The following is a 72089-nucleotide window of genomic DNA, read 5'->3' as shown; positions in this document are numbered from 1 at the left end:
AAATAGAAAGAGGAACAACCCCGTCAAGCAACCTAACGCTTCAACCGTTATGGAGAAAATGTCCATATTAAATGAACTTTATAATGACTACCGTGTATTGCACAGTAGCTACCTGTTTATATTATAGGACTGTCTGTATTTAAAAATAAAATTTCTATGATTCGAGATGGATGTGTATTTGCAAGTGGAATAAAAACCCCACAAACTTTTTGCATTTGATTTATTAGGACAGAATCAGTTATCACGTTATTTAATCAACTGCTCTTCGCGTACTTTAATATTAACCTCTTCTCCTGCTCCCTTGTTTTCCTTTGGATCCTCCTCTGCTTCCCCTTCCCCTCCCAGGCATACAGCAGTAATACGACCCACACAATAAGGGGTCATCCCAGTCCAAGTGCTCTCCTGGAAAACATTTTGGTCTACACCATCCGATACCTCTCCCACAGGCGTGGTTGTCTTTGTCAGACACTCTTTCAGCTAAGAATAAAGATATAAAGATAATGTACAGGTACATTTGTAGCTGTGATTTTAGATTTCTTTTCAACACCTAAATATTTTGTTTTTGTTTACCGTTATTTTAGTCAATGAAAGATAAAAATACAACATGAGAGGAGTTAACTAAATACCACGAAAACGGTTCTCTTTTTGATAATACATGCTATATTTCAGAAAACTTATTGTTTCAACAGGTTAGGAGCCAACATAAGAGAGTTACTCTTTCGTAAGCTTTAAGATTTTTCGTAACAGACCTGTAGGCATGTTCACGAAAGTATCTTAAGATTCGTCTTAAGACATGTCCTAAGACATATCTTAAGACGAATCTTATGACCAATCTGAGACATATCTTAGGATGTTTCTCGAAGCTATCTCAGACGAGTCCTAATTTAAGACATCTTAATTTCAGTTTGTATGTATCCTTACAAGAAAAACAGTTTAAAACGGAATGTATTTTTTCAATCAGAAAACATAATATGGGTACATATATCATAAATAGAGTAAATAAAATCGTCTTAATAAATTATTTATATTTTCACATAAGTATTATATAAACTGTGCAGTGTGTTGAGCATTTTGTCGTTATTGATTTACGGTATAAGCGTTGTAACGAAGCGGGGGAGGGGGTGTTAAAAGAATAATACATGTACACACACACACACAGAGAGAGAGAGAGAGAGAGAGAGAGAGAGAGAGAGAGAGAGAGAGAGAGAGAGAGAGAGAGAGAGAGATTTCTTGTGAAACATTCACTACATTATTGTTCTTTTGGATTTTTTATCTGCCTTTAATCCAATAAATGTAAGTGATTGTCTTCAATATTATGGAATTTTAACATGTAGATAAATACTTTTAGGAAAAGCTAATGTATGTAAATGAATGGTTCACACAGCAGTCAACATACGCTTGTAAAAGCACGTGTACCTTGTTCATGTTTTTATATGATCAGCTAATGATATTGGTAATTGGTTTTAATTCGCGCCAGTCTTAAATCATCCGTGCGTCCAGTTCTGTCCAGTGCCTATTCATTACATTATACATGTTAAGCGAGTATTGTATTGTTTATTACCAAGAACCATACGATTCATAGGTTTAACATATATACATAAGTGAACAAACATATGAAAACATTTTTAAAAAACAAAAAAAAGAAAGACCCTCATAATCTTGTATTAGACTGCGTGAACCATAGCCATGGCATCAAGAAAAAGAAATACTAACTTTTTTGTTCTGAGACTGAAATTCAAATCATTCTCAAAGAAGTGGAGAAATGCAGAGGAGTCTTGTTTTCGAAACTTTCGACGGTAACGACAAACAACACAAAAAAGCGAGTATGAGAGGCAATTTGCGAAAAAGTCAATTCCTGCAACTCCTCCGGACATGCCAGGAATGTGGATGAGATACGAAAAAAATGGACAACATACATGTCCGAAACAAAGAAAAAAGCAGCAAAACAAAGAAGAGAGCTAAAAAAAGACTGAAGGAGGACCGCCGCCGGCTGATCTGACGCTTCTTGAGGAGTCGGTGATAGGTATAATTGGGGACACGCCCATTGACGGAATTCCTGGGGGTATTGATGTTGGAGTGGAGACAGAACTCGGTACCGCAATGTATGTATGTTGTAATAGGCGACGGCAATTTTTACTAGTTAAGACACCTGTTAGGATGTCTTAAAGTTAAGATATTTTTAAGACATGTCCTAAAATAGGACGGCTTCAAGAAATTGACTTAGGACTAAGACGTGTCCTAAGTGATGTCTGAGACATATCTTAGTCTTAAGATAGCTTCGTGAACATGCCCACTGGATCGCAAAGGATAATATTCTCGTACAAGTCCCACAATGTGACTGCACATACCTTTCTTAATAGCATACCTTGTGACAGCATAAATACCATACGCTGCCACAAGGGCTAGAAACAATGGAGCACCCACAGTCATTCCAGCATAGGACGCCAGGGGCAGTAGGGCTCCTACTTGGCGTTTCTTTCTAGTATCTTTCACTTCCTCCAAAGTTTCGGCCAAGATCGGTGCAGGTGAGATCAAAAGGACAATGAAGAAGAAGCAGAAAAATGATTTCCTCTTCATGATAGTCGTCTAGTACAAAATGTTATGGTAAAGGTAACTTACAGTTCAAAGATGATTGGCGTATTGCAATTCCCATTTAAATCAAAGATTTCTATTTGTGGATTTTTTTTTTGGCAAATTTTTGTTATCCTCAATTTGCGTATTGTTTACAACTTCTTCATAGAAATGTGAGTTTTGACCGTTTCATCTACATCGATTATTTAAAACTACTGTATTGAAGGTTACAAGTGGAGCATAATTACATGTATATTACATGTACAATAAACATCACATTTCTTTGCTGCATTTGTTGCTTTCTACACAAGAAGTAAAGTATAAATCGTAATAAACTTTTGCATTTAGTTATAACTGATGTGATAATGATTTTTTTATAAACTTAAGGATGCCGATTTGGGTTTTGTTTTTTGCGGAAAAACTACAATAGATAACTATTTATCTTTAGCCAATTTGTAATTTCAACCAACTCTAGTTTATTTGCAAAGTTTCAAGAAAATCGACCGTCTGGTTCTTTTTAGGGACTATCTCAAAGTAGAAGTACATTTACTATAGGAATATACAGGAAACTGTCATTTTCCGCACATCAAAGCAGATTGAATCAAAGTACTGAGAGTACTGAAAGACGGAGTCTTGAAAGTTTGAATTTGTAATTGTCCTGGATTTTCTCGAATATGCTTCCAAAATTTATGAGTTTGAATTAGTTGCAACAATCTATGTTAATTCGGCTTTTTTGCAATTGTCTGATACTTTGTCTAAATTTTACTCAATCCCGGCCTTTATAATTGTAGAAAATTGACACAACAGTATATTATGTAAAATAAGACCCCAAAGAAAAATTTTAAAAATTACTACTAACGGGGAAAATCAAACAACTATATCAAAGAAGATAATTTTAATCATTAGATTTATTCAATTTTGTGATCCAAGGGAAAATCCACAAGTCGGACGGTATCCGTAATAAAAGTTTTATGAAAACCCCGAAAACTCTAAAACTGCTGAATTAACAAACAAAGTGAACATTTGTATACCGATAACAAACACAGGCACCTGACGTTAGATAATTTTTTTTACAATAAGATTCTAAGAATTTTGACAATAAAAAGATTTGTCACGGTCGCCATTTTGATTTTTAAGACTAACTTTTCTGTCACGATTTTCTTCATTTGCGATTCATGCAAAATTAATAGGTAAAAATAAATCCGTTCACCACTTACTACTTTTTTGTGTAAACTCGTGAATCACCCACACGAATTACGATACAACCGTTCCTTTCATTAAAAATCATACTCCGAAAATCAGAGACAAAAATAACAGAGATTGTCAACTCCGCCATTAGCGTGTAAATGTTACGGGACCAACCTTCCTTTGAGAACTACAAGTGCAACAGCAATCTTGTATAAGTCATTAAATTTGAACCTGATAGTGAACATGAACATGAACCTGTAAATATTTTAAGCATGTTTTATCTATGAAATATTTACAAAACCTCTTTATTTAGTTTTTAAATTACCTTTTTAACTTTTCACAAAATAATGGTAATGCATTACTTTACTCATGTAATGGTAAAGTAATGCATTACTTCAAGAGAATTAAGTAATGGTAATGGTAATTTAATGCCCTAATTCATGAAGTAATAGTTATGTAATGCATTATTTTACAATGTAATTCACCCCAAGCCTGATTCCAACTAAGCGGGAAAACATGAACATTAACATTCAACTTGGTTCGTAAATCGATAAGAATGTATATATTATATGATGTATAAGTCTTCCAAAATGTATAACCTATTATAGATTTTGTTTACAATGCATTGTTTAAAATTCAAATTCAGTTTTATCAACTAAAGAGCCAACGAACGAGAAGGCAAATTCAGACTTGTTTTTATTTTCTTTGTACAAAATTCCTTTCGAGACGAACAGCAGTCATACCGCATGTCGACTGGAAGCCAATGAAACACCTATTTAATTTGTAAAACATCTGTGTATAACCCGTCCCGATTTTAACTTCGGCTTGCGCATGAAGTTTGATAGTATTAAGGTGAAAGACTGTCAAAATAAAATTCACAACTTTTCAAAAATTGCACATTGCATTTGGGAACTTTAATTTCGATTCCACCATCAACCTCTTCTATTGATTAATGAGCTCGTACACCAACTGAATCGTCAACGGCGCTGTGCATTCAGTTACGTAACTCATTCCACATTTTAACCCGAGCAAGAATATTTTGATCAATAAAACTATTTGTTTATTTTCTAAATAGAATTTTGTTTATACACAGAGGACTTAAAAGATTTAATGCGTGTTTTTATAATACATATCTACTGAAATGCATGAAAACTTTCTGCACTATTTTCTTACGCGTAGACTCAATTCATGTGTTCTACGCGTGCCTTCCGGTTTGAGACATCGGCTGACAGTAAACCAATAGACGGGGTCACGTGACCCCGTCTAAAAATACTACAATAGGTTTTTTCTCAAATTGTTCTATATAGTGTAGCGGATAGTGGATGGAATATTTCACTTATGGATACAAGCACCAAATTTTGCATGAAGGTTCCTTGAACATTACTTGATCAAAAAATATCGTTGGCCATTCAAGTTTTGGTCATTTTCAAGATGGCCGCCTCTTATTTCAAAATGGCGTCTTTTTTCCATAATGTTTTCATGATATTTTAAATATTTCTGGGTAATGTTTTTATTTTCTGTGAAATTATGAAGAAGAATTTGTTGTATGATATAATTTGATGTTCATTTCATATATGAACACTATGCGCATGCGTTTAAAAAGATGCTGCAGCTCATTTTTGAATGTACATGATCTAATCGTCTAAGCAGTTGCACTGTAAAGAGCAGTGGAAAATAATTCGGACTTGAAACATTTGCATTCCCCAGAACAACTAATATTACATCAACATTTCAGTAGTTCTTAACATGAAGCCGCCATTGGTGGTAAGGATGTCCAGTGTGAAATCTGAAAACCGTAATCTTTATCCCAACCCCTCTGGAAGGGGATGCTGTGAGTTTTGTCATTTGTATAGTGACTGACCCAATGTATGTTTAGCTTGCAATACAGATCTCTTAATATGATCTACAAGAGCAGCTTCTGAGGGATCGAGGGATGCTATTGTATGGACGCTGCTTACGAGCAAAGAGGTCAAGGCGCGTGTCATTTACTCTATTGGCAGTGCTAGACCGAACGTACATGATGTGTACAAATTGATTATATGTCCTGTCACACAGTCACAAGGAGAACTTAAGAATCCGAATACCTCTGCAACGCTCTCAACACATTTCAGCCTGCCATGCTGTCATTTTACATGTCCCATCAAATTCGGTCTCTGTATCACAATCCGTGAATGCATGAAAGAATTAAAGTGCTTTTGATCTTGGACCCACTGATCAAACATTATCATGAATTGGTATCGATCGCAAATTCCTGCCCTTTCACCCATAACTCATCAACTTTCAAATCATCAAAAACTCCCACACCAATAACAACAACAATCTGTATCCGAACTTGATTTGATACTACCCAAGGCTGCATGATTTGTATGTAGGAACATACAAGTGTCAGCTTCTTCATGGTTTCAAGATGATACAAAGTATGTTTCTATAGCTCTGTTACTGACAACATTTTTTCCTTTGTTACAACTATAGTAGTTTCTGTCGTTATAGTTAAAGATACGATTTTGTTGGCTAAAAACCCAATAGTTCAGTTTTTTCTCTATACACCGAAGAAAAGAGTTCCAAGTCTACTGTTTCCAGTTACCTACCCTCTAGATTCTTTGACAGTTAGCAATATCGCATCATCACCTTTTACAATTACACTGTTCTGCTCATGGGCTTGTGCAATGGCTATTCTTGAAAAATTCAGTGCTTCAGTTTTTCTAATGGTAAAGTTTCCAAACAAAAAGCTGATTCTTCAAAGACATAGTTAGCAAATTTAGAAGATAACTGTATCCTGTTATCTAGACTTTTATTTCCTGTCAGAGCAATGTGATTTCAAGAATTTTTTGAATATGAAACCAGAAATTCCCCCCTCGCTCTCTCAAAATGTTTTTTTTCGAATACTGGTGTGAAATCTCAGTCGATGCCTATTTTGGAAGCTAGTCAAGTATTATAACAAGTGAGGGAACAGTGTACCGACAGTTCCCTCACTTGTTATTGACGGCCCATCATTATAGTCAATTCAAAACAACCGAACAATGTCAAACATTTGATAACTATGCCAATGACATTATCCTAGCGCACTTCGCTTGTGCAAGGCTATTGTCTTCGATGTTTACAAAGATGATAACCATAAAGGTGAAAGTAGAAGAAAACGAGGCATAAGATCTAGACGGAAGATAACTAGAAACACTAGACCGCCAAACTCTTGGAACACTTTTTTTCCGGTGTAACGAGAACAAAACAAGACCATCTGGATTTAAGCAGACCAAATCGTATCTGCTACTATTACCACAGAAATTACTATAGTTGTAACAAAGGAAAAAATGCAAATGCAAAACATGCAGCCTTGGGTACTATCAATTCAATCATCACAGTAAGTTCGGATACAGATTGTTGTTGCTATTGGTGTGGTTGTTTTTGATGATTAAAAAGTTGATGAGTTATGGGTGACATTTGGAAAGGGCAAGGATTTGCGATGGATACCAGTTCATGACATTGTTTGATCACTGATTCCAAGATGAAAGCATTGTCATTCTTTCATACATTCACGGACTGGGATACAGAGTTCGCATTTTTTTGAGACAGGTAAAATGGCAGAATGGCAGGCTGAAATGTGTTTGAGAACGTAACAGAGGTACTCAGATTCTTAAGTTCTCCTTGTGACAGTGTGACAAAACATATAATTAATAAACTAGAAGAATTTGTACACATCATGTACGTTCGGTCTAGCACTTCCAATACAGTAAATGACACGCGCATTGGCCTCTTTGCTCGTAAGCAGCCTCCATACAATGGCATCCCTCGATCCCCCAAGAGCTGCTCTTGTAGAGCATATTAAGAGATCTGTATTGCAAGCTGGACATACTATCATCGTGTGAAATGTTCCCCTTGGACATGGACATGACACATTTTCCCTGTCACTGGCGTTGAGTGACTTTGATCTGGACACCCTTAATTGACTCACAGTTTATCTGAGTAATCCGTTAATTGAAGTAACTCTATTATTCTCTTTTGTTAAAATGTTTTGTTATCTATATGTAATTGTTGGATATGTTTAATTATTCGGCAGTTGGAGAGCGACGGTCAAGGCGATCGTCCACCGACTCCCGATATCGCGGAATATTGAAATAAGTTGCGGAGTTTTTATAAATCTTGTAAAACGAATACCGACCGACTTGTGCATTTTCCGTGGGTCACAATACATTGGGTCAGTTACTATGTAAGTAAAAAACCACAGCATCCCCTTCCAGATAGGGTTAGGAGAAGATTGCGGTTTTTCGGTTTCACACGGGACATCCTTACCATCAATTGCGACTTCATGTCAAAAACTACTGAAATGTTCATGTATATATTGCTAACTGTCAAAGAATCTAGAGGGTAGGTAACTGGAAACAGTAGACTTGGAACTCTTTTCTTCGGTGTATAGAGAAAAAACTGAACTATTGGGTTTTTAGCCAACAAAATCGTATCTTTAACTATAACGACAGAAACTACTATAGTTGTAACAAAGGAAAAAATGTTGTCAGTAACAGAGCTATAGAAACATACTTTGTATCATCTTGAAACCATGAAGAAGCTGACACTTGTATGTTCCTACATACAAATCATGCAGCCTTGGGTAGTATCAAATCAAGTTCGGATACAGATTGTTGTTGTTATTGGTGTGGGAGTTTTTGATGATTTGAAAGTTGATGAGTTATGGGTGAAAGGGCAGGAATTTGCGATCGATACCAATTCATGATTATGTTTGATCAGTGGGTCCAAGATCAAAAGCACTTTAATTCTTTCATGCATTCACGGATTGTGATACAGAGACCGAATTTGATGGGACATGTAAAATGACAGCATGGCAGGCTGAAATGTGTTGAGAGCGTTGCAGAGGTATTCGGATTCTTAAGTTCTCCTTGTGACTGTGTGACAGGACATATAATCAATTTGTACACATCATGTACGTTCGGTCTAGCACTGCCAATAGAGTAAATGACACGCGCCTTGACCTCTTTGCTCGTAAGCAGCGTCCATACAATAGCATCCCTCGATCCCTCAGAAGCTGCTCTTGTAGATCATATTAAGAGATCTGTATTGCAAGCTAAACATACATTGGGTCAGTCACTATACAAATGACAAAACTCACAGCATCCCCTTCCAGAGGGGTTGGGATAAAGATTACGGTTTTCAGATTTCACACTGGACATCCTTACCACCAATGGCGGCTTCATGTTAAGAACTACTGAAATGTTGATGTAATATTAGTTGTTCTGGGGAATGCAAATGTTTCAAGTCCGAATTATTTTCCACTGCTCTTTACAGTGCAACTGCTTAGACGATTAGATCATGTACATTCAAAAATGAGCTGCAGCATCTTTTTAAACGCATGCGCATAGTGTTCATATATGAAATGAACATCAAATTATATCATACAACAAATTCTTCTTCATAATTTCACAGAAAATAAAAACATTACCCAGAAATATTTAAAATATCATGAAAACATTATGGAAAAAAGACGCCATTTTGAAATAAGAGGCGGCCATCTTGAAAATGACCAAAACTTGAATGGCCAACGATATTTTTTGATCAAGTAATGTTCAAGGAACCTTCATGCAAAATTTGGTGCTTGTATCCACAAGTGAAATATCTTGCTGAAATATTGACCTAAGCCGCTACACTAATATGATTAGTAAAATCATTTTCTAACTTATATGTAAAAAATACTAAATTCTACCGTCTGGTTTTTAGTGGGAGCCATCTCAAAATATTAAAATGCATCAAATTTTGCTATATATTTAGATCATTACGAATGAAGATTGGTAAAATGGATTCATTAAAAAAAAAAATAAGAAAAATGTCCTCGAGGATAACATCATTCTGTATCTAAAATTTCAACGGCGTACAATTTTTACTATTTCTTTTATGTTATTTCTTATAACGTACCCCTATAAAGCGCCATTTTATCATAACGTCAGAGAAGCGCAATGGCAACGCTTCCGTACTCCACAACGGAAAATCATTTAAAAAATGAAAATTTCCTTAAAAACTATAAATATTTTTATCTGTTTTCTATTTATTGTGTTCAATTTTAAAAAATCGAAAAAAAGAAGTATAAATCAATATGAGTTTTATTTAGTTAACAAACAATCGGATGTTTTTTGTAATTTGCACCGAAAATGGAACTAACAGGATGCACCTGTAGGAACTGATTAAACCTAGTTTGATGCTGCCATCTAACCGTCCATTTGTCAATTATCTTACTGATTAGATCTTATCAAAAAAATATTGATTATGTAAAAATTAGATTATTGTATGAATATTAAATTTGTCGGCTTTATAAAAAAGAATTTACCTTTAACCGACTGTTTGTAAGTTTACGATCTTATATTATCTTATTAAAACGTCGGAACAAAAAGGGGAAATTGGTTAATAGTCGCGGGCATTAAGTTTCGTGGATTATGGGAAAACCACAGTATTCAGCTACGTTTGCTTTTAAAGCTAAATTAGATACTTGAAAAAAGTAATTTATATAATTACCTTTACTGATGTGCTACTCAAGTTCCCTGCTTCAAATAATCAATTTGAATAATGAAACTTTACTTTATATAATGTGTTTATAATATGTATGTTGACTTTGATTAATGTATTATGCACCAGGACTGTATTGTCCTTGCATTAATCTCAAAATTATTAATTATACAGCCCTTCTATCCATTCACGTGAATAACCCCAGGGTGTTTATATAATTTATAAACAGAACGCTCAATGAACTGACTATTTTTTATCAGCCATTATCATATTCCATTTGGTTGTTTGTGTGTGAATATAATCCGAAACAAACCCATTACCATATCTATATTTTAAAAAGACGAATTTTCAGCTTTAATGTTTCTATATCCATCTTCTTTGGATTTTTCTGATTTTTAAATTTGTTTTCAATTTTATAAACAATTCACAGAAATTTAAATCAACTGTACAAGGTTTGCGGCCAAATCGCATTTTTAAAGAATTGTACCAAAGTTACATGCATTTTTGTTCACTAAGGTAATTTTTTTCTTATAAAATTCAAATGATTTTGCCGGAACTTTTCATAACTACAAAAAGTGAAAGTTAATGATTTCAAATTGTCATTCTAATGAAATGTAAATAATTTAGTGAAAATATGTACATTTTGTATGTGACTAACATGGGGATTATTAATGCTGAAAATGTTCGAAAGTAATGTCACTATTTATATTATGATTCGTTTCTAGTTATATCTAATAAACTATTTTAAAACAAAATAAAATGCAACAAAAGTCAAAATTTGGACTACTATAATGTAAACGAAAACATCTTATTTGAAACCTTCCGAAGTCCACCGATTTTAGGAAAACCTAATCTAAGGATATGAGCAATGTGGTGTTTTTAAAACACTATTTAAAACAATTAAAACCATAAGTTGAAGACTTTCTTTGTTTTTGTAAAAATAGATAAAATGATTGTGTATTGTTGCTTTTTCATAATAAACTACAAAACTCTGCGAATTAAAAAAATGAAATCAACCATTACGTCATTTGACGTAATATCTGAAATAAAGGGAAGTTGGTGTTACGTGAAATTGAAAATACTAGTAATCAGCTTTCAAATATTTTTAAATATTGTTGAAAATATTAATATGACATTATCAGTATTTTTTGGCCAGCAGTCATGTGTTCTTTGTAAATACAGACACAACCAATAAAATTAATTTCTTTCATTCTTTTCGCTTCTTTTAGACTCATATTTGCAAATACACATAATTATTAGAAAAAGAATGGTAAGTATTCAAAACGCTTAATAAGATAAAACTCCATTTATGATCAAATGGTATTAAAAATATTTGATATACAGTTTTCTTTACAAATAAAACAAAAACTGTCGAGGAATATACAATTTTTACACAAAAAACCATTGGACACAAATCATTTTCTAAAAATGCATGCTTTTAGTGAACCTATGATTATTAATAAAAATTAACATACAGTTAATTACAATTGAAAGAAATATCCGAATGAAGGATCTGAATGAAAACAGCTAGAATTACCAAACAACATTAATATTTTAGCGAACTTTATAGCTACATAAAACCTAAGTAATAACATTGCAGGAAGGATGTATTAAAATAAGTGAAGAATACTGATGTCTCGGTCTTTAACGGTTCTATCATTTCTAATCATTTTAATAGTGGCGGAATTCAGAGGTTTCAAATGAGAGGGACTGAAGATGTTTTGAACAAGATTATTTGAAGTACAGTTTACATGTAAATATATCAATAAAATAAGGATGAATTTACATATTTTGCAGTCGGCATATATAGTTTTCATTAACGTCAGCATTGGAGTCAATTTATGTACAGTATTTATGACTGGTTTCTCTTCACCATCATTGATGTTCACGATATATCATCAAATAAAGTAAACAATTTGATGAAATATAACAAACACTATTTTGGATTGATGTATCTATCTTTATATATTTTTGTCATAAAATACTATACATATGAAATCAACGGTAATACTACAATCATCTTAAGTCTGCAATGGAAATTCTTAAATTGTGAAAAATACGTATGAAATATTTATATTTTTGTATTTTAAGTCAAGGAAAGTTTACAGTATTGACTAAATTTTTCTTCAGATTCTAGATTCAATCTTTTAGTAGATAATTTTGCTGAGTTTTATTTTCAAATGACAAACTAACTGCGACGGAGTAAATAGGTTACTTACGACAAAGTATGTTTTTTTATTTATGTTTCCCATGTGTCACTATTTACATCTGTTGCGTTAAAATGAAAAATAAAGTGGCACAAATTGGTTAATCTATAATTTGTCATACAATTGTGTCATAATATAACTATGTCATTAACTTAACGTATGCTTTCTCATTTTGTAGATACGTTTCAACTTACTACAACGAAAACAATAGATACACAGAGCTTCACTCATCAGGTGTGTTTTGGATGATTGGAACTAATTTAAGGGTAAATAATCAGAAACAGCTTTTTTAAAGAAATGTAATTCATAAAATTATTACCACATCAATTTGCAGCATTCAAGACATGTTCAAGTCCTTGTTTCTTTGTTTCGAGTCTGCAAACGGTTTTTTCATAACAAAAGGAATGTTAAGAATATTTGTTATCAGTCTGTGTGTGTTGAAATTAAATATTTCCGAATACAAATTTCAACTTAAAATTCATGCATTAAACATATGCGCTGATTTTAAACTAAAATGTTGTATACCAACACTTTAAAATGTGTATTGAATATGATTACTGCGATTAATAGTTTTTTTCGTGTTAGGCAATGCTACCACTGTTCCCAGTATTTGCTTTTTTTTTTAAAGATCACGATCACAGTTTGAACTAATATCTTTCAGTCTTTTTATTGTTAACAATGCTTTGTTAAAGTACCAAAGTACCAAATTTTAATTGGTAAGCAACATTTGAATGTCGTTTATGTTGCAATATCAATAAAGAGCTCACATAACTTTTGTTTTGTAACAAAGCTCATGGCATTTTTTTTCCATTTGGTGTATACTGGTAAAATATACTTTAAGATATTTCACCTACAAGTTAACTATGAAAGCAGTCAAACAGTCCTTAGTTTTAGTCACAACTCATTTAGTTTTCACAAGTTTTTTTCAGCAATATATAAGTCATCAAAAGCATGAATATGCCATAACAAAAAATTGTGAGCGATTTCTTATGCAAAACATTTGTTAACTAATTTCATATCCGACGTCTACAGAATATCATTCAATAACCAAGCTGAATAAATGGTTTCTGTTATCAAAATAAATTATAAACATACGCGGCAATACGACGTCTTTTTTAGACCTGATTACTCGAGAAAAAATTTTGAAATAAACAGTGAACAATTTTAAAAAAAATATTTAATTCACATAAAATGCAGTTTATTGCAAGTCAATTATTATACAAATGAAGTCTGTTTCTGCTTGCAAGGATTACCCCCTCTTCCCGGGTCTGCAGCAATTGAATGATCCACACACTGCATTGTTCGTCCAGTCAATGTACTCGTGGGAGAAACATGTTTTTCTGCACCATCCTCTGTTGTTAGCACAAGAATGACTGTCTGAGTTTGATTTAGCTAAACAAATAAAATAGATGTTTTAATATACTTGAAATGTTAGAGGTTAAGGACATTACTTAGAAAAATTGTTAGAAAAGCCGATGCAGATAAACTAATAAGTTAAAAAAAAAAATAAAGTAAAAATATATAGATAACCAAGAAATGATAATTATAAATGATGAATATCATCTGATTATAACAGAATACCATTAAGATGTCTAAGTATACGTGTAATTTGTCAAGTAGATATAGTGAATACCTTTCTTGATTGCGTATTTTGTGACAGCATAGATTCCATATGCCGTGACAAGAGCAGCAAATAACGGGGCCGCTACGGTCATTCCTGCATAAGACGCCAGGGGGAGTAAAACCTGAGCTTGTCGTTTGTTTCTTGTCTCATTCATATCTTCCAGAGTCTCGGCCAAAATCGGGGCAGGCGAGACCAGAAGGACAATGAAGAAAACACACAAGATTGATTTTCTTTTCATGGTGGACTTTTATTTCTGTAAGCATTATTTTGTTTTAAACTGTTTTAAAAATAATTCTGGGACATAATGCAAAAAAACCCTTAAAACTGTTTCATTTACTGATATCATTAATTATTTATTAATATGAGAACCCGATGAGTATAAAACAGTTAAATCAATTCATTCTTTTAGTTATGAGAACTGGTTGATTTTTTTATTTGTGGGTGAAAGTAAACATGAATACCGTATTTAGCCTCTGCCAAATCAAAAGACAATTCAAAATTTTAGAACGTTCTTGTGAACATTTGATATTGAGAATTGATTGTACAAGAAAAAGAAAGTTTGGTTTGTGACTTTTCCTAAAAATTAAATAAAAGTATTCAATTTCATCGATTCGATTATGAGGGGCTTTTTCCGTTCTCTTGAGCTCAACCGAAACCAAAACTTTTAATTTCAAGTTCTAGATTTTCGTTCAACAATTTACAAACTGAACATGTTTATTTCTTGGTATGACTGCATCGTTCAGGAAAAAAAATAATGTTATCAGTTTGCATTAAATAATGAACAGAAGAAAACTTACCGAAATGTGGCTTTGTTTTGCTATAAGCAGCCTCCCTTCCTTGCAAGATATGAATAATTGTAAACATGGTTTCAGGTTTATATACAAGTATATGTAATTAATCTGGTTTTAATGATTGATGAGTTGTTTATTCAAGATACAGGTTTTTGACTTTTGTCAAGCCATATGTGGAATTTCCATTTCCATTCCGTTTTCTGAAAATCTCTTATAAATTACATAACAAAAAGTGAATATCAATTACTGCAGTAGTGTTGCTAAAAATACAAAAAACATAAATATTACGTAATCGTTTATGTTCGTGTCCAGTCATGCTCTTTGGTGCTTTGTAAAAATACCTACGTATAGGTACAATGCCCAATTGTATCATAAACAAATCATATCTCTTTCTTCATGGACAGGATGCGCAGTTTTATTTAATATAATTATTATATCCCCTTCTTCATCAAGAACTTTTTTTTATCTCCCTTTAAAAGAGCTGGATGATCATTACCATTTTTAGATTATATTGATCTTCTAAGAAACGGAGCTATGTCGAAAGATATAGCAATATATTCAAACTTTCAATTTCTTTACAAAATGATAGTACTAACTTCACAAGATTTAAGGTAGATCTGATGGTTAATTTGTTGACCACCCAGCCTCCTTAACGAAATTGTAATTTAGATATAATTTGTTATTAATATTCTAATAATGAAGCATCTTATCTACAAATACAATTTGTTTAAAGCAAAGTAATATGGAATGCTTTAGTTTTCCCGATCATTTAATTGTTACACATATGAGCATGAAATGTTAACAATTCATTTTTATTTCATTGCCAATTAAACACAAAACTTTCGCAGGTCAACAAATCATGTTCAAAATTAAATACAGAACTTCAAAAAAAAAAAATTAAATATCAAATATTTTGCGCTTTAATCGTATTATAACAGACTTCAACAACGAAGCACAAATTCGTTCTCGCGCGTAATTTAAAAAAGAAGAAGAAAAGTTATGGCAAACAAAATCCCGTGATAGGAACAATGAAGAATGAAGAAAACAGTGATTTAAACGTATCTTATGATCATTTTGATAAAGGGGGTAATAAATAGTTTATAAGTAGAAAACACATTTAGCATTGAAATAACAGAGCTACAGTCTACATTTTTATGTTCTTCTTACGTTTTCCCCAGGTCGTTATCAGGTAAGAACGCACAGCCAATTATCGTGATAATTTAAGTTATGGTCCATACCCCACTACACACTGAATTAATGAAGTCTAACCCAAATCTCAACTATGGTGGCATATCTCTGCCCCTTGTGTGCAAGTTAGTTTTGTTTCAAGTATGTCGACATGCAAGATAAATATGTTGACATGCAAGATAGTTATGTCAACATGCAACATAACTATTTTGACATACAAGAAAATTGCAATCAAATAAGAATTATGAAAAATCTCAAAAAAAAATTCACAATTGCCCATATGTGACATCCAGGATGCTACTTTAACTTATTTATGTCGACATGCAACTTAGTTATTTTTACATGCTACTTATTTATGTAACTTAGTTTATAAGATAAATATGTTGACATGCAACTTAGTTATGTTGACATGCAAGATAAATATGTTGACATGCAGCTATGTTCACATGCGAGATAAATATGTTGACATGCAACTTATAAGTTGCATGTTAAACATAAGTAAGTTGCATGTCGACAAAAATATGTTGCATGTCAGCAAATTCATCTTGCATGTTAACATAACTAAGGTGCATGTCAACACTTTTATCTCGCATGTAAACATAAATAAGTTGCATGTCGACATAAATAAGTAGCATCCAGCATCTTCGATGTCACATTTTGGCGATATTTGAGATTTTTGAAAGACTGTTATATCTTCTGATTATATCTTAGTTATTACTGGTCCTATCTGGACCAAACTTGCATGGATGATGCGTCTTGTGATACTGATGCATCTGACAGACTTGAATGCTGAGCTATAGGTTTTGGATGCTGGATAAGGCTTAGTTATTTTAATTTTAATGATGATTTTGTATACGCACAAACTGTCAAATAGTTACAGACGATGATTTTCAAAAAATGCATCACTTTAAGGAGGTTGGCACCTGAAATAATTGTAATGTCAATCATACAAAAACCACTTGGATATAAAGATGGGGACCAAAAATGTTCATTTATTTTATTTGTGTCATATTCCATTTTTTCGAAATATAGGGGCCCAAAACAGAAATGATAATTTTCATGAAAGTTTTGCTAAAATTGTTTCATGGAAATTGATAATTTGAAGAAACCAAACAAATATTTATAGTTTCAACTATTATTTAGTATGTAGTGACTATAAAATTAAATTCTAAGCAAAGATTTCCTCTATATATTCCTATGTAAAACTTGATCCCCCTATTGTGGCCCCACCCTACCCAGGGGACCATGATTTGAACAAACTTGAATCTACACTACTTGAGGATGCTTCCATTTTAATTTGAGCTCATCTGGCCTGATATTTTTTGAGAAGAAGATTTTTAAAGATTTCCTCTATATATTCCTATGTAAAACTTGATCCCCCTATTGTGGCCCCACCATACCCCCAGGGATTATGATTTGAACAAACTTGAATCTACACTACCTGAGAATGCTTCCATTTTAATATGAGCATTTCTGGCCTGAGAGTTTTTGAGAAGAAGATTTTTAAAGATTTCCTCTATATATTTCTATGTAAAACTTGATCCCCCTATTGTGGCCCCACCCTACCCCTGGGGACCATGATTTGAACAAACTTGAATCTACACTACCTGAGAATGCTTCCATTTTAATTTGAGCATTTCTGGCCTGATAGTTTTTGAGAAGAAGAATTTTAAAGATTTCCTCTATATATTCCTATGTAAAAATTCACCCCCCCCCCCATTGTGGCCCAACCCTACCCCGGGGACCATGATTTGAACCAACTTGAATCTACACTACCTGAGAAAGCCTCCACACAAGTTTAAGTTTTTCTGGCCGAATAGTTTTTGAGAAGAAGATTTTTGAAAAATAATAACAAATTTTCAATAATTCTCAATTATCTCCCCTTTAAAGAGGGCGTGGCCCTTCATTTGAACAAACTTGAATCCCCTTCACCTAGTGATGCTTTGTGCCAAATTTGGTTGAAATCTGCCCAGTGGTTCTGGAGAAGAAGAAGAAAATGTGAAAAGTTTACAACGACAACGACAACGCCGCCGACGCCAACGACAACGCCGACGACAGACAACGCACAAATTTTGATCAGAAAAGCTCACTTGAGCTTTCAGCTCAGGTGAGCTAAAAAAAGACATATATAAATAGATTATCATGTTTTATCATACATCAAAATAATATATGGTAAGAAAAACGACCAGTGCTTATATGTATTTTGAGAATATTATCCAAACACTAAGGCTTGTACTTCGCTCGAAATTTCACAGGAACTGAACAAATCTCGTCGAAGTCTCATGAAATTTCGAGCATCCCTGGATTTTTTACGATAAAGAAAAATAACATTCCAAACACATTCGCAGAGGTGTAGAACCAAGACGTAGAATTGCATATCTGGCAAAAAAATTAGGACTATGTTTTGAGGTGATACTTTTGTACCCCAGGGTACACTTCCTATATCTTTAAGGAGAAAATGGTTACAAGGAGGGTATAGTTTACAAGCACTAGAAAGTGAAATTATTAAATTACTGAAGGTCGATCAGTAAGGTACAGAGGGTACAATGGTAATATAATGACTAAATGCCACAGGCTAACTAGCCTACATATGATTCATGAAGTCTTTGTTTCATCTTTACAGTTTTTCATATTGATATTATCTGTTGTGAATTATATAACTTGATTTTAATTTTAATTCCTTGGTGGGTCAGTTCTCTTTATCTGATAAAATTAATAGTTATACCCCCCGCAAACGAAGTTTGGGGGGGGGGGGATATAGGAATCACCTTGTCCGTCTCTCTGTGCAATCATGTCCGGTCCATATCTTTCTTATGGAGAAACATTGGAAATTCTTACTTCACACAAAGATTGCTTATGACCTAAGGGTGTGTCATGACCTTGACCAAAGGTTATTAGGGCAAGGTCAAGGTCACTGGCAGAAAAAAATACAAAATTCGTGTCCGGTCCATATCTTTCTAATGGAGACACATTTGAAGTTCTTACTTCACATAAAGATTGCTTATGACCTAAGGGTGTGTCATGACCTTGACCCAAGGTCATTTGGGCAAGGTCAAGGGCAGAAAAAGTGCAAAATTTGTGTCCGGTCCATATCTTTCTTATGAAGAATTATTGGAAGTTCTTAATTCACACAAAGATTGCTTATGACCTAAGGGTGTGTAATGACCTTGATCCAAGGTCATTTGGGAAAGGTCGTTGGGAAAAATAGTGCAAAATTCGTGTCCGGTCATTATCTTTTTTATGGAGAAGATTGAATGTTCTAACTTCACACAAATATTGCTTATGACCAACATTTTTAAAAAATAGAGCAGTTGTTATTTGTAGAAAATGAACGGTGAAATAGATTCATCCAATGTTTTCTATAACTGGAAAAATACACCCATTATGATTTTTATCTTAGCGGGGGGTATCAATTGTGAGCTTGCTCACATTACCTCTAGTTTTGTTGGAACTAAGTTGTCTATGAAGTCATATTCTTACATATAATGATTTTTTATATCAATTTACATGTCATATATATACATATGTTACAGACAGAAATATGAAACTCTAATTGGGCTTGTACACCACATTATTGAAATCAATAAATACACGGGTTTTTTATATGTACAAAATCTGTACATAAATATAGAAATATCTATTTCATAAGGCATGTATATTGCAGGCTTATTCATATCTTTTGGTAAAAACATTTTAAATGTTAATTCATATGAAAAATTTGCTTGACAACGTGTTTAAAAATTGCCATTACCTTAAAACGCAGACCTAATTTCTTGCCATATCTATAAAATTGACATGTTTTTAAACTTTTGTTTGAAGTTATACTTTCATGGTCAGTGCGAGACAAATATGTATTTCTTTAAGGAATAAGGAATCATTCATTCTTTGAGTATTATGAGCTAATAATTTTGATCGGGGTGTGATAAAATCCATAGGTTTGATCACACCCCGACCAAAATTATCACCTTATAATATTCAAAGAATGATTCCTTATTACTTATATATTTATATAATTTTCAGCAATTGAACCATTAAATATTTGAATATATACAAGTAAACAAGTAAATCCTTTTGTGCCCCAATTATCCGTCATTTGAATTTATTCCTGGTAGGTATTATTATTTTGGATTAACAATGATCAGCATAACAGTTGCCAATTCACGTTTAAACAAATGACCATACACAATGTTATTATGGTTTATATGTACAAACTATTTCAAACAGAGCAACATCTCCATTACACGTAGTAACAACAATGTTGTTTTTATCATTCAAACAAACTTTCCATAGACTTTTCAGGTTAAATAATTCATCGAAATTGACCTCTTGTAGTAAGCTACCATCAGGTGACAGTTGATATAGCTTTCTGCTGTTCGTCCCTACAGTATAGATATTACCTTCAACATCTGTATCGATACCCCTAAGATTTGCACCGGGTTGCCTAAACAGACTTTTCTCGTTTGTTAATTCAGATTTTTCTATTACAGTGTCTGTTTTTGGATACAGTAGAGTTTCCTCGTTTTGTTTGCAACACATATGCCATGTGTTTTTTGTTTGAATTTCTTTTTGTTTTATTCCATCATGATGATATGATTCAATTTTATCACCACTCGTAATCATGAATTTATCTTTCATCCATAGTATTCCATAACATTTCACTACAGTTGAAAATAGCGTTTTGACAGATTTGGTTATCATGTCAATTTCTACTACTTCTCTCTGATCTGGTAATGACACAAATACCCTGCCTAAATCATCTACTGTTATGTCTCTTGGATTTCCATTTAAGCTTACTGAAGACCTTAAATTCAGAGAAAAATCTACAGCTAAGACTTGTCTTTCGTTATACCAAGAAATTAATATATTATTTTGACTGAAAACAGCACTACAGACACCAGTGCAAAGTTTTTCTTTTTTCAGCAATTTAATTCGTCCATTTTTCATGCTTCCTTGTGACAAAGAAATATTTCTATAGGCTGTAATTTCCGACGTTAAATTCTGCAAGTTATGGTCAACAGTAAAGCGAAAAGTTCCAAATTGAGAATTGGGAGGAATTTCATCAGATTCGACTCTGATTTCCTCCTTTATTCTAAGTATGCTCTCTCTTTCAACAAGACACTCTTCGTTGGATCCCTGTGAGACTGAGACACCAAGTATGTGTTTTTGATGCATGACTCTTGACAAGAGGTTTTAATTTGCAGATTTCGTTGTCAAAATTTGCAGATAGTACTTCAACCTTGTTTTCCATCTCATTTTGAAAGGATGTTTTAAGAGTTTCTAAATGTTTAATAGCATCATTAATTAGACCAGTCGTTTTATTTTCCATCGTTTCTTTTGTTAACTTCAAGTTAACAAGACAATCCTTTCTTTGAGAAATTCTTTTATGAAGACTATCTATCAAATCATTTAATTGTTTTTGCAAATCAAGTGTCGTCTTGTCATTTTTCACGTTCTTCGAAGCCTCTTCAAGAGTTGATATTTCAGAACAAGTTCTGTGTCGAACAGTCGCACACAATGTACAGCAGGCAACGTGGTGATCACGACAGAACACCTGTGCAGGGGAAGACGAATGATCCGCGCACGGAATGAAACCACTGAGCGAGGTAGCCTTTTCTTGTGTTTTTACCGAATTTAAATCTAGTAACGAATGATTGCGAAGTGCTTTAAATTTCTGGTGATCGTTATGACATTCCTGACACAATGCTTCCGAACAGTTTGCGCACCATTTTTGTGCTAGTTCTTTCTTACCGTTAGATGCACAGGGGTCACAAGTTTTACTTTCGGTTTGGATTAACTGTTTGTCTATCAAACTGTTTATGAAAAATTATCTGGTTGATTTTGAAGCCACGTACATCTTGGGACCTCTTCTCCTATCTGAATAAATTTTCTGCAAGTTGGACATTGAATCCCAGATTCATGAGATTGTTCTGAACTTGCCACTACTTTCGATTTCGAATCCTCCGAGTCGGTAGCTTCACTGTTGTTATCACTATCTATGTATACTTGTAAACACGCTTCGCAAAATGTATGCAGACAAGGAAGACATTTAGGTTTCTTGAATGTCTCCAGACATATCGGACACTTCAGAAAATCAGACAGGTAGTCCTCCCTCTCCAATGCATTCGCCATATTAAGTCACATGTGTGAGTGTTTATAAAGGCATCATGGGACACGATACTGTGTTCCCGCGAAAGAGCGATGAATCTATTTCAATAGTTAATATCTGAATTCTTTAATTCTTGCAATACATTTACAGTCATTGCATCGATCTACAACGCAAGAATTGTTTATGATAAGCGAAGCTTAAAACCCGTAAAGTTAACCTTTGTCTGTTTGAGAAACCCGAGTTTCTTTTATAACTTCCTTATTTCTTTCATAACTTCCCTATTTCTTTCTTTTTCTTTCTCTCTCCACCTGTCTATTTTCTCAATTTTTGTCCCAGTTATGATATAAATGAGTTTAATGCCCTTCTTTCTACCTTACTTCCCTATCGAAAAAAGATAACAATAGTTTGCGCACCAAACTGTTTACAATTGATTTCCACTGCATAAGTTGGGCAAGACCCCTATTTAATTAGACAGAATTATTTATTATACCCAAAACTACTCAGATTATCATTTTCTAACGCAAGGCTTAATGCACGGTGTCAAATTACAATATTTTGGCCCTAGATTACCTAGGTTTTCAAAAAATCTACCCAGTTTAGGCAAACAGTATTCGGTAGCAGAGCAAAAGATTGACAGGGAAATTTCACTGGGGAGGGTAGCGGGCCCCTTTCCAACACTTCAGGTTTCTCCGCTAGGTATGGTGCCCAAAAAGGATGGTGACTATCGTCTTATTCACAACTTGTCTTATCCAGAAGCTGCTTCCATTAATTCTTTCATTGATTCTGAACAGAGCTCTGTGACCTATTCAACTATAGACGATGCTGCTGCCATGATTGCCAGATTAGGAAGTGGGGCATATCTTGCTAAGTCAGACATTAAATCAGCCTTTCGGCTAATACCAGTTAGCAGTACTGATTTTAATCTGTTAGGTTTTTTCTTTAACAATGCTTACACTATCTAGATGATTTCCTTTTTTGTGGCCAAGATTTTAATTCAAGCCAAAAAATCTTGGACACCTTTCTGTTGCAGTGCAGTGACCTCGGGGCCCCAATTGCAAATGAAAAAACAGTACAACCTACCCAAGTGCTTATTTTTTTAGGCATTGAAATTGATACTGTAGAAATGATCATGAAATTGCCAATAGAAAAAACTCATGAAATTAGACTAAAGATCACCGAGGTCATGAAACTAAAGAAGGCAACTCTTAAACAACTTCAATCATTACTAGGGCTTTTGAATTTTGCATGTAGAGTCATAGCTCCAGGTAGGGCTTTTTTTTCGACGCCTAACTGACGCAACCGTTGGTCTCACAGCAAAACACATACCATCTAAGTTAAATTCTATCGCGGATTGTCTCTCTCGTTCACAGTGGGGCAAATTCCGGCAGCTAGCACATACAGCAGACCCATGGCCAACACCACTCCCCAAGAACATTTGTGAAATTTAAGAACTGAAGCTAACAGGCTCGTCCAGGGCTCCATTTCAACAAACACACCTAAAGTCTATCAAGAAGCTTTGACCAATTTCAAAAAAATTCTGAACGGTTGTGGGTTAGCATTGGTTTTTCCCATTCCTATTGATCACTTACTTAATTTTATTGCCCATTTGTCCATTTCAGGTACAGCGTACAGAACAGCTGCTCTGCACATAAGTGCTCTATCTTATATTCACAAATTAAGATGCATCCATCCAAGATAACACCCAATCCTTTATTGTTAAAAAAGCCTTGCAGGGTCTCCATAAAAAGCGAGGCGTCACAACAGATCCGTGAATTCCTTTAACTTTATCCATTTTACAAAGGGTCATATTAGCATTGCCATCTATTTGCAGATCCCCCTATTCTCCATTATTTTTTCCATCACATATCACGGTTGGCTTAGGGTAAGCGAGGTCTTGGCCATCCATAGGGCACACATCTCAGTTGAGGGAAACATTGTCAGTATTTTAATTCCAAGGTCAAAAACAGATCAGATGGGAAATGCAACAATGTTGCACATATCTAGACAACCCAACGCTGACACATGTCCAGTAAGTTGGGTACTAAAACGTTTACGCCTACGCCCCGACAGCGGCTCTCTTCTATGTTTTACCCATATGGATGACAATGCCATAACAAGATACCAATTTAATTGCATGCTGCAAAAGACTCTCCAATTTTATGGCATTCAGGGACATTTTAGACCACATAGCTTTAGAATAGGCAGAGCTACAGATTTTGCAAATTAAGGGGTTTCAGAATCATAAAATAAAGCTTTAGGCAGATGGGAATCAAAGGTTTTCAAAATTATATTAGATTGTAAATTCATTGTTATTTGTAATGGAATACAGGCTAATTTTGCCAAAAAGTATTCCAGATTTCAAAACAGTCTGGATAGTGGGAACGTCAATACCGTATTTGGCCGGGGAGGAAGCATTGAAGAAACCAGGTGGAAAGAACCTGAACCTTAGCGTGGACATCACCTGGAAAGGAATAAGATTACTATACTGGAAAGACCTGGACAAACTTATTTCTGATGAGATTAAAAACCAACCACACCCTGATGTATTGGTCATTCATGCGGGATCCAATGATCTTACAGCAGCTGGCAATACAGCACTGCGATTTTCGCATGAAATTCAATGTAGTGTGTATCGCTCTAATGTAATGCTTCCGAAAACATTGCTTATTTGGTCAACACTGCTTCCCCGTCTCTACTGGCATGGAGCCCCCTTAGGCAAGGGTGGGACTAAGATTGATTTAAAACGGTGCAAGGTTAACAAGGCTATTAGAAAATTTATTACATTTGAAGTAAACGGGGCTTGCATTGTTCATGACAAAAATATTAATGTTTCTATATCCAACCTCTTTTGATTTTTCTGAACTTAAAATTTGTTTTCGATTTTATAAACAATTCGCAGAAAAACCTCTTAATAAACTAACAACTGAATAGCATTTCTTTTGAAATTGAGACTAAAGGGCAACAAAAACGTTTTGAATGTTGAATATGAAAATATTAACAGTAGATGTAAAGTAAAACAAGAGACCCATTAGCCACATCGCTCACCTAAGGAACAATAGGTATGATAATATATAGATATCTATACATTCCTATTTAAAACTTTGACCCCCATGGGGCCCCATTCTACCCCCGGGAACCATGATTTTCACAACGTTGAATCTACACTACCTGGATGCTACCACATAAGTTTCAGCTTTCCCGGCTGATTAGTTGTTGAGAAGATTTTTAAAGATTTACTGTATATATTCCTTTCTAAAACGTTGACCCTCCATTTTGGCCTTTCAAAAACGATGCTACGTGCCTGTATGTAAATCTTCGACCCCCAATTGTAGCCTTTGAATCTACACTACCCGAGAATGTTTCTACACAAGTTATTTTATGTTCTGCAAGTTGAATAAGGAGGGCCGGATGGTCGTGGCTATTATGGACTGAATTTCTCTTCTTGAGTTTTAGTCGGCTTTGCACTAAAACAAGCCAGGAAAAATTAGCATTTTGATCATCAACTGTACAAGATGTCAGTACGTCATTTGACGTCATATCTGAAATAAAGGAAGTAGGTGTTACGTAAAATGAAAATACTAGTAATCAGCTTTCAAATATTTTAAAATATTGTTTAAAAATATTCAGATGACATTATCAGTATTTCTTGGCCAGCAGTCATGTGTTCTTTGTAAATGCAGACAAAGCCACAAAAATTCATTCCTTTCATTTTTTTTTCGCTTCTTTTAGACTCAGAGTTGCAAATACACATATTTATTGGAAAAAGAAAGGTAAGTATTCAAAACGCTTAATGAGATAAAACTCCATCTATGCATCAAATGATATTTTCAAAAATATTTTATATAAGTTTTCTTTATAAATAAAACAAAAACTGTCAAGGAATATACGATTTCTTAAACAAAAAACATTGGACACAAATCATTTTCTAAAAATGCATGCTTTTAGTGAACCCATGATTATTAATGAAAATTAACATACAGTAAATTTCAATTGAAAGAAATATCCGAATGAAGGATATGAATGAAGACCGCTAGAATAACCAAACAACATTAATATTTCAGCGAACTTTAAAGTTACATAAAACCTAAGTTATAACATTGCAGGAAGGGCGAATTAAAATAAGTGAAGAATACCGATGTTTCAGTCTTTTACAGTTCTATCATTTCCAAGCCTTTTATTAGTGGTGAAATTCATAGGTTTCTAATCAGAGGGCCTGAAGATGTTTTGAACAAGATACAATATCTTAATTGTTTTATTTGAAGTACAGTTTTATTAAATATATTAATAAAAATAAAATAAGGATGAATTTACATTTTTTGAAATCGGCATTTATAGTTTTAACGTCAGCATTGGAGTCAATTTATGTACAGTATTTAATGACTGGTTTCTCTTCACCATCATTAATGTTCACGATATATCATCAAATAAAGTAAACGATTTGGTGAAATATTACAAACACTATTTTGGATTGATATATCTATATGTATATATTTTTGCCATGAAATACTATACATATGAAATCAACGGTTATACTACAACCATCTTAAGTCTGCAATGGAAATTCTTAAATTGTGAAAAATACGTATGAAATATTTATATTTTTGTATTTTAAGTCGAGGAAAGTTTACAGTATTGACTAAATGTGTTGCTTAAGAATCTACATTCAATCTTTAAGTAGATATTTTTGCTGACTTTTATTTTCAAATGACAAACTAACTGCGACGGAGTAAATAGGTTGCTTACGACAAAGTATGTTTTTTTTATTTATGTTTCCCATGTGTCACTATTTACATCTGTTGCGTTAAAATGAAAAATAAAGTGGCACAAATTGGTTAATCTATAATTTGTCATACAATTGTTTCATAATATAACTATGTCATTAACTTATCGTATGCTTTCTCATTTTGTAGATACGTTTCAACTTACTACAACGAAAACAATAGATACACAGAGCTTCACTCATCAGGTGTGTTTTGGATGATTGGAACTAATTTAAGGGTAAATAATTAGAAACAGATTTTTAAAGAAATGTAATTCATAAATTATTACCGCAACAATTTTCAGCATTCAAAACATGTTCAAGCCTTTGTTTCTTTGCTTTGAGTCTGCAAATGGTTTTCATGACAAAAGGAATGTTAAGAATAACTGTTATTAGTCTCTGTATTGAAATTAATATTTCGGAAGACAAATTTCAACCTCAAATTCATGCATTAATCATATGCTCAGAATCTTAAAGTAATATGCAGTATACTAATACTATAAAAAATGTAGTGAATATGATTACTGCAATTAATAGTTTTTTTCGTGTTATGCAATGCTACCACTGTTCTAGTATTTGCGGTTTTTTTAAGACCACGATCACAGTTTGAGCTAAAAACTTTCAATCTTTCATTGTTAACAACGCTTTGTTAAAGTTCCATATTTTAATTGGTAAGCAAAATTTGAATGTCATTTTTATTGCAATATCAAAAAAGAGCTCACATAACTTTTGTTTTGTAAACAAAGCTCGTGGCATGTTTTTTCCATTTGGTGTATACTGGTAAATATACCTTAAGATATTTCACCTACAAGTTAACTATGAAAGCAGTTAAACAGTCGTTAGTTTTAATTAGTCACAACTCATTTCGTTTTCACAAGTTTTTTTCCTCAGCAATATGTCATTAAAAGCATGAATAAGCCATAACAAAAAATTGTGAGCGATTTCTTATGCACAATATTTGTTAACTAATTTCATATCCGACGTCTACAGAATATCATTCAATAACCAAGCTAAATAAATGATTTCTGTTATCAAAATAAAATATAATCATACGCGGCAATACGACGCCTTTTTAATCCTGATTACTCGAGAAAAGTTTATGAAATAAACTGAACAATTTAAAAAAAAATATTTAACTCGCATGAAATGCAGCTTATTGAAAGTCAGTTCTTTATTTATATCAATTAAGTCTGTTTCTGCTTGCATGGATTACCCCCTCTTCCCGAGTCTGCAGCAGTTGTATGATCCACACACTGCATTGTTCGCCCAGTCAATGTACTCGTGGGAGAAACATGTTTTTCTGCACCATCTCTGTTGTTAGCACAAGAATGACTGTCTGAATTATTCTTTGTTCGCGTATTTGATTTAGTTAAACAAATAAAATAGATGCTATGATATACTTGAAATTTTCGAGGTTAAGGACATTTTAACTTAGAATAATTGTTAGAAATGCAGATGCAGATAAACTAATAAGTTTTTAAAAAAATTAAATAAAGTAACAATGTAAAGATAACCAAGAAATGATAATTATAAATGATGAATATCATCGGATTATAACAGAATACCATCCAGATGTCTATATAAAGTAGATATAGTAAATACCTTTCTTGATTGCGTATTTTGTGACAGCATGTATTCCATATGCCGTAACAAGAGCAGCGAATACCGGGGCCGCTACGGTCATTCCTGCATAAGACGCCAGGGGGAGTAAAACTTGAGCTTGTCGTTTGCTTCTTGTCTCATTCATATCTTCTAGAGTCTTGGCCAAAATCGGGGCAGGCGAGACCAGAAGAACAATGAAGAAAACACACAAGATTGATTTTCGTTTCATGGTGGACATCTACTTCTGTAATAATTATATTGTTTTGAAATATTTTATTTTTTAAAATAATTTTATCAACACTATGCAAAATAAAACTAAAAGCTGTTTCGTTTACTGACATATTTTCATTTTAATTAATATGACGACCCGATAAGTATAATACTCTGCAACTGTACAGTGAAATCCTTTTAATAATAAGAACTGGTTGGATTTTTTTTTTAATTGTGGAAGAGAGTAAAATTTAAATTTTATTGTAAACATTCAATACTAAGAATTGATTGTACAAGAAAACCAAACTTATGGCATGTGACTTTTCCAATACATTAAATAAAAGTGCTAAATTTTATCGATTCGATTAACAGATTTTTTTTCTCTGGAGCTCAAATGTAACCAACACTTATAATTTTAATTTCAACTTCTAGATTTTCATGTTTTGTTCAACAATATACAATCCAAACATGTTTATTTCCGAGTTTGATTGCGTCCTTGAAGCAAACAAAAAAATAATGTGTTCAGTTTTCTATAGATAATGAACAGAAGAAAACTTACCAAAAAGTAGCTTTGTTTTGCTATAAGCAGCGTCCCTTCCTTGCAAGATATATATAATGGTGAACGTAGATTCGAGTTTATATAAAGGATATACTTTCTTAATACATGAAGATTATATCTGCTTTTAACAAGATTGTATTTTAAAATATTTTTCAAATCATTCAAATCAATATTTCTCTTCAATAATTAAAGCACATTGAACCAATTTTATAGCATATTATTTGTATATACATCGTAAAACGAATTTTATAACACATACTTAGTGTAAACATTATATATTGAATGAAAGGAAAAACATTCTTGATACAATACATTTTGAAATGAAAAAGAATTCATGTAAATGGATTCGGAAACAAGTGTAATCACTTATATTATTTCTTTTCCTTAGATTAAGTTAATTACATTAATTAATTAAGTAGCCTGTCCAGCAGGGTAATAGGTCAGTAAATTTTACATGCATTGATAATTCACAATTATATGGAACGACAATGTGTATAAGTTACAGTAGTGAAAAGAAAAGACGAGAGAAATGAAGAGATAAGAGAAAATGGCGGCGAAAAGTAAGAGAATTTAGATTAAGAATGTGTAAGGGTTTGTTAAGTCTTGTTAAGTGTTGATGAGATGATGAACAGCATTTAATAATGATAGATTGTTGTCACCAAATAAAAAAGTTTCATTATTGGTGTTATAAGGTAGTGCATTGAGGTACACGTCGTATAGTCTACGTTGATTAGTGTTAGTAGTCGAAGAAGACGTGTTGAGTTGTTTCTGTTCCACCACAAGTGCAATCTGGACTTTTGATGATGAGTATTTAGGGAACTGCATTCTAGTCTCCATCTAGCATGTAAGGTTTGAAGTTTACGAGTACCATTATATAAATAGTGCCTGTTTGGGAGGGTAACAGTTGAAATTGACACTCCGAGAAAACCATTGTCAACCGACGCGAAGCGGAGGTTGACAATGGTTTTTGGAGGTGTCAATTTCAACTGTTACCCCCCCTCCCCCCCAAACAGGCACTATTTATTTTGTTATACTGAATGTCTTAATTTTTAAGAAAATTTTACTGCTTTTATATAGGAATAACGTGAATTCTACAGCGAACCGTACGCGCATAATTTTCGTGCATGTAACATTTTTAATGTTACCCGTTGCTAAGTGCGTTGCTAACGTTGAGGGTAATAGAACGGATTATGAACTGCGTCTTAACCAATCAGATTTCAGTATTTAACATGAAAGTATAACAATATATAAATAGTGCCTGTTTGGGAGGGTAACTGTTAAAATTGACACCCCGAGAAAACCATTGTCAACCTCCGCGAAGCGGAGGTTGACAATGGTTTTCTCGGGGTGTCAATTTCAACAGTTACCCTCCCAAACAGGCACTATTTATTTTATTATACTGAATGTCTTATCTTTAAAGAAAATTTTACTGCTTTTTTATAGAAATAAAGTGAATTCTACGGCAAACCGTACGCGCATAATTTACGCGCATGTTACAATTCGTTGTGTTACCCGTTGCCAAGTGTGTTGCTAACGCAGAGGGTAATAGAACGGATTACCAACTGCGTTTAAACCAATCAGATTTCAGTATTTAACATGAAAGTATAATAATTTAAAATAATTAAGGAATGCTTCTGTTTTCTTGATCATTAACAGGTTTTCAATAAGAGTATAAAATTTGATTAAACTTTTCATGCATTCAAAAATCAACAAATAAAATCAAAAAGTATGCAAGTCAACCAATTATTTTTACGAATAGGTATAGAACTTTCGCAAATAAATACCATTTTTATCGTGCTTCAATCGCATTATGACGCAAAACTTCTGTGGAAACAATAACAAATAAATACAAAGCGTTGAATTGCGTTACCTTTTAGAGGGAAAGTAATTACAAAAACCCGTGATAGGAACAATAAATGAAGACGGTGATTTGAACACAATTTTGATTAAAATTTTCACGGTGAAAGGTTATGGAGAATACCCAACAAAACACCGTACATTGTATTTTTTATCATTAAATATTTTTGAGGGATCAATGGATTGGAAAAATAGCGCAGGTTTTTGTTAAATTACTGTCTAATGATAAATTAATACAACATTAAAGTCATTAAAGGATATTTTGAATCAATCTGCGTTTTGTGTTTTCTAAAGATTTGAAGTATCACTATATGTAATATACAAAACAACAACGAATGAAACAACCCTACATTACTCATCGACAGTATAAGTCTTCTTTATACAAGATTTAAAGAGGAAAAAGCAAACATTAACAAATTAATTGTGATTAAATTAATGTATATGTATGCATGATATAAGTGATTTATTAATGATATTATTTTGACGGATTGCTTTTGCCAATTTACTTACTGATCAGAAATATTCGGCAGTGACACAATGTACTGAAGTGGTGTTGTAAAAAAGTAACCTGTCAAAGTCGCTACTTCAAAGAGAAAATGATTCGTTAGACTGATCTGTTTTCTGACACAATATCCTTTTTGTTGGACCAAACAATTAAAAACATTTTTGCAACTAAACTGCAAAAAGTGATTCGGAATACCTCAGACAACTGTATTCTTAAAGTTTCAATAACCTTTGACGACAGATACAAACAGTCGTCTTATGAATGAAAACAAAGTATGTACTAGTATGTATCATTTTAGGAATGCGGCGACTTTTATTGTCGATCGATGAAAACTACATTGAAATAAATTTAAGATTAATTTTCAAGTTTAATATATGCATATTTGTATAAATATAAATTAATTATTCTTGTAACTTCGCCGCTAATGGGAAAGTCCATGAACTTATTGTCAACACTCGTATGTCGTTATCTTTTTGATTTTATTTTAACTTATTTATTGGTCAATGACTTTTTCAAATAATGTTCAATAAACGATCAGCGATTTTAAAACTCTTGAAATATCAAAAAAATGTGAATTTTAGAAGAAAAAGACTCGCAAAAGTTGAAAGAATTTATGACGATAAAACAACCAAACAAATACTATAATACCAAAAGCTCTGAAATAATATAATTGTATAACAGTTTAAATCAGAAGAAAAATTATGTGAACAGTTTCTATCAATGACGATTTGAAATTAATCAGTTTTATATTGACGTGGCTCAGTAATCTCTGCATGCATAGTTTATCCACTCCGTCCGGGTCTGCAGCACCTGTATGATCCACACACATCATTGTTAAACCAGTCGGTGTATTCGTGAGAAAAGCAGGTCGGTCTGCACCACCCTCGGTTGTTAGCACACGAATGACTGTCATGGTCACTCCTTATTCTTTGGTAGGAATTTTCTTTAAAGAAAATTTGGTAAGAAATGAAAATTCTACATAAACTATCATTAAGCAAACACACATCTATTAGTAAGAGCAAACAATGTTTGTTTACATTATGATACGGTTTATGAATAAGCGCGTCAAATTTCGCAGTAGTACCGGGGAAATATTTATCAAAATTATAGAATATACATGATTTGTTTGTAAATGTAAAGATAAATAGGCCCGTCAGATTTGGGCAGATATTTTCTATTGCAATAGCTTATCCTTAACTATAGTATCGTTTGGGTTTTTGGTTTGCACCCCATTGTCCAAAAAAGGTAAACTGACCATTTTAAAATCAACGTAATCACTACAAATACATGTGTGTGTGTGTGTGTGTGTGTGTGTGTGTGTGTGTGTGTGTGTGTGTGTGTGTGTGTGTGTGTGTGTGTGTGTGTGTGTGTGTGTGAGAGAGAGAGAGAGAGAAGGAGGGAGAGAGAATGTTGAATGAATACCTCTCCTCCTTATGTTGTATCTGTAAAGGGCGTAGGCTCCGTATACGGTCACCAAAGCAGCAAAGACTGGGGCTGATACGGTCAGCCCTGCGTACGATGCTATAGGCAACAAAGCCTGGGCTTGTCGTTTGTTTCTTGTCTCATTTACTTCTTCTAAAGTTTTGGCCATTATGGAAGCAGGCGAAACCAAAAGAACAATGAAGATAGCACTCAAGAATGATTTTCTCTCCATGATAGTCCTATACGTTAACAAATCTAAAAAAGAGGTACATAAAATTAATTTTTATCCTGTGAGTAAAACATTATATATAAGCTAAATACATAGCGCTATTTGATCGAGTATTGATAATCAAAGTAATAAACCATTTTTTAGAAAAGAAATTGTTTTACAATTTGTTTTCTCCAAAAGTTTTAATTTTGCAACGAAATTCTATAGTTGATTTTGCCAAAGAACTGCGAACGATAGCATTGTCTAGCCGCCTAACTAAAAGTCATTTTTTGAAAGTTGTCTAATTAAAGTTTTTTTTTATAATTTAAACATTTATGTATATTTTCATTAAATATTTAAATGATTTGGTCAAACAAAGAGAGATAACTTTGTATTTTGGGTTAAAATAGCTAATTTCATAACGGAAATGTTTTTTAAAATGTCTCCCCCCCCCCCCCCCCCCCCCCCCCAGTGAAACAAAAATTCCTTTTGTTGGGTTTTAATAATTGTTATTTAGCATATTTTAACCAAAGGGTCTGTTGTTTCGGGGGGAAGGGGGGGGGGGGAACATATGTCCACAGACCGAAATACATTCCAAAAGAATTTTGCTTTGTAAATTTTCGAAAATAATAAACAGATATGACTTAATGTGAAATTTTACTTTAATATATATCTTTAATATGTTATTATTAAGTTTTTATGCACATATTGGCCGCTAAATAATATTTTCCTCACTCATAGAGACCGATTTCAATGGAAATTTTTAATGACTCGACGTTAGCAAATCTTTTGTTTAAAAAAATAATTTGATTACAAATTTTATTTTGATATAAATTGATAAGGATTTGATTATACTTTTTAGTAGAAAATTTATTTTTTGAATATCTGACAGAAATTCCGAAATATTTGGATGTAAAATGTAGGCGGGAAACGGGCGTTAGCGTTCGCAGTTCATACAGCTTTGTTTTATTTTTGTCTTTTCATCATAAATTCAATATATATCTGCTCAACAAATGTTCATTGTCAAGAAATTATCTAATATTTTTTTTTTACAAACATGTTTTGGTATGGCAATGGTTAACAAATAAAGAACATTCCTAAGATTTGAGGGTTATCTAGGAATGTTTTATTTCAAAATCATCCATCATGTTAACATAAGGTTTGAAAACCTTAAAAATATCATAGCTAACGTCTTCATAGCTACAAATATATACAAATATTAAACTATCATGTTAACAAGTGTATTTGTAAAGTTTATGCATTTTAAGAAAATAAACGTCTGGAATTAATCTGCAGTTTGTTTTTACATGTACAAATTAAACATTTAAATAAAAAAAAACGACCAAACGTCTTTGGCGATGTTCATGTAAATTATTACATTAATGGATGCAAATTGTAATGAAATACATCCAAACATCTATTGACATAATTTATTTCAATAGTGATTGTAATGAAACACATTCCAAACAACTTTTGAAAAAATGTATTTCAATTGTGGTTGTATTTCAATATTCGTTCACAGGTGCTTGAGGGCAGGATCGACCCCCCCCCCCTTCCACCCCCACCCCCCGCCCCAATATATAGACCCCCGGGGCTTTATTTTTTATTAAATTATCCTTTTATGACATATTTCTAATCTAATTTATTCATCCATTGCCCAAAATTACATAAAACAAACATTTTTGGAAAAAATCAGACCCTCTGTTCATATTGATATAATACAAGGAGGTTGCTAACTTCGTCTGCTAGCCGAGAGGCACTGCCGATGAATATTTGTTAAAATGTACTATCAAACTACATCTACCAGTAAAAACGGTGACCTCATGTCTTAGCCCAATAATTCCCTTCACTGAATATCTGCATGCCATGCCCGTGTAAATACATTTATTAGGTAAATAGGACAATTTTCACCGACAAGTTGCAAGATTTGAACTGATTCATCTGGAACCAACGGAAGTGATGTTTTATCGCAAGGAAGACAACTCCGAAAGATTTATGAAATTGCATGGCAAACTCGAAAAAAGTACAATTCATAAGAAATATGAATTCTAATCTAAATCAAGGCGAGAAAACTTTTTTATCGTCTTGGGAACTGGAAAATCTAATAGAAGGCACTCATACTGAGTGTATTACAATGGAAGACATAAAAGACAAAAAAATAAATTCTGTAACGAGTGTAGCGAGGCACGCATTTTTGTCATAGAGTTACCTCCCTTAGTTATATAGATTTACATCATTAAATGCTTGTTAATTATCTCTAATCATTAGTATATTGTTTGATCTTCTTTACAATAATAATCATTGTATATAAATACTTAGACTTAGAGATAACAGAGGTTTCTGTATAATACAGGCAGTATTATTTATTCAAAATATGGCATGGATGAAACTAAACACCCATTTATTGTTTAGAGCGGTTTATTTATATAAGGCTCTTCCGTGTGTGTGAAAGAGCTTGACTACGTGGTTATAGCCTGTGTACGTCTCTCTGAAACTCTTGACTTTGAGTACTCTCTGCGAGTTAAAGTGTTGATCACTTTGGTAGCGGTTACGTTTTCGACGGAGATAGGGGTGTTGGCATCCTCTATCGTTAAGCTACAGCTCGGCAGAGAACTTAGTAAGGCTAAACACATAGTGAGTTCAGATAAGAGAAGTGTTGGCATCTTCTCTAGGGTATCGGGCTATTCGAGGTGTTGGTATCCTCGGTTGAGCATCTTGGCTATAAGAGGTGTTGGTATCCTCTATAGGGAACTGGGTTATACGAGGCGTTCGAACCTCTGTTGTATAGACCCAGTAGTAGCGAAGATACCCTTGTTACTGAGAAGTAACCTGGTAAAGGCTCACCAGGTAGCACATAGACCTTGTACTTGGGCACTTGGTTAGAGACATTGGTTTGGGCCACGGGTCTAAGACACCTATTTGAGACAGTGCTCGGTTTCATCCATAGCCTGGTCCAGGAAGACCAAGATCTTGTAAATACGTTGTGTCAATCTGTTTTGTTCTCCGAGGTCTGATTCTACGCAGACCCTTATCCCATAGTAACGTCAGACAGATAGTCTACCCCCTACACGTTACACAAAATTTGGTGGCAGCGGTGGGATATCGGAGAGCTGCAAAACACTGTAATAGGTCAGTATGGATGAAGTTGAAAGAGAGATCTCGTTCATAGATCAAAAGCTGAAGAAGCTTCAGGATAGTTTGGCACAGAGAGACCACTCCACCCCTCTGCCCAGAGAAACTAAGGAACCTGCTTTATACGACTCTGGGATGGACACGGGACGTCCATCTATGTTACCAAGACGAAGTGCATCACCAGTCTTGGCAACAAATGCAATGCCTCAGACACAACAGCCCGGTGAAAGTCCAAGAGCGCAGAGCAACGAGGTTTTAAACTATGCTGATATGGGTGCTAGACCGAAAGACAAAAGACCTCCCAGGACGGAGTTCTCAGAGGATGATTATCTGGACCCAAAAGAAAAAGCTCATCCTATGACTGAGTTCTTAGAGGATGATTACCTTGCTCCAAGCGTTACAGTGCGCAAAGCACCTAGAGTCAGGTTCCCATCTCCTATAAGGAGAGATGCCCATGACACACGCAAAAAAAGCGAACAAATCTACTAGTGTGAATATGAAGCCAGCCACATATGATGGTTCGATCACTTGGCAGGACTACCATAGCCACTTCGAGGCCTGTGCAGATTTGAATGGTTGGACAGAGAGAAGTAAGGGCACTTACTTAGCTGTATCGTTGAGAGGAAATGCATTGGGGGTTCTTGGAAACTTTCCCAAAGGAGCGATTCCTGATTATTATGAACTGGTTAAAGTTCTCGAGGAGAGATTTGCTCCTCCAGGCCAGACAGAGCTATACAGGGTGCAAATGAAAGAACGTCGGCAGAGACCAGGTGAATCACTCCCAGAGCTAGCCCAAGCCATTCGTAGACTAGCGAATCTGGCATACCCCACGGCTAATTTAGAAATACGAGAGACCCTGTCCAAAGATCAGTTTGTGGATGCTCTGGTAGATTCTGACATGCGAATCCGGATAAAACAGTCGCGTCCCACAAACCTCAATGAAGCTGTTAAGTTAGCTGTTGAGTTGGAAGCATTCAACAGGGCTGAACATAAGAGCCATTTAAGAGCCACAGTGAGTGAAACAGTAAACGAGGTACAAAGTTCAAACGAGAGTGATCTAGCAATGATGATCAAAGACCTCACTAGCAAGTTTGATAGGCTCCAAAGAGATGTAGAGGAAATACGACAAAGAAAACCCTCGTCTTTCGCAGCAAGTGACGATAGAAAGGAGCATACAAAGAGAAAAGTCATAAAGTGCCATTACTGTCACAAGCCTGGACACATGCGCAAAGACTGCTTTGCACTAAAGAATCGGAAGTCGAATGCTGGGAATTTTAAACAGCATGAAGAAAAGCAAAGAAAAGCAAGTGGTTCGGTAGGCGCCAATACGATTGGTGTAGAAGCCGGAATGTTTCTACGGTCCAGACTTCAAGGCATTGAAGTGAACCTACTGGTTGATACCGGTGCTACTCTGACACTTGTTTCCTCAGCAATAGCCCAAAAAATTGCTCATGACCGCATGCCTGCTCTAGAGCTTATGCAAAAGAATGTACTAGATGCAGGTGGGAAAATGTTAAATGTGTCTGGAAAGGGAACGTTTCTTTTGGAGATCGACAATTTTTCATGTAATGTCACAGCCGCTGTAGCTGAATTAACAGTCGATGGTATTATTGGCCTAGACTTCCTAACAGAGTACCGGTGCATGGTCGATGTGCCGAACCAAGAACTTTGTATTGGGAAGTTTAATAAATTTCACATGGAAAAGAAAGGTCATTTTGGTTGCTTTAGAGTTTTGAATATGAACCAAGTTACGATCCCTGCAAATCAAGAAGTTATTGTGTCTGGTCAGATTTGTGTACCTAAAGGCGAGTGTCTCTACAATTGTGATGGTATTATTGAACCTGTGGAGAGAGATAGAAACGATTTACCAGCAATTGTTGGACGAACATTAGTACAGAGTGCTAACATAGTACCTGTGAGATTGCTGAACCCCTCTGACGAATCATGCTTAGTTAGGAAAGGAACGCTCTTGGCTCAGATAACCCCTGTTGAACATGTTGGTATCGTGCACAAAAGTGCCACACAGTCCTCAGGCCTTGATGATCAGTTGAAGAGTTTGTTAGGTCGTTGCAGTGAGGACTTGTCAGACCAACAGAAAGAAGCTGTGTGGAGTCTTCTAAGAGAATACAATCATTTGTTCGCAAAGGACAACTCTGAGCTTGGTTCTACCAATGTTGTAGAACATGAGATAAATGTTGGTAATGCTAAACCAATAAAAGAGCCTTTGCGTCGACTTCCATATCATTCCGCTGATACCGTAGATGAGCATGTGCAAGAGATGCTCAGGGATGGAATCATTGAGCCGTCGTCCAGCCCATGGGCAGCTGGAGTAGTTTTAGTGCGTAAGAAGGATGGTTCAACACGCTTCTGTGTTGACTATCGGAAGCTTAACAAAGTGACAATACAGGATGCTTACCCGCTTCCCAGGATCGACGAGTCATTAGATAGCTTGTCAGGCAACAAGTGGTTTTGTACTCTCGATCTATTTTCCGGGTATTGGCAAGTCTCAGTTAAGCCAGAAGACCGTCCAAAGACAGCATTTATGACAAGGAAAGGGCTGTTTCAATTTAAGAAAATGCCATTTGGTCTAAGTTGCGCACCGGCAACATTTCAGAGACTGATGGAGAAAGTTATGACAGGTTTGCAGTGGGAAACCTGCTTGATCTACCTAGACGATATTATCATCGTAGGGAAGACATTTGAAGACATGATCCAGAATTTAAGAACCGTGTTTGATAGACTTCTTGATGCTGGCCTTAAACTGAAGGCTAAGAAGTGTACATTGTTTGCCAAGAAAGTGTTGTACCTGGGCCATGTCATTTCAGAGGAAGGGATCTCAACAGATCCAGAGAAAGTTAAGGTAGTGAAAAATTGGCCTGAGCCATGCAATGTGAGCGAGGTCCGTTCTTTCCTTGGTCTCTGTGGATATTACAGACGGTTTATAGCACAGTTTGCTGAAAGAGCCAAACCGCTGACCAAGCTTACAGAGAAAGGAAGTGCCATGGAATGGACAAAGGAATGCAGAGAAGCCTTTCTTGATTTAAAAGAGAGACTATGTAAGGCACCTGTGCTGGCAATGCCAAATTTTAGCCATGAATTTATCCTTGATACGGATGCCAGCAATATGTCGATAGGGGCCGTTTTATCTCAGAGCATTGACGGTGTAGAAAGGCCCGTTGCCTACGCTAGTCGTACTCTCTCTAAGCCTGAGCGCCAGTACTGCGTCACCAGAAAAGAGTTGCTCGCAGTTGTCTACTTTACCAAGTATTTTAAACATTTTCTGTATGGAAAGCAGTTTACAGTTCGCACGGACCATAGTTCCTTGCGTTGGCTTCTGAACTTCAAGAATCCCGAAGGACAGTTGGCTCGGTGGCTGGAGTCGCTAAGCGTTTTTGACATGAAAATTGAACACCGTCCCGGCAAACAACATGCTAATGCTGACGCACTCAGTCGCAAACCATGTAAGCAATGTGGTTTTACTGCGGACCAGGAACGTGAAACTGCACAAGTTGTCTCTCATGTCGAAGTTAAACCTTCCTCCATGTCTATGCAAAGTCTCCAAGACAGTGACCAACGCTTAAAGATGGTCAAGCAATGGGTCGAGAGTGGAAAGAAACCCGATTATGCTACAATCAGCAGCGAAGGACGAGTCCTTAAGTCACTTTGGTCTCAGTTCGAAATTCTGACCATTGACAACGGCATTTTGTATCGGAAGTGGGCTGATGACAAAGGTACAAAGATGCAAGCCATTGTGCCATACAGTGAGCGACGCACGGTCCTGGCTCAATACCATGACAATAGATCATCAGGACATCTTGGTGTGTCTAAGACAATATCAAAAATCCGTCAGGGCTATTATTGGCCAGGGATCCAGTCTGGTGTTCGGGCATACATCGCTGGATGTGACAAATGTAGCAGACGAAAGGGGTGCCAGAAAAGCAAACGAGCGCCCATGCAGATAACACAGACAGATTGAAGCTACACAAGTCCCAAGTGTTGGCAGACGAAGAAGTAGATGCAGATCTAAAGGCTGATGATGATGAGTTACCAAGATCCGATGGGGACGAATCGGATAGGGAAAGCAATCTCGAGGGTGTTTGCTCAGAGAATAAGCGAACACGGAGACCACCAGTCTGGTTGCAAGACTATGTTAGATATTAGCCAGTTGTCTTAGGCAAAGACATATTTTATGCGAGGGCGCATAAACTTAGGGAGGGGGTAATGTAGCGAGGCACGCATTTTTGTCATAGAGTTACCTCCCTTAGTTATATAGATTTACATCATTAAATGCTTGTTAATTATCTCTAATCATTAGTATATTGTTTGATCTTCTTTACAATAATAATCATTGTATATAAATACTTAGACTTAGAGATAACAGAGGTTTCTGTATAATACAGGCAGTATTATTTATTCAAAATATGGCATGGATGAAACTAAACACCCATTTATTGTTTAGAGCGGTTTATTTATATAAGGCTCTTCCGTGTGTGTGAAAGAGCTTGACTACGTGGTTATAGCCTGTGTACGTCTCTCTGAAACTCTTGACTTTGAGTACTCTCTGCGAGTTAAAGTGTTGATCACTTTGGTAGCGGTTACGTTTTCGACGGAGATAGGGGTGTTGGCATCCTCTATCGTTAAGCTACAGCTCGGCAGAGAACTTAGTAAGGCTAAACACATAGTGAGTTCAGATAAGAGAAGTGTTGGCATCTTCTCTAGGGTATCGGGCTCTTCGAGGTGTTGGTATCCTCGGTTGAGCATCTTGGCTATAAGAGGTGTTGGTATCCTCTATAGGGAACTGGGTTATACGAGGCGTTTGAACCTCTGTTGTATAGACCCAGTAGTAGCGAAGATACCCTTGTTACTGAGAAGTAACCTGGTAAAGGCTCACCAGGTAGCACATAGACCTTGTACTTGGGCACTTGGTTAGAGACATTGGTTTGGGCCACGGGTCTAAGACACCTATTTGAGACAGTGCTCGGTTTCATCCATAGCCTGGTCCAGGAAGACCAAGATCTTGTAAATACGTTGTGTCAATCTGTTTTGTTCTCCGAGGTCTGATTCTACGCAGACCCTTATCCCATAGTAACGTCAGACAGATAGTCTACCCCCTACACGTTACACGAGTTATCTTCCTTGCGATAAACCTTTACTTCCCATGGTTCTAGATGGACGAAGTTAGCAACCTTCTTGTATTATATGTACAGAGGGTCTGATTTTTTTTTTCAAAAATGTTTGTTTTATGTAATTTTGGGCAATGAATGTATAAATTAGATTAGAAATATATCATAAAAAGATAATGTAATAAAATTAATAATAGTAAAGTCCCGATGGTCTATAATCTGGGGGGGGGGGGGTTGGGTTCGATCCTGTCCCCAAGCACCTGTGTATTCGTTGCAAAGTGATTATTATAATCAAATACGACCCTAACAACTACCGAAATGATGTGTTTTAATAGTGGTAGACAAAGTGTTACTGTTACACACAGACAGAATGATAGAACGGCAAACAATTAGACGGACTGACAGACAAAATTCAATATCTACCGCTTTGAGTGAAAGTGGAGTTACAAAAATATTTAATATGAAATTAATTCCGAGCTACATAAGAATTATAATATCAGTAATGGCAGCGTATTTCAATAGTTGATGCAAAACGATTCTTATAAGAAAATTACCCCACTACTATCGAAATATTTTCAAAAGTGGTTGTATTTAAATAGTGGTTGCAAAGTGCCTCTTACAATGAAATACATTCCAACCACTAATGAATGATATATTCCAATAGAGGTTATGATTTTGAATAAGAAATTCATTTCCAGTATTTTCATTTTATAAGGTATTTTAATATTTTTACCTGTAATAATTTTCTAATAATAATTAATTTTACATGACGCAATCAATTATACAACCCAAAGTACATTTTAGAATTGCTCTTACTCATAAAATTGCAACATAATCTAATATATCACACTGACATACCCTTAATAGTCCGACTGTAGTACAATTACAGTTTCTCCTCCTGATAATATATAACTCTGGTATTGAGTTTCTTATTTATATGTATTGCATTTTTAGTTCCTTATATATTTTCATCTCCTTGTGTTGTTTCATTAATGAGCTGCGATCTGATTTGCCAATTCTCTTCATAACCCACTTGAGCAATTTCTTCCTCTTTTCGTTTTATTTTTTGAAAATAAATCTTGAGAACTTTAAGAACCCAATTAAACGTTACTCTTCTGTTTCTACTTAAAACATGATGAGAAACAAATTGTTACCGAGTAGTTAGTAGTTAACTTTATGCTCTGTAGAATTTTGTGCAACTGGTATTGCGTAAATCAAAATCATTTATTTCTTTTCCATAACTGCCTGTTTACATTTATTACATTTATTATGACTGCTTATACTGCAATTATTTTAATCAGTACCATCTTAACCATATTTTCTGTACGAATTGGAGTGTTCAAAATCTGAGTGTCTGATTTAAGCAGTATATATAGAACAGAATTTTTTTTTTTTTTAAAAGCAAATGTTTTCAACAACCTGTAAGCAAGGAAATTACTAGTCCTTTGAATCTTTTTGATTGTAAGCTAACAAAACGTGATACAACAAAGACAAAGAAACGAAATATAGAAAATCTGTTTGATAGGGTTATGACATACTTTTTACTCATAAATGCAGATAAATATTCTTTTAAGTGTGTGTCTTCTCAGAAGTGATCATTAGTTTCAAGAAATTGTGGTTGTTTATTTTTATTTGAATACATTGTCTCCAAAACATTGCTATTCAAATTTTTACCAACAAGAATCTAAATATCGCCACAAGGCTATGAGAAATGAGGGACTGCTTTTTTGTATAATAAAAGGTCTGCCCCGTAAAGAAGTAAATAGCTCCTCTTTTATTCCGTCTAGGAAATTATAAAAATAAAAACTTATTTGAAACACAATTATAATCATTCGAGTTCATAATTCATTGTTACAATTAGAAAGTATAAGCATAGAAAAGTTTGGAAACATGAAAATCGTTTTGAATATTTAAATCCATTTTTACAATCTGTAAATAACAAATGCATATGGATTTTTGGTGTCAACAAAAGGAAATTATGTAATGAGACAGAGCAATTCTTTTTTTTCAATATAACAACCTTTAAATAGGCTATTATGACACCGCAAACGAAGTTTTACATATATAATTACATACTAGACTTTGACCCGTGCGTGTACGGGTTGACATTGCATATGATATCGGACATTTACAAAATAGATACATCAACACACCGTATTGTTGACATTTACATAACCAAGCTTTAAGCCTACAATTACGCTATAAATTAATCGAACTGTGTATCGGGACAGGTCTTCACTACAGTTAAAATGCCTCCCAATACCCGAAATATAGAAAAAATTTGCTGATAAACGCTTCGAAACGATTATGGAGAAAATTAATGAAGCTGCATTGAAAATAACAGTCAACTAATTTCACATCTTCACAACGTTAAGGTTTTGTGATTACGGAACTCCACACAAACCCTGTTTGTGTGGAGTTTCGTAATCACAAAACCTTGACGCTGTGAAGATGCTAATTTCATAACAAACTATTTTGAAGCTGTAAATACCTTCTAACAATTTAATTCTATTATTGAACAATCCAATACTTTTTCACCAACGTTTTTTACAAGCTTCTAATTTATACACCATGTTGACATTCGGAACTCTCATATTAAATGCACTGAGTTAGAGTTATCTCACGTAGTTTCTTTGATGAACAGAATATGTTGCAAATTTCCAATGAAAATCTACACGTATTGTATTACCATATCTGAGTTTATCCATGCAAATGTGATATTGTGGAAACATAAACTAATAAAGAACCTCCCGTGAATTAGTGTGAATATAATGCGCATGCGCAAGATTGTAAAGGAATTTTCGTTGATTATTAATTTGCGAAGCTTGATTAAGAAAAATTTAAAAAAATTGGTAATCTTCAAGAACCAATGAAGTATAAGTCATTGCGTATCATTGAATAAAAAAACAACAATTAAAAACAATTTAAAGAAAATACACGTGCACTCAATTATGAAGCTGTAATAAATGTGTGCACACATAATTCGAAATACCCTAAAGTAATGAAAAGCTCTAAAGATACATATTTTTGAGATGAGTATCAAAAATAATTTCCTGCGTTAAAAGCAATGTGAGTTGAACATAGAGTTGTCCATCGCAAGTTTTCCCGAATTGTTTCTGTCCAAAACTGACCAAATCTGTTGTCAAAAGATAACAAGCAATTACTTTGTAATTACTATGCAATTTCTATGAGTTTCAATTTTATTTTTATTTTGTAAGCAAATTACAAAATCAGAAAAATGTTTTTTTAATCTAATAGAACTGCGCAGCTACAAACTTATCTTGAAGTATAAAAATTTTTTTAAAGGAGGTCATTAGTGTCCACTCTACTACCATGTGTTAAGAAATGGTCAAAGCTTGCCTAATTTTATATTTTGGTCCACATTTGTACACGATGGCCTTACATTTTCCTTAAGGGAAGTACTAGCTAGAAACTTCATACCATACAAGTACATGCTTACGAAAATCGCTCTTTCAAACTATCCTCTTTTTGTCGACATGTGAACCGTCTACTTCCTCCATCGCGTCCCCTAGTACAACGTGAACTTCTGTCACGTTGCATCTCATCTTTGTTTGTTTTATCTTGTTTGGTTGTTTGTCTGCTTTATTTCGTAGTTTTAAAGGAAAGGATTAATCTTTGCATTAAGATAAATAAAAAGGAGCCAATTGCTACTGTGAAGTGACTGAATGACATAGCTTTGCCATTCAGTTATCTTTCCAGGTCTTTCAATTAACATTCAGTCAAGTGAATGGCACACATGCTGTGTTTGTTTCAAACATGGTGTTTTTATTCAAAAATAAAAAAAATGTAACGAGCCTTGTTTACATTACAAAAATGTCTACCTTAATTTGAAATTTACATTTTTGACCAAGTCGGTTTTTAAAACTACATGTACCATTAAAAATACCATTTTTATATTAAATGATATTAAATCCGCAGGGAACTATAGTCATCATTGCTGTCTTTCTGTCTGTCTGTCAGTCATTCATTCAAATTGTTTACTAATTATGAACAAGTATTTGATTTTTTGATATGACATGTATTTACGAGAAGTTCGGGTGAGTTAACTGTAGGGGTTATAGGTGCCCTCTAACGCTTATTATGAATACCTCTTGAGGCCCTCTACCTAATCCCAGTTTTATCAATTTTTTGTGGTCAATCTCAAGTGAGATATAAACGCCTGAAATGAGCCAAAACCTCTGGGAGCCACTTGGTGGTACCCCTACAGCCCAAATTGAAGCCAAGAAGTAATAGCCCCATAGGTCGTCTACACTGCCCTGGTATTCGTTTGATGCACACTTCAAAGATAAGGAAGATAAAGGACCACTTTTAACCGCTATATCATTGTGATGTGCTAAAATGTGACAAAGTTCGGGTGAGCTAAATAGTATCTTGTATATATTTCCAAGGTTCACGTCAAAACATGACTGAAACAAAATAATCCGAAATTCATGCTTGAATTTCTTTCGTTTTGGTTTAAGATTGAGGCTAATTTTTAATGAGAATAAAATCACAATGTAAATTGTCTGATCGTTCCACTTTTGTAATAATACGAGGATTTTTATGATTTTCGATGCATGTTATTGACGGAGAAAAGTAAGACTCGGAGATCAATTTTTAAGCATATGTATGTACAAATACTAATATTTAACTGAATTCAATAGACACAAAAAAATTTATAATTTTATCCAGGCGAGCTTTACTACCTCCAAAGTTGTCAATGCACAGAGAAATTATTCAGGCATATTTTTTTTTTGGTTATTAATTAAAATATGCCGGTAATAAAGTAAAATATAATTTTATGTTTGTGCACTCTCATTACTTTGATGAATTTCTTTATTGACTGCTAGCTTCTACGGGCTTAGTGGCTGCTGTTAGTGGCTGCTAGCTTAAACCTGGTAGATCCAACTGCACCATTCTGTCCAACACAACAAATATTACTGAACAAATTGAACATTTCTTACTTTTTCTTACTTTTTATCAGCAGGGGGTAAAGTTATTGTTTTCTAAAACGTATAAGCACACTGGAGAGTTTTAAAGAAAAGCGAAAAAAGTGCTCATTAATGTCAGTAAGCCGTTTTATTTGTTTAATTAAAAAATGACGGTACATCGCTCACCTGAGCAACAATAGCAAACTTACGTATGTCTGATACAAACAGCTTTGATAAATCAAATACAAAAATATCTGTAGAATTTAGCACAATGTTTTTAAATTTTTGGTACTTCTTTAACATTGTACCCCCCCCCCCCCCCCTTAAAAAAAATATAAAGATTTTGAATGATTTTCTTCTATATATTGCTATGTGATGTTTTGCTATTGTGGAAACATATTACCTTCAGGAGAAATGATTTAAACAAGCTTGATACTACACCTCCTAAAAATGCTTTCACAAAAGTTTCAACTTTTTTTGACCAAATCTTTCATGAGAAGATTTTTTAAAGATTTTGCCTTAAATATATCTAAGTTAAATTTTTCCCCCTCACCTATTTTGGCCCGACCATACCCCCAGGGATCATGGTATGAACAAACATAAATGTACACTAATCATCACTACGTAAAAAGCTTTCACATAAGCTGTAACTTTACCAACCAAATAGTATCTGACAGGAAGATTTGTTTCAAAGATTTTCTTTAACTTTGTTAAAGTTGTTTCCCCTTTTTAATCCCTGCATGAAAACAAACAAGAAAATCAATACACACAAGAAAACCATACTAATGAAATCTGTAAGAAAAAAAAAACTGGTGCAAATATATAGCTATTACCATACATATTCTGGTATTCTATTAATGATATGAAAATTATTCCCTCCCCCACCACAAAAGCTTGGAAAATACACACATATTTATCATTTGAAAGTTAGAAAATTGATTGTTAAAACCAAACACTTTTCACAAATGCTTATATGTAGATGTATTCATTTTTAAATTACATGTATTACAACTGTTTGTTGCATGTACATTTATGTAGAATGCATTCATAAAATTATCCTCTATATGTAGGGGTTACAAAAAACAGTCAGAGGTAGTTTCTAGAATTTTGGAGTAGAGAATTTTGCTACTTTCTTATAAGTTTCCTGCTAGTTATTAAGATAGTTGAAACATGTTACCAAACTAACTGTTATACTGTTGGGGGGGGGGATTATTTTTCCAAGCATACTCACATCAATGAATAAAAATGCATGTAGGTATTGTATTGATAGGTATTGTTTTAAATTGGCTTGCGTTTACTGGTCTTTATGCTAGTGATTGTCATTGTGATATAGGAATAGGACTGTAAATATCAGATTCGCAGATCTTTTAACCTTTAATTTATTTCTTCGAAAATTTGAGTATAAATAATTTGTCATTACACGCACTGATCTATAGGGGTGTCGCGAGTCAGGGTCACTTCCCCTGTTGTATTTAGAATTACAAATTTCATAACGAGAACTATATAATGACAATGAATCCGGCCTACCCAGGAAAGCACTTAAAAATCATGTTTATTAAAATGTATTGTGGGGACGGGGTCCATTGTGTATTGATAGGGAGGAGTTAACTTAATTTACTTTTATTATCTATTGAATTTATTTCACATACCTTAAGATTTAAAGTTACTATAAACTTATATTTACATTCTTCAGTGTCTTTGCCTATGATAACACTACGTATCGATTTCGTACTATATAACCTATAATACAAATGACGCCAAATTGAGGCGCCAGCGGGATTTGCTTATTTATATTTAAATATATATATATTTAGTAATACGATGGCTTAATATTATATAAGTATAAGTAATAAGGAATCATTCTTTGAATATTATGAGGTGATAATTTCGGTCGGGGCGTGATCAAATCTATCATAAAGCCCTTCGGGCTTTATTGGATTTGATCACGCCCCGACCAAAATTATCACCTCATAATACTCAAAGAATGATTCCTTATTCCTTATTTGAAATCAGCATCAAATTTTATAACATTTGGGATAAGTAATGAATTTATAGCTTACTTAATGAAAGTAATTTTTTTTCTGCTGAGAAATTATATTTCATGCATAACTCCTATGCTGAGTTCTATATAAATGAGCCATTCTGATTCAGCCAAAACTATTAATTGTCAATTTGGTATGAAACAATGAAAGGAATGAAATATTATGCATTAGGAATGTAAACATAACTTTAAATACAAACTTGCTATTTGGATGAACATGTTTAAAAATTAATTCTCTGCATTGATAAATTGCAGGAATTGTATTTTTGTAAATAATGCATGTAAATTAATAGTTATAACATCATATTAGGTACTTGTATAATATAGATTGTGAAGTTTTAAAGAAGATAATTTGAAAATTCCTGATCCTTGATTACAGTTAAACAGGAAATATGGAATGAAATTAGCAGCCATGCAAATACTTTGATCTAAGGGGAATAGAGTGTTTTAAATACAGTTCTATTACAAAGACTTATTTGGTATTAAAAGTGTATATCTGGTAACTGATAAATAACCTTGTATGCTGAGTAACAGTTTCCAGATAAATTTTTAAGAGTTCTTTAAACTTTTCTTCAAACTGCATGGTTATAAGCATATGGGTTCATCCATGAATTAAAAATTCAAGTTGTTTGAGTGAGTGAATCGGCATTTAAAGCAATGGAAAAATGCAAACTACAACAATTCGGATTCTGACCAGCATATTTATAATTATTTAAAATATTTTTATTTTGCAGCAAGAAAAATGCAAGATTTCATAAACATAGTGTATTCTTATTCAACACATGGATCATTACTTACAAGTACATTTGCATGATTATATTTTTACATATACATGTATGTACACTTGATTTTAAAAATTAATTGATTTCAGCATTCTTATCTTTATGCATTTTTTTTAATTCATTAAAGTTATAATTAAATAAAATACAGATGTATGATTTTATTAGTTCTGCAACAATTACTTGAGGGGTTGAAAAAGAAGATGGCAAAGGATGTCATGATAATTTATATTAGAATACTATTTATAACTGGTATGAGTAATAATTACCATGGTGATATATTTCGAGACCTTAATTGTTAAATTATTTGAATGAAAATTTAACATCAAGGAAGAAGTCAGCTGGGTTTTTTTCGCACTAAATGAATACATGTACATGTAGCATTATGATCTTTCTTACCATATAATAAAATATTACCATAGCAATCAGTTATGCAAACAAGAGGCCTGAGGGCCTCATGGCTCACCTAATCAACTGTAGCCATAACTCTGATGAAATTAGAACACTGTATAGTAAAGTAGTTCTTGTTTTAAAAAAATCTTTAAAATTTTCTGGGCATATTCTCATGTTAAACTTCAATTTTTTTTCTTCAAGAAGAACAATATGAATTTTTTCTTTTTATTTCTATGTAAAAATTCACCCCCTCTGATTATGGGCTCACCCTACTCCTAGGAATCATTTTTATTGCATGAGGATGCTTTCACACAAGTTTCAGCTTTTTTTGTGCAAATGATTTTGTGAGAAGATTTTTAAAGAATGCCATGTATGTATATGTGTATCCATGGTAACAGAGGTGCCTAGCAACCAACTTTTGGTATTTTTATGATAGAATATGATAATATGCATCGTATTAAAATTTTAGAAAAATCGGTGACTATGCATGCCGAACCTCCTATACAATTGTTTAAATGCTTACAGAGAATGGCTCCTAATTTTAACAAAATTGAATATACACCACCTGAGGATGCTTCCCCATAACCTTTTTTGACCAAATGGGTTTTGTGAAGAAGACGATTATCCCTTACTATATTCCTATGTAATAATTTGACCCCTATTGTGGCCCCACCCTATCTCCAGGGATCATGACTTGAACAAACATAAATCTACATTGCATGAGGAAGGCTTCCAAATAAGTTTCCACTTTTCTGGCCCAATGGTATTTGTAAGGAAGATTTTTAAAGATTTTCTCTTTTTTATATTTCAAACATGACTTTACACCACCTTGGGATGCTTTCACATAAATTTCAATTTTTCTAGTCGAATGGTTTTTCCCTTACAAGTTCCTTCGTTAAAATTTGACATCCCCCGCCCCTCCACTGTAACCCCACCTTCCCCCTAGGGATAATTTGATCAAACTTGGATCTACTCTACCTGCGGAAGCTTCCACGTAAGTTCTAACTTTACCGGCCTAATTGTATATGAGAAGAAAAATTTGAAAAATGTAAATAAATTGTCATTACTGCATAATTATCTCCCCTTTTGAGTAGTTCTTGACTCTTCGTTTGAACACACTTGAATTCTCTTGGCCTAGGAATGATTTGTGCAAAGCGTGATATCGGCCCAATGGCTCTTGGAAGAAGATAAAAAAGTGAAAAGTTTACGACAACGCCAACAAAGACGACAGACAATGGAAAAGTTTTGATAAAAAATAACATAAAAAAGAAATGAAGAATTTGAATTAAATTAAAAGACGAAATTTAAGGAATGTTGCTAATTTTGAAATTGAGCCACACCAGATCGAAATTGAACTGATTCCGACTCTCATATATATATATATATATATATATATATATATATATATATATATATATATATATATATATATATATATATATATATATATATGACAATTTTCCTAATAACTAGGATGTTGGATGTTTTGTTATAAGCTCGGGATTATTTTGTTTTTAATCGGGATCAGTCAAATTTTGAAAATTAGGAATATTTTGTATAATTCCGCCAATATGGTTCAATTTCTTTTTTTTTTTTTTTTAGAAAAAATGATTGCCTAACATTTATCCTCTATTAGACACGTCCAGGTTTTTATTTTCATATTATCTTATATTAAAAACAGTATAAACGTTCTACTGACATACCTGGACATAAGTTTTTTATTTTCATATTATCTTATATTAAAGACAGTATAAACGTTCTACTGACATACCTGGACATAATTTATTAGATATTAAAGTAACCTACTCCTCAATGATTTTGTATCAAGAGTTTCTTAAGAAGTATATCATTGAAATCCCGAGACAAAACACACTTTAAAAAAATACAAATTAAGATAACGAGGAGTCAGTTTTCATCCTTCTGAGTAAGTGGAAATTTAGTGTGACCTTTTTGCACCTAAAATGTTATTTCAGTCTTTTTGGGAGTTGATTTTTAATCAACTCTCCTATGCAGTCACTCGGACAAACCGAAAGTGAAACAGTGTTTGGACCTCAGCACAAATCATTGCTCCTGACAAGACTTAGTTCTTGAAAATAATTGATGAATTCGATGTAATGTATGCTAAAGCATTGTTTTTCAAGGAAACTTATTTACAAATACCTTAAAAATAGTCAGATTTTAAATGGTACGAACAATTTAAATATTTTTTGTAGTCGTATGTATTCCTACGCCAGAGTTCAATATAGTCTCGTTCAACTCGACGCTCGGCTGTCTCCGTAAACCCTTGTCGGAGATTTACGGTGTCAGCCGAGCGTTTGGTTGAACGAGACTAGAGTTCAATATTGCTTGGATCCATACAATTTTCGAGAAATATTTCTACCACTGATACATAGTTTGATTGAATTAATTTTATCTTTAAATATTATTTAACATGATTCATATGGAGGTTTCTCGACATTCTAGTCGAAAAAGATAAAAAATTCATATTATAAAAATATGCGTTATTCAAATTAGAAATTACGTATACATGTACTTGTCATGCAAAATAACATATCATTGATTTTAAAATAAATAAACATCGACAAAATCAACTCCCGTCAGTTCTTCAGTACTTTGATTAGGATTTGTTGTCAGTATTTTTTATAGAGCAAACGTATTTCTTCAAATATTGCTTATAGTTATGCACAATGGTCACACTTTTTGCACTGAAAATTGACAATTTCTATAAAAGTTACAATTTGATTTAAAATTAAAACTTTTTGAATATTAATTTCTTTTTATAGATTGATCCAGTTTGCCTAGATATGCAATCAGTCATGATCATTTTGACATGATAGAACATGGGAGTCAGTGATATCAAATTTTAGGTAAAATTCAAAGGTAAAATTCTCGCAAGGTTTGGATTTAAGGATTCAGACATTTTTATGATTTTATGCTAACCCTCTCTCACGCTCTCAAGATTTAATTTTGTACATGCCACACACTGACAGAACCTATAGAATATATTACAAACCTATCAAATGATAAAATTGTGAATAATGAACAAAGTATAAGAAAAATTGAAAATTCATAAAATTGCTTGTTTCTGTCTTTCGTCTAAAAAAACCTTCCGCACAAAAAATGCCCCCCCCCCCCCCAAAAAAAAACCAAACAAAAACTTGTCTGTTGCTTGAATTCAAATGAATTTTCTTTATGAATGTTGTGTAATCATGAAATAATAATCTTTTGTTGATGATCAAATTAATAAAATCATATTCATTTCAAATAAAATAATCATCTGCGCAATGAAATCAAAAGGTTAGGAGTGAGATACCTTGATAAAAAATACAAAAAAAATGTATAAAACAAATAAAAGCACATACATGTATCCGTCTTTAAACAGCGAAATCATGTTTCAGAAATTGTACCTTAACGATACATAGAATAAAATTGTGGTGAGGCATTCTACTTTAAATTTACTTCTCTTATTCATACAATTTATTTGAATCATATTTTCTTTAAATCTTATAGTTAATTTTATATGATTATTTATACTATTCTTTATTTACTTTATAAAAGAACTAACATGTGCCAGGGAGGACTTTGAAACAGCTACTTTCGAAATAAACACATCATTTTGACTACAACTTAGGCGTAAAATTAAACGGAAAAACTTTTGCAGTTTGAAATTACATTTTCATGATCACTGCGAGACAAGTAGGTATGTCCAATCAGATAATTAACTGATGACTTTTGTGGTATACTGGAGATTATAATGTCCGCGGGATCTCTTCAGAGTACAATGAGCTGATTGTACAGATTAAGTTAAATAAATAAGATAAAACAAAAGTGCACATTATAAAAACAGAGCACATAGACTTGGTAAACGGAACCAAGGGTCAAGTAAAGTTCGGCTCATTGTTGTCAAATTTAATAACTATCAAACAAGGGAATCCATTCGCCGAAAAGGATATACGCTCAAAAACACCCCGTTTGGTATTGGTGAACAATATCCCAGAGACGTGTTGGAAAAAAGAAAGAAACTTATCCCAATAATGGAAGCAGCAAGAAAAGATGGGAAGCGAGCAAAGCTTGTCAAGGACAAATTAATTATAGATGGAGTATTGTACAATCCACCCCCTACATGCCCTGACACATAGGAACGCGATGAGAATAACAATAGTGGAAACACACTCAAAGTCATATTCTGGAATATTACTGATGGTTTTTTAAGAAAATTTCAAGAAAAATCCTTAAAATCCTTTCTGTTAACCTATGACATCATATTGTAAACTGAGTGTTGGCTCCAAAATGAGGCAGAACTATCGGTCAGCGGGTATGTAGTGAGACTTCTACCAAGGAATAAAGGTAGATGCATCCAAGGTGGCGGCATTGCAGTGTTAATTAGAGAAGAAATATGTCATTTTGTTAGTATTTGTGAAGTTTGTGAAGATACTGTTCTCTGGTTGAAAATTTCATCTATAAACAATGAAGATACTTACATCTGCTGTTTCTATATACCTTCATCTTGCTCATCTTATTATCACTTATATGACTGTGATTCGTTTAGTGACATCGAACAACAAATATCTAAGTACAGTGATTTAGGAAGGATTTTCCTCATCGGGGATTCTAATGCCCGCACCGGAGATAAAAATGATTTCATTAGTGATGATACCTTGCATAACTCTCTGAACGAAAAACTTAATAACTTACTTGACTACAGCAGTGATCAAAACGAACTTTTCCCACCTAGAATCAACCCTGACACTGAGATAAATGATTTAGGCTACAAGCTTATCAACCTGTGCAAATCAAGTGGAGTACGCATAGTCAATGGTCGACACCCAGATGGTTACTCGGACAGTTTCACGTTTCATAATAGAAGAGGAATGACATGTATTGACTATCTGTTAACTAGAAGTGATATGTTTAAGTTTGTTGAAAAATTTATTGTTTGTAATTTCAACCAATTCTCAGACCATGCTTCATTACACGTTCAAATACGTTTACCTTGACAGCAGTGCGAAAAACTCGGACAAGATACCTCAAGAGGAAGTTTATGCGCAGCACCCCCTAAGTGGAACAGTGAAAAGATTCATGAGGGTCGTTTAGCACTTGAGCGAAACCTGAGCAAAATAGCCAGCCACATCTTCTCCTGTCCCTACGACACGGCAGAAAATCTTGACTTATGTGTTAAACTCTTTACTAATGATTTACAGAAAGTTTTGACTCCACATCTAGAATTTAAAGTCCGAAATCCAACCAGACCGCCCGAGCGCAGATGTAACACTCCAGCATCAGATATCCATAGGATCTATACGGAAGATAAACCCTGGTTCACAAACACATGTAAACAAAAATACCAAGATTATATTTGTGCACTCGCCCAATTCAGTAAGAACAAATCTGATTATAATAGGTTTAACCTCCATGCTGTTAAACATATCTACAAAAAGTACGAGACCCGCGCAAAGCGTCAATATTTACAACAGGAGGGAGACATGCTTTGTGCTCTAAGAAAATCAAACCCAAAACTGTTTTACAAAACGTTTCCGCTGTGACGGCTAACAACTTTCTTGAGTACTTCAAAACCCTAGAGGGAACCACTTTACCAGAAGACCCGTACCAGGAAATGGATGAAGAATCAATATTTGAAGAGCTGGACAAAGAAATCGTATTCGAGGAAATTCGAAACGCAGTCAAAAACACGAAAAACGAAAAGTCTTGTGGCCCTGACTTGATGTTAAATGAAACTTTTAAATACACTGTATTACATAGATCTGCTGTTGCCATCTCTACATTATTTATTCAACAACATTTTAAACAATGGTTTTTCCCATCTCTGTGGTCCAGAGCTTTCATCGTACCGATCCATAAAAAGGGCGACATCTCCGATCCGAACAATTATCGCGGTATCAGCCTGATCAGCAACCTTGGAAAATTTTTCTCGTCTATTCTGAACTCTAGAGTATTAAAATGGTCTTGTGAAAATAATGTTATATCTGATGCTCAATTTGGCTTTAAACCCATGTCAGGGACAACAGATGCTATTTTTCGTCTATACTCAATTATTATTTCTACCCTAAGCCAGAGAAAAAGGTTATATTGTTGTTTTATTGACTATCAGACAGCGTTTGACTCTGTAGATAGGTATTACTTGCGGTACAAACTTTCAAAACTTGAAATACGTGGTAAACAGCTGTCAGTAATTAAATCTATGTATGCTAATGTCAGAGCATCAGTACTTGTTAATCGTTTTATTACAGAAGACTTTGAAAAAAATGTAGGTCTGATGCAAGGCGAAGTTCTTTCACCTATTTTGTTTTCTCTTTACGTCAATGATTTTGAAAATGAATTTTTCTGTAGTGACGCTATCCCAAAGGAAATTCAAGATTTAAACCTGTTTGTACTACTATATGCAGATGACATGGTTATTTTCTCAGAATCTGTAGATGGTTTACAAAAAATGTTAGATAGTTTATATGAGTACACTAGTAAGTGGCATCATACTGTAAATGTGGCAAAAACTAAAATTGTTGTTTTCAGAAAGGGGGGAAATCTACACACAAATGAACAATGGACATACAACGGACAGTTACTAGATATTGTCGATAGCTTTACTTACCTTGGTGTCATATTTAAGTACAATTGTAAATTCTTAGAAACAGAAAAAAAGTTGGCTGAACAAGGACAAAAGTGTCTTTATACTATGCTTTCTAGAACAAAATATTTGTATTTGAATAACGAAACAATGTTGGCATTGTTCGAAACATACATAAAAAGCAATTTATGTTATGGTTGTGAAGTCTGGGGATCACACAAGGCAAATGATATTGACAAAGTTTTTATTAAGTTTTGTATGCGTTTATTAGGAGTGAAAGCAAATTGTAATAATGCTATGGTTTACATTGAATTGGGATGTCTCCCATTAAGGTGTGTGAGAATTATTAGAATGATAAAGTACTGGTTTAAACTACTTGGAACTACAAACTGTATATTAAAATCCTGTTATGTAAATCTTACCATAGACTGTAAAGCCAAAAGGTCATGCTCCAATTGGGCAGCATTTATTAGATCAGAATTGTATAGTATTGGTTTTGTGAATTATGGGAACACCAAGAATACCTTGTGTTCCAAAAACATTTTCCAATTATAAAGAAAAGAATAATAGATGTTCATTGTCAGGAATTGTATGCTGTTATCAATAACTCTCCAAAATGTTATATTTTTTCACATTTGATAGATAATTTTTGCATGCAGTCTTATTTACTCAAACCTATACCTAAGAAATTAAGAAGATGTATTACAAAGTATAGATTAGAATCTCATTCATTAGCAGTTGAGTCTGGAAGGTATAAAAACATTGCCAGAAATGAAAGAAAATGTATTTTTGTAATCACAACGACATTGAAGATGTTTTTCACTTTGTGTTGAAATGCCCACTTTACAATTCAGTAAGATCAAGATACATTAAGAATAATTATGTTAAAAAACCATCTGTGTTCAAACTTGTTCAGTTATTAAGTTCAAACAATACCAAAGAGTTATGTAACCTTGGTAAATATCTTCACTATGCAACTATGTTCAGAAATTCATTGCTCTAGTTAAAATTATACATTTTTTTTTCTACTACAATTGGTAAATCATAATTTCAGTATTATATATATAATCTATTGTATCTCCCAATATCTTATATGATGTAAACATATATGAAAGTTGTATGTTGTTCTCCATAGCGAGAGTGCACGCTCTGTAGAGACTCTGAAGCCTACTGGCTTCGCATTTTGCGTGCCTCGCATTTGTTTAAAAATGTTATTATGTTTACTGCTGATGAGCTTATTGCTCAAAGTTGAAGTAAATAAATAATAATATCTTTAATTTTACTTTTTCTTCAACATACATCTTTATAAAAATAATCATTACACATATGTCATGTTGTAAATTTTGAATTTACTGGGTGGGTGTAAATACAAAATTTACACCATATCATGTTGTAAATTTTGTATTTACACCCAAAAATACAAAAATACAAAATTTACAACATATCATGTTGTAAATTTTGTATTTACACCCACCCAGTAAATTCAAAATTTACAACATGACACATATAATATTTTTTGAAATCTGATATAAACCCTGTTAAGTATAATTATTTTGGATTAACAACGATAGCATAAAAGTTCCCAATTTATGTTTACACAAATAAAAGCAATAACTTTATGTACAAGTGACCATACATAATGTTATCATGGATTATATGTACACATTATTTCAAACAGAGCAACATCTCCATTACATGTGGTATTAACAATGTTGTTTTTATCATTCAAACAAAACGCCAAATAAATCTTTCAGATTAAAACTGCTGCAGTCGACCTCTTTCAGTAAGCTACCATCAGGAGACAGTTGATACAGCTTGTTGCTTGACATCCCCACAGTGTAGATATTACCCTCAATGTCTGTATCGATACCCCTAAGATCGGCACCCGATTGAGTAAACAGATTTTTCTCGTTTGTGAATTGAGAGTTTTCTATTACAGTATCGTCTTTTGGATACAGAAGAGTTTCCTCGTTCTGTCTGCGACACAGCGTTCATGTGTCTTTTGTGGTAATTTCCCTTTGTCTTATTCCGTCATGACCATATAGTTCAATTTTATCACCACTCGCAATAATAAATTTGTCATTCATCCATAGTATTCCCCAACATTTACGTATAATTGAAAATAGTGATTTGACAGATTTGGTTATCATATCAATTTCTACAACCTCCTTTTCATTTTCTAATGAAACAAACACTCTTCCCCTATCACCAATTGTTATGTCCCTTGGACTTCCAGGTGCTTGTATCGAAAACTTCAAATTCAAAGAAAAGTCTACAACATTTACTTTTTTACCGTTATAATCAGTAATCAAAATATCATCCTGACGGAAAACGGCACGACAGACGTAACTGCAAAGTTTTACTTTTTTAAGGAGTTTAATTTGTCCACTTTTCATCCAACTTTTTGACAAAGAAATATTTTGAAAGGCTGTAATTTTCGACGTTAGATTTTGGAAGTTATGATCAGCAGTAAAGCAAAAAGTTCCGAATAGTGAATCTGGAGAAATTGCGTCAGATTCGTTTCTGATTTCATCCTTTATTCCCAGTATGTTCTCTCTTTCAACAAGACACTCTTCGTTGGATCCCTGTGAGACTGACACACTAAGTATGTGTTTTTGATGCATGACTCTTGACAAGAGACTTGTTAATTTGTAGATTTCACTGTCGAAATTTTCAGACAGTGCTTTAACCTTGTTTTCCATATCATTTTTAAAGGATGTTTTAAGAGTTTTTAAATGTTTAATAACATCATTAATTAGACCAGTTGTTTTGTTTTCTATCGTTTCTTTCGATAACATCAAGTTACCAAGACAGTTCTTTCTCTGAGAAATTCTGCTTTGAAGACTATCTATCAAATCATCTAATTGCTTTTGCAAATCAAGTGTCGTCTTGTCGTTTTTCACATTCTTCGAAGCCTCTTCAAGGGTTGATATTTCAGAGCAAGTTCTGCGTCGAACAGTAGCACACAAAGTACAGCAGGCAACGTGGTGATCACGACAGAACACCTGTGCAGGTGAAGACGAATGATCCGCGCATGGAATGAAACCACTGAGCGAGGTAGCTTTCTCTTGTGTTTTTACCGAATTCAAATCTAGTAATGAATGATTGCGAAGTGCTTTAAATTTCTGGTGATCGTTATGGCATACCTGACATAATGCTTCCGAACAATTCGCGCACCATTTTCTTGCCGTTTGATGCACAGGGGTCACAGGTTTTACTTTCGGTTTGGATTAACTGTTTGTCTATCAAACTGTTTATGAAGAAATTATCTGGTAGACTTTGAAGCCATGTACATTTTGCGACATCTTCTCCTATCTGAATAAATTTTCTGCAAGTTGGACATTGAATCCAAGATTCATTCGATTTATCTAAACTTGCCTCTACTCCTCCGAGTTTTTAGCTTCGCTGCTATTATCTTTATCAATGTATACTTGTAAACAGGCTTCGCAAAATGTATGCAGACAGGGCAGACATTTAGGTCTTTTGAATTTCTCCAGACATATCGGACACTTCAGAAAATCAGACAGACAATCCTCCCTCTCCAATGCATTCGCCATCTTCATCTGTGTGTGTTTATTGCAGGTGTCATAACAGTATTTCACTGAAGGTATCACACCGGTAATCGGCCAATCAAAAATGTAGTTCCATATATACTTCAGAATTATTTTTTTCCTTGACTGCATTTTTACATTTTCCTTTACTCAGTTTTAAAATTTTTTGTACCACTGAGTAGGATATTTCATGTATTTTGTTAGGTGATGATCTTTTTTTACAGGGACTACTTCTTTCAGGGCACATGCAGCAGCTTCCTGGGGAGCGTGCAGTCTTTAACATACAAATGGAAAACACGTGGTTTTGAGGGTAGACCTGTTTGGAGCTAGATATTTTGATAAAATGCAGTATCGCTTTTTATGGTGTTAGCTGATGAGATAGGTAACAAATAACATTTCCTCCGAATATTTTGTCATGAGGAATACAAACTGATTTTTAAGAATTTTTTCCCCTCTATAGTGCTATATATTACCGGTGTGATACCTGTAGGTAGCTGAGGCAGAATAATTCCCGAATTTTCATTTGAATTCGGGGCGTTTCCCCACGCGAGAGGAGCTGATTTTTTTATGAGATGAAAAACAATGTGTAAGAGGTCTAACTATCCCATTTTTTGTAATAATGCGAATTCATTTGAATTTTTGATGCGTGGTGAATTGTTTGCGGCGGGGGGGGGGGGGTGAAAAGGCCCGGGCTTGATTTTCAAGCACGAGTAACTTCGGGGTAAACAAAGTCTCACGCCTTGCCGGATGCACGTGTGTATTTTGCTAGAAAATTGTAAATGAAGCGTTGTTAAAAAAGATGTCAAGAGTATTTTTTCCAGAGGTTCGTTTTGAATTTTTAATCTGTATATAAAGTTGTGCAATTTTGGTAAGAATATATAGTAAAATTTAATACTGTAATGACACCTGTAAAAGCATCATGGGACACGATACTGTGTTCCCGCGCAAGAGTGATAAATCGTTTTGAATAACTTATATATCTTAATCTTCAATATATTTACAGTCATTGCATCGATCTACAACGCAAGAATTATTGTATGATATGGAAAGCTTGAAACTCGTAAAGTTAACGTTTGTGTGTTTGATATACCCGAGTTTCTTTTTATAACTTTATTTTTATTTTTCTTTGTCCATCTTTCTATTTCTTACTTGTTGTCCCAGTTGTTATGATTTAAATAAGCTTGATGCCCCTCTTTCTACATAAATTCCCTTTCAAATTAAGATAACAATAGTTTGCGCTCCAGACTAGCTGTTTTGATATTTGTTTTACAACTGAATTTCACCATATTGTTTACAACGATAAACTCTCTTATAATTAATATGATACTAGTATCGATGAAGTAAATAGTTATCTATCAAAAAAATCATATGCAGTCATCAGCAAAGAAACGTTGATTTAGTTTATCTAAGACACAAGGTTTAATTCATGGTTAATGACAGTTCTTACTTCCGTGAAGATTTTTATAAGAATTTCTTTCTTCAACTAATACGTTTACATATGTTTATCTATATATTTCCTCCTTCAGGAGATTTGCAACCTTGTGGATCTACAATAATAAAATTCTTACATATAAATATACAAAATGAATACAAATTAAAGAAATGTGATGTAAACTTCTCGCGTTCCTTAAACGAATCGAAAGTTCAACATCGATCGTAAATCGTGGCTGTTGTGAGGTGAGAAGACGTCAAAACGCTCTCGTTGTAAAGAAAAGATAAGTATATCATTAACGCATACATCTACCGCACCGATCGGCACTTGTGTCAAGACTGAATTTGATATGAGATACATGTGTATGATAGTAGTAGTAGTTTATTGGCGTATACATTACATACATTGCCATAGCATGCTATAACAGTACTTTACAATAATTGTGGGTACAGGTGGGAGGCAGGTTATATAAATATATATAAAAGGTATAAAGTGGATGAAAAAATATCAAAAAGACCAACAAAGCAGTAGTTATATATAAACTTGATTTACGCTTATTCACGTCCGATGGTAAAGTTGTCCCTCTTATTAAAAGATTCGTACACATATTTACCCAGTTTTTTTAACATAAATATAGAATCAGAATTGAGTAAATCAATAAATTTTGCCATACTTGGTCGTACATAGAAATATTTCTTAATATATAATTTCCTTAACTCCGTGTAAAAATCACACACCAAAACAAAATGGTATTCATCTTTGACATAGTTTTAATTACAATATATACATTTCCTTTCATTTTTTATCATATCTACCAGATTCGATTCGTAGACGATGTGAAGATAATTTAAGTCTACTTAAGGCTTTCCTATCATATCCTATGTTTATCATATAATATGTGATTTAGATAATGTGCAATGTATAAGGATATGTGTCAAATAATTATGTAGTTTTTTTCCATGTTGAAATTAAATACATCAAAAAAAAGTTCTGGAAATCTTCGTGCATTGAACTTTCAATAATCGTCCCGAGTTTCATATACAAAATCTTTATGATGCCGAGTACTAGATGCAAAAAAAATTAATGACAACTTAACGTAACAAACATTTTTATGGGAAATCAGAAATATTGATTTCGTTTTACAATTTCAAATTGTACAGTCGATTTTCTATGAACCGACTGTCTCTTCACAAGTTAACAAGTCATTTATTTCTTTAATGACTGATAATTATCAATCCACAGACCCAATCCTCCAACCAGACAATGATTAGGCTTTTTATGGCTTAGATTATTATTATATTTTTTTGCAGGTCTGGTAAACTTCTCATAATTTGTAATCTTCGAGCCTTATAACGAGATTCTCCCGTCTCTTAAACAGAACATTCCCCATGGGACATTGAGGTGGCGTCTTCCGGCGAGATCGATGGCTGCGGGCGACCACGAGATGGAACAGTTTCACAATTTCAAAAGAAAACTTGTTTTTGGGAGCGATTTCTAATTCTGATAAACTTTTGCAGCACCGCTAAAATTGATCCAAGATGTCGGCCGTCAGGCTGTCTTTGGATGACAATTGATAGGTATATTTACTCTGTCGAATGAGATTTGAAAGTGAATAATTCCTCATTCATACTAGTCACGAACCTTCCTTTACTCGCTGCCAACTGAATAAATGCACTATTGTTTTCGCAGTTTCATTAAAGATTTTGTAAAAGCCTTTACTTTGGTGATTAGTCACATAGATATTCATGTACATGTTTATCAAAAAGTGTCTACAAGTTGATTGACTTTTAATTTCTTCATTTTTTTTAATACACAGAGTACGGATTTTCATTTCTTCTATTTTTATACTGAATACAATTTTATTTTACTATTAATTTCTTTTCAGCGCATTGTCATTATTTGTATTTATCAAGTAAAACATTTCCGTCCCAGTCCCTAGTCAATTTGTGTTACATACGTTTACCTACCAGACAAAAGTGCCGATTAAGATTAAATCTAGAAATTGCATTAATGAAGTATTTCAGTGCCCTAAAAATGATCATTACTCAAATGCAGGTTAAAATTTGTGTTATTATAAAACCCACCAGCATTGTGAAAAAAATATGATAATAGAAGAATCTCGCTTAAATTCTGCGAATCATGCTGGATATTAATCTTTTTTTTTTTCTCGTTACTTACTCTGTTTCATCGCTTTTGCAGTTTTATACGTGTTCCTGGATAAAACACCTAGGACGATTCTGATTGGCTGTTTTGTCAGCATTACGTTTGGTAATTTTCGTTTTCTAATTAAACATGTACTCAAAATCTCAGACAACAAACAACATATACATAATTTACACTCAAATAAAACACTGTGCCCGCAAGTTTCATGTTTTGTACAAATTTAAATAAAAAAGAAGTTCACTATTGATCTCCCCTCTTTAATTCACCATACATGTTTGATGTACAGTTTGACCGTATGTTTAAAAACAAGTCCCATAAAGAATTCTTGTCCGTAACCGGTTTTCTTGGGAAACAAATTATTTTTTAGAGACAATCGGCAAAATTTGTGTTTCTTACCAAAAAAATATAAGGAACTCGATTTGGATACATTCGGTTATTAGCTCGAACCAGTTATATATTATAAAATCCGTTTCGAAACTTTTCTTTCATTGTCTCAAGCTGAGACATTTCATATTATCGGTACTCACAAATTCTGTTTGGTTTTGAATTAGATTTCGCGTTACAGTTTTAATTTTTAATTTTGAAAAAAAAAATTAATTGCATTAGATCGAGAATGATATTGATTTCAAGGGCACATACCATCGATGTATATTTCGTTTCAATTAAACATTAATTTTTGATGATGTAGCAAATGGTGTTTTTTTTTTATATGAAACGTGTATTTTCAAACATACATTTAAATTCCTTCCATCTGATTTTGTTTTATATATTGAAACTCATCTTTTATCAAAAAGTGCTTTTAAAGTAATGGTCTCTATTTTTTTTTTTTTTTTTTTTTTTGCCGAGACACAAATAATAAAACCCAGTTTGCAGAACTTTATATATGCACCAAGGAGCAATAAAAATCCAGACTTCGCCGGTAACTAAACTCTTATTAGTGGTATAAATTTCTGCATCTTCTGCTTTCCTCGTAAATAAAACGTCGAATACCATATATATGAATATTGATGCTGTAACATTATTACTGACTTTGTCTCCCTGTTTCAGTAACTGTCTGCTGGAACGTATCTATTTACTTTTTATCTGCGTTTTACGGTTCCTTCCGAGGATAAACTTCCTAATGCTGTAAATAGGCATGATCAGGCGCGTGCTATCTGACGGCCAGATCTGATGTTCATTTGTTTTTCCTTTTCTTTATTGATGTCATTAGGTAGTACAAATCGATATTTTCATTCAATCATCCGATTTCGCTAAGTAGATACGATACGATAGAACCAAAAAGCAAGACATTGCTAAGTAGATCAGATAAACCACAAAAAAGCAAGATAGCAAATGATTTGGAGTGACATTTGGATTTGTCTGCATAGTCGTTACAGATTTCCTTCATACGTGTATCACAGTATCCCAACATACTCAACATACTCAATAGAACCTTTGTATAATCAGAACATGTTAAGGAATGGTTGGTCTTGTAATACGTCCCAAGTACATGTTAATTCGTAAACTCTTATAACCGCCGGGTTTGTACCGTATGGGGTATTTTCCGTACCGGGCGATTACTAGGGAATTAGCTCAACACTCGCTGTATTTTCCACATTTATTCCAGTTAATAACACAATTATACAAACAGTTACTCTCCACTCCGTACACATTAAAAAGGGGGAACTCGCTTATTAATAATTCTAACTTAATGTTAACCTACATATGACAGTGAGGGAAAACGTAACGGATTAGACGGACGACTTGTATCTTGACTCTTAACCTCTATCTATCGAACTCTGACTCTATTCAACTAACCTGTAATCATCTCTAAAACATATATTATTTTACTGGCGTGACCCTCTAAATAATTGACATGTATAAATCATCCAATCAGAGAATATTTCTTTATCCCTAAACTGACCATCTCCCAGGTAAACGCCCATTTATTCACCTGCGTTAATCCGCTAATTGTTATGTAATTGCATTAACTCTATTAGTGTCAAACACACATTTCTTAGCTGAAACCATTGTCCTTCAATCCTGCCCTTCTATAATAAGTATATTTCCTAAACATACACTTGATTACTTTGATGTCTTATTTCTTTGTTACAGTTAAGACGTTTGATAAACATTAATTTACATTCTATCACATCACAGTCAGGAGGAATTTCACGATAATTAAGAAGAGTAAATACGTTAATTTACCAACAAGCTAAACTATAGAAAATGTTCGCAACATGTAAAATATACATTTTACATGGTGATAATACCCTCTTGTCCCCAAAGGATTCTCCGAATCCGTAAAATTTAAAGAAAGAACCACATAAAAATATATCGTAGTAGTGAATGAAACTAAATAAAGAGAGAAAAAAAAATGCAAATTAAACGAGTTATTAGAAGAAAAAAAAATGGGGTGGGTGCAACATATTGGGTCAAAAATTGGGTAAAGTAGAAAAATGTATGGAACGGAGTGGAGCATAAACATGAAAAAAAAAAATGCATATAATTACAAATGATGGATATTATTTTAAGATTGTTCATAATCAGTTTCAAAAGAATTATTCTATAAAGTCTTATGTCACATGCGTTTAAAAAAATAATCACTGTCATGTTCTTCATTCATCTAATGAAGGTATTTTACGCGTACGCTCGAACACATCATAGTATAGCGTACAAATTAATGTTCACAGTTTTTGTCCGGAAACAAGCGTGGAAGGTATCACAGTGACGTCGCATGTGTCCACGGTAGGAATTTCAAGGTCCTGGAGCTTCCGTAAAATGATCCATTTGATAAATACTGTTCAAAGTCACCAGTAATCAATAACATCACACACATTGTAAATATTCTGTATGAACATCCTAATCATCAATTGATAATTATTTTATGACAATACTAAAAAAAATGAATACAAGTATAACGGGAAAGTATGACCATTTGCATAAACACTGTCGCTGTTTGCCTGACACTTTAACCGTTAATCATTAACAATTTTAATTTATTTTCTAAAGTAAACACCAGCACTTGAAGTCACAGTATCAATATTACTGACCTATATTTAACCTGAGAGAAAAAAAAATGTTCAAGACTGATGACATGAATTGACTATGTAGATCACTAACTTGGAAATGGGAGACAACAAACAGTAACAATTCCTCGATTTTTCTTTTTGAAATAGCTCGGTATTATTTAGAAAAGTCAACAACATAGGACTTGTGCATCACTTGCAGTAAGTTGTAAAATATTTGATTTTTCTAGTTTGGCCTATACATCAAGTATTTAATTATTTTAAAAAAATTGTAAAACTTTTCCTTTGTGTTAATTGATGCTGTGTCTGAGTTTAGACGACCAAGCTCGTCACTTCTTGCTCGCTAAACCGTTAACAGAGTCAGAATATGGGTGACGAGTCCATATACTAAGCCTGTTTGACAAACAAATTTTATTATTTATGGATTTTTAATTTTGAAATGATATTTGACTTGATCAATTTCTACGCCGTCTTTGCCTCCTACGCTCACTTTTGACTCGAAAGTACTCTTGTATCAACGCGTTCGGAATATTTTCTTCAGGTTCCCACGAATTATCTGTACAACTAAAACCTTCCCACTTTATTCGAAAATATCTTTTCCCGCGCATAATTTTGTCATTAATGATTTTCTCGACATTATACCTGCGCTCATCATCGTCCGAACTTTCGTCTTCCGCGTCGGAATTATTATCGACATCCTGGTCATTATCCGACGATGTCGATTCATCGTCGCTGGAACTCACCTCCTCATCCTCTTCTTGGAGCGGATCTAGTCTGTTTGTCGGGCGGATTTCAGGATCATGAAAAGGTTTCAGATCATCCGCATGCGCCGCAGACTTTAACTCAGTGTTATTCTCACACCATCTAAGATTGTACGTGTTGTTTCTATTGTCTGCAATAATGTAGAAAGGACCAATCCATTTGTCGCACAGTTTAGGAGACAGACCAATCTTTTTCTTCTTAGTCCTTAGCCATACTTTATCGCGTATGCTAAATTCAGGGGGTACCGCTCTTTTGTCATGCTGCGCTTTGTACTTTTCTTGGGCTTCCTCAATATTTTGCGCCGCTAATTCTCTAGCTTTTCTGAGTTCTGCATGTAAACTGTCAATGTACACCTTGGCATTTTCGCCGACAACTTCTGCAGGGTTCAAAGATGTATCTAAGGGTGTTCTGCAATCTCGTCCAAACATTAGATAGTAAGGGCTGTACTGGGTGGACTCTGTAGCTATCGTTGTATTCATAGCAAACGTAATTGGGTCTAGCAATTTTGGCCAGTTTGTTTGTTCTGCATCAGTGTAAGTTCTAAGTTTAGTCAAAATGGAACCATTTGCTCTTTCCACTGCTGCATTTGTCTGAGGTCTGTAACTCGACGTTTTTAGTTTTGTAATTTCAAAAATTTTGCAAATTTCGGTCAAAACTTTTGACATGAATTGTTGTCCTCGATCTGTAAGAATCGAGTCAGGACTGCCATATTTACAAATGATTTTTCTGAAGAAAATATCTGCTACTGCAATAGCCGAAATGTCTTTGAGGGGAAATGCCTCTGTCCACTTTGAAAATGCACACGTGATAACTAACACGTGCGTATATCCCTCTGGACTTGTTTTTAACGGACCCAGTAAGTCAAGATGAACCCTTGAAAACACATCGTGTACTGGTAAAGGTCTGAGGGGAGCTGGGTGTTTATGTTTGTCATCTTTTGCACGCTGACACGAAATGCACGTTTGAACATACGTGCTAATATCTGCATGTAGCGAAGGCCAAAAGTACTTGTAGCGTATTGTCTGATATGTTCTATCTTTGCCTTGATGACCTCCGAGCAAGGAGTCGTGATAGGACCTTAACACGTCATCTCGCAGCTGATGTGGTACTGCTAGCTGTTTGACCAGTCTGTCAACGCAATGACCTCTACCTTTTGGGTAATAGAAATGATATAGAACACCTTCATCTAAAACATAGTCTTGAGACTCTAGGACTACTCTCCTGTCAACACGTCCTCTGTTTGGAAGTTCTTTGTCTACAATGTACCTAATAATGTCTTCAAAATCAGAGTCATTCTTTTGAAATTCTATCAACTCCTCTTTCGAGACTGTTGATATTTCATTCACACAAGCCAGTGGATCAAAATCTGTGTAAATGGCATCTGTCTGAACCTGCATGTTCTTTGTCTTGATCTCACCCTGGATTATTGCAATGTTTTGTTCCTGTGGATACTCCCGTCTACTGAGAGCATCTGCATTTGAGTGTATTCTACCCTTCTTATGAGTAATATCGAACTGATAACCCTGAAGGAATATAGCCCATCTAGCCAATCTGCTATTTGTTTCTACCTCTTTCAATTTCTTGACAAACGTGATTGCACTATGATCTGTGAAAACCTGAAATTTCTTATTTGCTAAATAAATTCTATAATGTTTGATTCCCTCTACTAAAGCCAGGCACTCTCTATCAGATATCGACCAATTTCTCTCGGCCGGTCTGAGTGCGCGTCCACCGTAAGCTACAACGGTCTCTCGCCCTTTAGCATCTTTCTGTCCCAAAATGTAAGAAATTGAAAATCCTGAAGCATCCGTGTACAAAATAAATGTTTTATTGAAATCAGGGAATGCCAAAATTGGTGCTTCAGTAAGTAGTTGTTTGAGTTTGTCAAATGCCTTTTGACACGGTTCGTCCCAACAAAATTTTGTTCCCTTAACTAGTAGCCTATTGAGGGGGGTAGCAATGTCTGCAAAACCGTGAATGAATTTGCGGTAATAATTCGCAAGTCCCAAAAATGCTCTGATGTCAGTTGTATTTTTCGGTTTCGGGAAAGATTTGACAGCTTCTACTTTTGACATATCTACAGAAATTCCATCTTTTGAAATAACATGGCCTAAATATTTCACTTCCTTGACAGCAAAATTACATTTTGATGGTTTGAGGCGCAAATTTGCCTCTCTGAGTTTTTGAAAAACTTGATCTAAATGAAATAAATGTTCGTCAAAATTCTTTGAGAAAATGAGAATATCGTCCATGTAAACTAGTGAATACTTCCAGTTTACATCACGAAGTACATCTGACATCACAGACATAAATGCGCTGGGACTTCCCTGTAAACCAAAGGGGATGCGCTTGTATTGATACAAACCTTCATGACATACAAAGGCCGTTTTGTGTTTTGTTCTGGGGTCTAAATTGAGTTGCCAATACCCAGAGAACATATCAAGAGAGCTGAAAATTTGCGCATTGCTCTCTCCCAGTGTGTCAATAATATCTTCCATGCGCGGCAACGGAAAATTCATCGGCTTTGTTACCGAATTTAACTTCCGATAATCTACGGCAAATCTGTAATCGCCGTTTTTCTTCCGAACAAGAACTACGGGACTTGACCATTCGCTGGTTGACGGTTCAATTATGTCGTTGTCCAATTGTTCCTTGACTTGGCGCGAAATTTCCGCGCGTGCTCGCGGGGATGCGCGGTACGGTCTTTGTCTAATCGGATTAGCGTTTCCCGTGTTAATTATATGCGGATGGCGATTTGATTGACCTAACTCTGATAAATCTTTGGCAAAGACGTCGCGGTTTTGACCAAGCATATCTAAAAGTTTTTCTTTTTCACTAACTGACAAATCACACTGAGAACAATCAATACCCATATCTATTGCTTTTTGAGCGTTTGAAGTTTTGTATTGTTTATCTGAAAGTGACACACAAGAAATCTGTTTGTTTTCATTTCCAATTTCTGAAGTAACATTTTCAATTTCATAGAATTTGCCTACAGATAAGTCTTTTGATATGTTAATTTCTGAATTAGTCGGGTTCATAACTCTTGCTACAGATTTGTTGTCTTTCATTTGAACCAAGCAAGTTGCTCCTACAACCGAATGAGTACCAGTCAATGCGGAATTCATTTCAATGACACCAAATTTTGACTTTATGAAATCTTTGTGATTTGACTGAACTGGTAAAATACTTTCAGATCTGGGGGGAATTTTCACACTACTGATCAATGAAATATTGCACACAAAACTTTCATCTTTTCTCAGAAATGGGACAACTGAAATACCTTTCTGCAAAATCAAATTTCCTTCAGAAAAATCAATTTTAGCATTTTGTGTTTTGAGAAAATCTAGGCCTAAAATCAAATCTTGAGAGCATTGATCTGTGACATGAAATGACTGATGAAGCTCAAGGTTGCCGATTTCAACTGGAATTGTAGTTTGACCATTTATTTTGAGATGAGTGCCAGTAACACCTCGTGCAAACGTAACCGAATTTTGAAGAGGATAATTTCTGTGCAATTTCGCCTTTTTGTATAGCTTTTCAGATATGATAGAAATGTCTGCCCCTGTATCAACTAAAGCTGAAACAACATGACCGGCAACCCTAGCTTTGACCTTGTTTTGATGTTCATTGCTAGAAACGGACCCAACAACTTTTTGTTTTTGACGGGGCTTCGAACGTTTGAATTTGGATGGGCACATTATTGCAATGTGTCCGATTTTCTTGCATAATCTACACATTCTAGTAATACAGCGACATTGTGAAGGAAAATGGTCACACTTACCACAACGAAAGCATGGTGTTCTGTAATGTTTGGGCGGTTTTCTCTGTTGATTTGCACAATGGGACACATTTGTATTAAAAGACACAGATTCGCACTTTTGATATGGGAGCACATTCTGAAAATTTTGATTTACACACACATTTTTGTAATTTTGATAAGGTGGCACTATTTGATTTTCTTGATCACAAACTTGATTCACACACTCTGTATCACGAAGCACTTTATTTGATATTTCGTCGACCCTTTTCTGCAGATTTTCAAACACTGAATTGATCGCTTCCACTTCACTCGCCTCCGCTTTCTTCTTTCTTTTCTCTGCAACCTCAGCAACTCGGAGACGCTTTTCTATATCCTGTGGTGTCTTCCCGTCGTCATTTCCAACGGCGTGCATGATGTATTCTGGACGGGAATGAAACATGAATTTATCCATCAGGAATCGGTCGGGCAATTGGCTTCTCCTTGCTAATTCCGTGACGTCATTTATGTAGTCTGTAACATCTTCGTCTTTGCGTTGTTCGCGTTCAACAGCTTCATTGTAGGCTACTAATTTGTCCGCATTTGTAGTTCCATACTTTTCAAGAAAGGCACTTGTTAAAGTTTCTTTATTCGCTTTCATTTCTTCGGGTAGATACTGATACCATAGTAACGCATGTTCATCAAAAAGTAAAGGCAGGAACTGTAATATTTCTTCATTGTTGAGTTGTGTCGCTTTTGCGAACAAGTCAAACTGAAAAATCCATTTTTCGGCATTTTCTTTAAAATTCCCTTTAAACTTGGCTGGCGCGAATTTCGAAATATCCATATTGAACTTCATCTTCACTGCTTTTCGGGCGTTGTCCGTTTAGTTGTCCGTAACTTTTCGTCCTACCGTTCTTACACGTTTCCTCATGTCTAGGTTGAAATGTCTATTTTTCCTGTGAGAGGTACATCTTTGGGAAATCAGGATACTCCACCAATTATAACCGCCGGGTTTGTACCGTATGGGGTATTTTCCGTACCGGGCGATTACTAGGGAATTAGCTCAACACTCGCTGTATTTTCCACATTTATTCCAGTTAATAACACAATTATACAAACAGTTACTCTCCACTCCGTACACATTAAAA

The 72089-nt window shown here is 34.3% G+C and overlaps 5 protein-coding genes and 3 pseudogenes across 6 annotated transcripts in view; 2 read left to right on the top strand and 6 right to left on the bottom strand.

Annotated features, from left to right (window-relative positions):
- Positions 1 to 10307, bottom strand: part of LOC128167865 (big defensin-like) — a 20377-nt gene extending 10070 nt beyond the window's left edge. Inside the window, exons 1-3 of one of the 2 annotated variants that reach the window (XM_052833810.1) lie at positions 10273 to 10307; positions 2349 to 2586; positions 286 to 477 (exon numbers count right to left, since the gene is read on the bottom strand). In XM_052833810.1, the coding sequence (XP_052689770.1) occupies positions 286 to 477; positions 2349 to 2577 (421 nt within the window). In that variant the 5' untranslated portion in view covers positions 2578 to 2586; positions 10273 to 10307. Of the gene's footprint in view, positions 1 to 273; positions 478 to 2348; positions 2587 to 10272 lie in introns of both variants that reach the window. The other variant, XM_052833811.1, reaches the window with a different exon arrangement.
- Positions 10308 to 13166: 2859 nt separating this feature from the next.
- On the bottom strand, positions 13167 to 15146 carry LOC128166334 (big defensin-like). The gene is made up of 3 exons (XM_052831433.1): positions 14892 to 15146; positions 14104 to 14347; positions 13167 to 13862 (listed from the first exon to the last, which is right to left on the bottom strand). The coding sequence occupies exons 2-3, from the start codon at positions 14330 to 14332 to the stop codon at positions 13720 to 13722; spliced, it is 372 nt and encodes a 123-aa protein (XP_052687393.1). The 5' UTR covers positions 14333 to 14347; positions 14892 to 15146; the 3' UTR covers positions 13167 to 13719.
- A 4467-nt stretch (positions 15147 to 19613) lies between these two features.
- Positions 19614 to 21409, bottom strand: LOC128166333 (uncharacterized). Its single transcript, XM_052831432.1, has one exon. The coding sequence runs from the start codon at positions 21243 to 21245 to the stop codon at positions 20265 to 20267; it is 981 nt and encodes a 326-aa protein (XP_052687392.1). The 5' UTR covers positions 21246 to 21409; the 3' UTR covers positions 19614 to 20264.
- Positions 21410 to 22877: 1468 nt separating this feature from the next.
- LOC128164903 (uncharacterized) lies at positions 22878 to 24480 on the top strand (annotated as a pseudogene).
- Positions 24481 to 27714: 3234 nt separating this feature from the next.
- LOC128164902 (big defensin-like) lies at positions 27715 to 29133 on the bottom strand (annotated as a pseudogene).
- A 3135-nt stretch (positions 29134 to 32268) lies between these two features.
- On the bottom strand, positions 32269 to 42549 carry LOC128166336 (big defensin-like). Its single transcript, XM_052831434.1, has 3 exons — positions 42415 to 42549; positions 33094 to 33348; positions 32269 to 32614 (listed from the first exon to the last, which is right to left on the bottom strand). The coding sequence occupies exons 2-3, from the start codon at positions 33323 to 33325 to the stop codon at positions 32454 to 32456; spliced, it is 393 nt and encodes a 130-aa protein (XP_052687394.1). The 5' UTR covers positions 33326 to 33348; positions 42415 to 42549; the 3' UTR covers positions 32269 to 32453.
- On the top strand, positions 36437 to 36922 carry LOC128164901 (uncharacterized). The gene has a single exon (XM_052828968.1). The coding sequence runs from the start codon at positions 36437 to 36439 to the stop codon at positions 36920 to 36922; it is 486 nt and encodes a 161-aa protein (XP_052684928.1).
- Positions 42550 to 57856: 15307 nt separating the features above from the next.
- LOC128166332 (protein PML-like) lies at positions 57857 to 59840 on the bottom strand (annotated as a pseudogene).
- Between the last annotated feature and the right edge of the window lie 12249 nt (positions 59841 to 72089).

Source organism: Crassostrea angulata, chromosome 10 (assembly GCF_025612915.1).
Source record: "Crassostrea angulata isolate pt1a10 chromosome 10, ASM2561291v2, whole genome shotgun sequence".
Classification (NCBI taxonomy): domain Eukaryota; kingdom Metazoa; phylum Mollusca; class Bivalvia; order Ostreida; family Ostreidae; genus Magallana; species Magallana angulata.
Note: the sequence above shows the minus strand (reverse complement) of the source record. Positions and strands in the feature narration are given on the sequence as shown.

Excerpts from the sequence above, each read along its gene's own strand:
- LOC128166334 (XM_052831433.1), bottom strand. The coding sequence starts at position 14,332 with ATGAAAAGAAAATCAATCTTGTGTGTTTTCTTCATTGTCCTTCTGGTC. Across the intron at positions 13,863-14,103 it reads AAAATACGCAATCAAGAAAG|CTAAATCAAACTCAGACAGT; the intron begins GTATTCACTATA and ends TTATTTGTTTAG.
- LOC128166333 (XM_052831432.1), bottom strand. The coding sequence starts at position 21,245 with ATGCATCAAAAACACATACTTGGTGTCTCAGTCTCACAGGGATCCAAC.
- LOC128166336 (XM_052831434.1), bottom strand. The coding sequence starts at position 33,325 with ATGGAGAGAAAATCATTCTTGAGTGCTATCTTCATTGTTCTTTTGGTT. Across the intron at positions 32,615-33,093 it reads ATACAACATAAGGAGGAGAG|AAAATTCCTACCAAAGAATA; the intron begins GTATTCATTCAA and ends TTTTCTTTAAAG.
- LOC128164901 (XM_052828968.1), top strand. The coding sequence starts at position 36,437 with ATGGATGAAGTTGAAAGAGAGATCTCGTTCATAGATCAAAAGCTGAAG.